The sequence below is a fragment of the Diuraphis noxia genome, unplaced genomic scaffold (assembly GCF_037042655.1).
Source record: "Diuraphis noxia isolate RWA-SAM2 unplaced genomic scaffold, SU_Dnox_SAM2 contig0010, whole genome shotgun sequence".
Classification (NCBI taxonomy): Eukaryota; Metazoa; Arthropoda; class Insecta; order Hemiptera; family Aphididae; genus Diuraphis; species Diuraphis noxia.
In genome coordinates, this window is record NW_028301720.1 from 2,707,428 (window position 1) to 2,779,516 (window position 72,089).

Below are 72,089 nucleotides of genomic sequence, written 5' to 3' on the forward strand. Positions count from 1 at the left end.
TGTTTACAATTTATAGGGTCGAGAAAAGTGTCGATTTGTGTCGACCAGACTTAATTAAGTGAGTCGACACAATCGGAGGCACTTAGGCGTATGGTCGGGCTAATGCCGGACCCTATCTTTACAATATTAGGAATGTCAATATGCGGTTAACATAACATGTGTAGGCTAGGGAGTCGGCCGTCGTCGGTGCAGACTTAAATCAAAGCGGCACTCCGACGGCGAACCTGGCTCGGGTCGGACAACTTAATTAAGTGCCGATGTAATCCAGTGATGGCCCTGAAAAGGGCCCTTTTAATAATCGCGTTAGCGGAACGGCGATGGATCAGCGGTTGGCGATGTTGTCGACGGCCGATGCTTGAGCGACGCCGTGTAGCAGCGGTTCGTCAGTCTTCGGCGATTGGACGATGTTAAATGCCGTGTGGCGGCGTAGTATTCGGTCCGCGACGGCTGGGCGATGCTAATTGCCGTGGAGCGGCGTAGTGATCGTTCTTCGGCGGCCGGTTGTTGATAATTGCCGTGTGGCGGCGTAGTTGTCGGTTCTCGGCGGCGGACGATGACAATTGCCGTGGAGCGGTCTAGTCGTCGATCGTCGGCGGTCGGTGGTCTGGTCTGGTGTCTGGTCTTGGTCCTTCTTCTATCTTGTTGTGCTTGATGGATGTTGATAGTTTGAAGGTTTGGAAAAGACTGACTAAGTTATCGAAATCGTCCGGTATATATACCCATTTCGATAACTTAGTCCGTCGCTGATTGGCCCGAGCCTCTGTTGTGACAGATGAAAATCACACCGTTGTGCTGCCGTTCGCCTTTACTTGGTGTGGTTTTCATCTGTCAAACCGCTTCGTTTTTGGTCAATTAGTGGTCTTGATAAAGACCTTTTTATGTCTCGGTTTATTCCGTAACATGTTTATAATATTCAATAGCATTATGAAAGATTTTTAATTTTTTCTCTAACCTTGGAGGTAATTCACTTAATAATCTTTCACATATATGACATTTGATAGAATTATTAAAATTATTTTTTTGGTCTGCAGTCATCAATTCCATTGGAACTATTTTATCATATATTTCTGAAATAGCTATTTCTTCATCATACATACATCTTAAAAATTCTTGAGCTACATTTGGAACAGAATATACTACAGGAGGTTTATAATCACCATTACTATATTTAATATAGTAACAAAAATTATTAGGTATATGTTTCTGATAACATTTTGTAAAAGACTCTTTATCATTTGGTTGACAAGTGTATATTGGTACGAGTGTACATTCATAGTCAAAAATAATCTCAAAAGGGATTCTTAAAGAATGATTATACTTCTCAAATTCTAAAGTTTTATTAAAAGGTTCTGGTAGAATCATTTTAGCAGCTTTATTATTACCACAATAATGTTTATGTTCATTTAACTTATTTTCTGTATCAAAACTATTTAAACACATTTTACATAAAAATCTTTTATGACCATCTTTTGTCATTTGACTTCCTACTAATTTCCATAAATCCTTAATCCAACAATAATGACCTTTATTCTCATTATCCTCTCTTAAATACAACAAATCTATATGATTAGTTTTTTCAATTTTAGTTATTTCTAGTGGTAAAATTATATGTGTATATTGTCCTTGTTCTTCTAGATAGTAAATATTAATAGAAATATCCTCTGTTTTTTAACAAATTTTGGAACGTCTGTGATTTTTACTGGAAAATTAATACCTTTTAATTCTTCATCAAATTCATTTTCCCATTTTTATATTTTGTAACTCTTTGTGCATCTTTTTTAACATCTTTACTATGTAAAGTAGAGAGTATTGACCAAAGAAAACATTTATCATCTTCATTTTGAACATTTATAACAGCGTGTTTATTTTGAATATCTTCAGGTAATGGAATATATGAAGAACCTTTAAAAGGAACATATTTATTTATATTTATTCCCAAACTTAAAATTTGATCAAGTCTCCATTGAGATTCTTTCATTACAAAATCTTCTATTTCATTTACAATTTTAATTTTTACATTTGTATAAATTTCATTTAAGTTAGAATTTTTTGTTAAAATTTCATTTTGTGTTTTAAAATTACATTCTTTATATATCATATCTTCTTCAGATTTACCTTTCTTATATATAGCTAACATCATAATATTTACTTTTAAATCTTTCTTTTTTAATTCATGTTTAATGCTTCCTATTACTGGGTTATCTAAACGATTTAAAAACACTTGTGGATCTTTAATACCCATGTTATTTTTAATAACATAAGTTTGTAATCTACTTTTAAATGCAGTTTCTTCAATTTTTAGAATAGGTCGATTATCTTTCTTTTCAAACATTTTTACACTAAAATTAAAAACCTTATGTGGTTTTGGTATTCTTTCTTTTTTTAATCTTATTTGTTGTTGTGGTTTTGGTATTCTTTCTTTTTTTGTTCTTATTGGTTTTGTTGGAATTTTACTGTACATTTTATTAAATTTAGGTTTAATTGTTTGATCTACATCATTTGTTTGATGACGAATAGATTTCAAATGTCTAGACCAATTTTTGTAAGTAACTGTTAAGTTACATTTATCACAAGTTTTGTTAGGATATGTTTTTTTGTTATCCATTTTATTAATATTAATATTTCCTTTAACTAAGGAATCAATTTTATTTAAAGTTTCCATTATTTATTATAGAGGATATTATTTTTTTTTTACATTCAAATTTTTAATAGAAATTATTCTATTAAAAATATACTTTTAAAAACAGATTAAATCCCCTTCCTCGGAATTCCGAGGTCGGAGATTTAATTCATTAAATAATAATTTAGTTCTTTTTAATTCAAACCAATGACTATATTGTATTATAGATATCACTTCCTTTAACTCATGTCATTTAAAAACAATGTGAAACATATAGTCGATTTATTTAATTTAATATTATTTTAATATTAAGATCCCATAAAAAATTTACACATTTTAAGATTTCCTAAATCTTGAACAACCTTAACATCTTCTAGAAAACGATGTCTATAACTACCTATTGTAATTATCATATCATTGGCTATTCTACAAAGTTCTAACCAACTTGGTGAATGTAATAGTTTAGAAATATAAGGATTTCTAGTATTATCATCTTCTTGGTCAATAATGAAAATATTTCCATAAATTGGAATTTTATGTAGATTATATTTAATTATTTCAGTATTATCATGATATTCAAAAGCACAAAATTCAACATATAAATTATCTTTTTTTGAAAATTTTTTCATATATTTTTTTATATCATTTTTCATTAATTTCAAATAATTATATTTTTTTGTTTTTCTTGATTAATTGGTAATCCTTTGTAAGTTTTATTATATCTAAAATGTACAATTGTTTGATCTATATCATTTGATTGATGACGAATAGTTTTCAAATGAGCAGCCCAATTTTTGCTATCAACTGTTAAGTTACATTTATCACAAATTTTGGGGGGATATGTTTTTTTGTTATTCATTTTATTATTATTATCAATTTCTTTAACTAAGGGTTCAGTAATATTTAATATATTCATTTTATTATTGTTATTAATTTCTTTAACTAAGGGTTCAGTAATATTTAATATATTCATTATTTATTATAAAAAATATTATTATTTTTTAGATTCAATTTTTTAATAGAATAATTTCGATTAAAAATAACAATTCATAATATCTGGAGACAATAGTAACGTGTGCCCGAATGGGACACGCGTTAAATATAGAAAAATTAAATAACAATTAAAATATTGTTTTTTGCATCTCTTCGTTATAAAAACTCCCTTCAACTGCTTCATTGTTTAAATCTATAATTTTATAGGTTATAGGATTTGTGTTTAAAATTTCATTAACTATAAACATTTCTGTTGTCCAATTATTACTGTATTTATTAGCAAATGTTTTTTTATAAGCTTTTATTCTGACTCTATCACCCACGCTAAATTTTATTTTTAATTTAGGTTTGTTTTTTGTATAAAATAATTTGCGTAGAACAAGGTCTTCGTTAGATTTATTTACTTCACAAGGTTTCATACCAATAGATCTATGTATATCATCAAAATTATATTCATCTATTAAAGATTGTAAAATGTTAAACCATTTTTTAGATTTTTGCATTTCAAATTTTATTCTCATTTTTTTGTTTAATGTTCTATTAAATCGCTCAATAATTGCAGATTTTTCTTCGTTTTGAGTATGATACATATGAATATTATATTTTTCCAAAGTTTGTTTAAAATGTTTATTTACAAACTCCAAGCCTTTATCAACATGTAGTAATTTTGGTGGTTGATGTTTTTGTGATTTAGCTTGTTTTATTATTTCTTCAAATGTTTTTGAAACACTAATACCATCTTTATTTTTGAGTGGTAATGCCCATACATATTTTGAAAAAGTATCTATAACAGTAATTATATAACAATAACCTTTATTTTCATTTGAATGATTTCTCATAATAACTAAATCAGCAGCCCATAAATCATCAATACCTTTAGTGATAATCCTTCTTTTAAGAAATCTTAATCTGACTGGTTTATGAAGTTCTTTAGCTAATAAAAATTTGTCTGTATTATTTGAAATATTTTGATTTATAGATTTATTGGTGACGGGTTGTTCAATTTCAGATGATGTTGTAAATTTACTTTTATTTGTTTTACAATCCAAACATTTTGTTGAAATTCTCCATCGACCATTAACTGTTTGCATTTTAATAAGATTTAAATTTTTTGTTCTTTTTTTACATTTAAGACAATGTATAGTTTGTAATAATTCATCGCTCATTTTATATTGCAAAAATTTTTTTTTTTTGACTTTTCCAAAAATCTTTGGAAATAATTTTAGACTATCAGACTACGAGGGGGACTTAAAGAGAATTAAAATTAAAAATGTTTAAAGCAAAAATGAACTTTCTAACATAAATATTACTGGAGTTATACTTAAATCAAAAATATGAAGTGAGGAGTAAACTTTTAGTATGTAGTGTAGATAAGTATATAAATAATATCTGTGCTGTTCCGACTTGATAATATCAATTATTAAATTAATTATCAGACTTTAAAATATTTAATAATAATAATAATAATAATAACAAATATTTTCAATTGAAAAAAAAAATGCAAAACATTTACAAAAGTAGTCCCTGATGTACAGACATCCGAACCTAACACTTTTTTATTATTATTATTATTTTTTTTTTTTCAAACGTCTGTACAGCAGAGACTACTTTCACCATCGTTGTAGCACAACACAATGAGAAGTCGTTATTTGTAGACTCCAGGGACCAGTGAGGAGAACATTGGTAATGATATTACAACCCACTGCGTCTTCAATCCAACTATACTTAGCATATAGTTGAACAAGCCACATGTTGTAGCATTGTAATTATCACGACTAAATTCCCCCCAGCCAGTATCGAACCTACTATGAATGCATTCAAAGCCTAACGCCTTACCCATTGAGCCACATTACTCAAGTATGTGTAATAGTATAAAACACTCTATTTAAATAATATAATTGGTATTCGACAAATTATAATATCCTATAACTGTATACAATAAGTATTATTGTCACCCTATATATTAGATAACACTGCAATAACGGATGTTAAAAAAAATAATCAGTCTAGCTACACAAACGTTGATATTATCGAAGAGTCTCGCTAGAGACTCCTTTCTGTGCATAAGTAACACCGACCGATAAGAAACAGCACACCGACCGATAGCGTGACTATTATCATTGTTCCGTCCATAGTAATTGATGTATTATTAAAATTATAAAGCGAAACATTTATTTATATGAACTCTCCTCCTAACAATAAATTAAGGGTATCTCACGAAGAAATACCAGGATGGCGAAATAAATCGTTTAGAATATGTGAAAAAAATAGGATTAAAAAATCAACCGATTTATTAAATTTATATTTATTTGTATGTATATCATAATTTATTATTGATTTTAGATTCTGAACGAAGTGATGAATGTATTGATTTTACAATGATGTGTGTCTGTGTACAGCATCACTAGTCGAAAAAATGCTTCGATTTCAAACTTTGGAGGTGGTTTCTGATGTAAAAGTGAATATCCTTGGTGCATTATAGAGGTGAAAAGTAAACATTTTCCAACAGTTTTCAAAAAAATCGAGAAAAACAAAAAAAAATGACGGAAAAACGGGAGTTTTTACGCAAAACCAGTTTTAGACCAAATCGATTTTTTTATATGGTTGTAATTCAAAAACTAATCACTGTAAACGCTTTAAATTTTTACCAAATGTTTATGTTAGTGTTATCTATGTACAGTTTAATTTTCAAAAAATTTTGACTTTTTTTGAGATATTTATAGACCAATGAAATTTTCGATTTTTATGAGCAATTTTTTTTGAAGTGTCGGTAAAAAATTTTTGGATGACCAAAAAAAACTTGAAAATTTAATACAAGGTTCCTTATGAGTTGTTCTTATTATAGCTAAAAAAAATTAAAAATCGTTAGACACAATTTTTTTTTTTTAAGCGTTTATACTTTAAATTTTTACGAAATCTGTCGAAAACGCGAAAATTCGCAAGTAATTTTGAAGTTGAAAATTCATAAAAATTTTTGTGTTTATAACTAAGGATTGAAAATACAACACTAAGTCTTCCATAAGTTTTTCTTCAAGTAGCTATAGACAAAACTCGAAGCGTCATTATAGGAAAAATTTTAAGTGCATCTGAATTTTAAATTTTTACGAAATAGCGTAACGATAACGATTTATCCTGAAACGATTTTAAATATTTGTTATTATTCATAAAGTATAAGTGACAGATACTTGAAAATTTTACCAGTTATTAAGATTGGCATTTTCTTTACATGATTTAATTTTCAAAATATTTTGACTTTTTTTGAGATATTTATAGACCACAGAAATTTTCAATTTTTCTTAAAAAAATTTTGTGAATTGTCGATAAAATTTTTTTGGCCCTACCAAAATACTTGAAAATTTAATACAAAGTTCCTCATAAGTTATTCTTATTGTGATTAAAAAATTATAAGAATACATAGGCACAATTTTTTTTTATTAGCATTTGAAGTTCAAACATTGACAAGAATTCGTCATAAAAAAAGAGAATTACAAAATGCAGACAAATTAAAAATTTTTAAAAATAAGTAATTGATTGGTGCTGCATAAAGTACGTATTCATTTGATAGTTTTAGTTATTTTACAAGAAATCTTAAAAATTAACCTGTTATAAATAAAAATAAATGTTTATAAATACAGTATATTAATTGAACCTTGTAGTTGTAAATTTCATATTATTGTTTGTATAATTATTTCTGTAAACGTGAATATATTTCAAAAAATGTTTTCATCAATCGAAAGCCATTAAAATAATACTTTTGATTTTGTTGAGCAAACATAAGGACTTAAAGCTCCATCGAATTTAATAATAAAAATTGCAACAATATCATTAACTCAAACTCTTAATGGTTTATGATTTACTAATTGTACCTAGGTATTATAGGTATATAAAATAATTACTGGAATATTAGTTACTGTTTATTTGAGTAAAATACCTACCTAAATAAACTAAGAATAGATAAGTCCCATCTTTCCAATATTTTTTAGTTTACTCTTTCTTAATTTTCTAACAGCTCTTATAATTAATAGTAAATTAGAACGCTCTAAATTAGTTTCTTTTCCCAATATGTTAATAGACAATAGTTGAAGGTTTGATTATTAATTAATAATATAAATAATTATTGTAATGACGATCAGCGGAGAGCAAAATAAATGGTCACTCATTTCAGTGAACATCGATCGGTAACGTAAAACAAAAATAAAAATTGATGCCCGTAGACACTGCGCACACGACCAAATCATTCAAAATAAAAATAGTGATTATTTGATTATTATTAGAAGTCGGACTTCGGGATCGGGAGTCGTCGACGTCATGACGACTGACGAGTGACGATAAAAACCAGTTATACCCGCACCGCGACAATCGCGGCGGTTACGGCATTTGGAATAAAATACGAATTTATTAATTTTGTTTGTTCTTATCGCCATCTATCGAGAGTTTTAATGTACGCCACCGAAAAACCGGCCAGTGAGCAATCTATAGTATTTATAATCAATGCTATTATGTATAAGGTTATGTATAACTTAATGTATAAGTTTCGTCTCGGCGCTCGGACCTCTCACTCGCACGCGTTGGTTGAATGCGGAGTGCGAGAGAGACAGAGCTAAAAACTGCAGTTTTGTGGGTCTTTTCTTTCGTTCCGTCGTATGGCGAGATGCGGCCGCCCAAACTTCCCCTTCCAACGCCGTAGCAAACGCCACGCGCAGTACCGCTACCGTACCGCGAACCTTATACACAACAACAGCTATTCACTCTGCGAACGCCGCGGAATATTCCACATACTATAACTGTGGACTCGTCGTCTCGTGCATTGTACATTATTTTACGCGGTTTATTGTTATACAAAACAACAGCTACATGCGGTGCAACTCCTTATGTTATAGGGAGCTATTATATGTACCTATTATAACTATTTTAATACTATAATAATAATAATTATTATCAAATAATTGTATTATTAATATAAAAAAATATTATATTCTGTGCATAAGTAACAACACACCGACCGATAACGTGACTATTATACATTAAGTTTCGTCTCTGCGCTCGGACCTCTCACTCGTATTATATATTATAAATTGTCCCGAGATATCAAAGTAAAACGTACTTCGAAAAAATAATTGAAATCCTCAAAAAATCTACTTCAGAGAAGTAAAAAAGGCTTTCTGTGCGTAAGTTGAAGAGATTGGGAGAAAAGATAGAACTTTGGTGTTAATAAAGATGTGAAATCAATCTCATAGTTCTGTGCCAAAAAGGGACACGGTTGAAAAAATAGAATTTGGAGCTTATTAAAGAAGTGAAATCAATACCCAAATTATGTGCCTCAACTTGAAAAAATATCTTATTCAAAAAAATGTCAAGATGTTCAACTGTACAAACATTGAAAAAAAATATTAGCACAGAACGGCTTACAATAATAATGAATTACCCATAAATCGGAGTTGTTGACTTGTTTAGTTGTTTACGAGTTTAACTGTCTGACTAGAACTTTTGTTGATTATCTGTAATTCACGCTGTTCTGTGCTAATATTTTTTTTCAATGTTTGTACAGTTGAACATCTTGACATTTTTTTGAATAAGATATTTTTTCAAGTTGAGGCACATAATTTGGGTATTGATTTCACTTCTTTAATAAGCTCCAAATTCTATTTTTTCAACCGTGGCCCTTTTTGGCACAGAACTATGAGATTGATTTCACATCTTTATTAACACCAAAGTTCTATCTTTTCTCCCAATCTCTTCAACTTACGCACAGAAAGCCTTTTTTACTTCTCCGAAGTAGATTTTTTGATATTATATATTATTATTATTATACGTAATTATTATTATACGTAATTATTCACCTTATACTTATACAGTTATACGTAATTATTCAACGTAGTTATGTTGTTTTTTCATTACCTACTAATTTGATCATCGAATCTAAACATGAAAATAAACAATGTCTACATGAAAATGGTAAATATGATAGTGATAGTGATAGTGATTATAATATATTTAACCTGGTATTATCTCAAATCGAACTACGTAAAAAACAGTGTGAAGAATATGAACAAGAAATCAAGAAACTTAAGAAACTTAAGAATATGTTTAATTTCCGCAATGTGACAAAAAAGATAATAGAACAACGTGAATGTGAACGTGAACGTGAAAATTAACAACGACAACGTAAAAACACTAAACGTCGACGTGAACATAATTAATTGATTTACATAGTTATGTTGTTATGCTTAAATGTATGTTTTAATGTTTCGATGTTTAAAAATTTTTATTTTTTATTATAATAAATAATAGAAATGGAAAATTTTAAAGCATCTTTAAATAAATGCGGCAACACTCAATATGATTTTGTAAAATTAGATACATTAGAACAAGGAAAAAAATATGAGGTGACTTTTTTCGAATATTTTGATACAGAGCATGGTAAAACAATAACTGTTGTATTAGATAATAAAATTAGAGTATTTTTACCAAATTGATATTTAGATAATGATGAAATGACAGATGAAAATATATCGTTATATAAAAATTCGAAAACAAAATTTAATCTTATTTATAAAGGAATGAAAAAAATAAACAAAGGAAAATCAATGCATTTGATTGATTTTGAATAAATTAGAAAAAAAATATATAAACTTTTATAAATGGTATTTATAAAAGTAAAAAAAAAATGGTTATATTCATTTACCACAACCAGAATTCAATGATAATAATAAATTTAAAATAGGTCTCGAATCAATGTATTTAAAAAGTTTAAATTTGATTAATATTGAATCAGATTGTAAAATAGAAATTGAACATAGAGAAATATATATAAAAAAAGGTATATATAGCATTTCATATTTAAATAAATTAATTGAACCGGTATTATTATCTTATAATAATAAAAAAATTCAAATTGAATCTCCTTGTTATTATAAATTAGATGAAAAATTTAAAAAAAATTTAGGATTTGAAAATACAGAATTTGATTTTTCATTAGTTGGTAATACTTTAATGTATTGTCCTACTTCTGAAGAAAAATATATAAATATAGATCAAGAATGTACAATTAGATTAGGTAGAAATGGTGAAATACCGAAGATTGAAATTCCAATAGGAATATACACAATAAATGAAATTGAAAATTTAATGAATTGTTATGATTGTCCTAAAATAAGTCTTGAATTAATTGATGATTTTTTAAATATTACAGCCTCAATCGGTCTAAGTTTTGATGAATATTTATCAAATTGTTTAGGTTTTGAATATATGGGATATTTAATCCCTATAAATAGGGTATGGCCTGATTCATGGAAACTAGGTCCTGATATTGAATATACAATAACAGGATCAAACAAACCAATTTTTTATACACAATGTTTTTTAAAAAATATAAACGGTGTTATATTTAGCCAAACAAAAAAATCTGATAAAATATATAAAACTAAAATTGATGGTAACTATTCAATTGATCAATTGAATATATTACCTTCAAATATCAAATTACTAATTGATAATAATTTTATTAAATTAACTTCAAAAAATACTTGTTCGATGGACGAAAATTTAAAATTAAGTTTAGGGATTGATAATAATTTTTTATATAAACATGTAGGAGATTCTGAAAATTAGATAATAATATAAATAAACAATTATTAGAAGTACATTGCAACATAATTGAAAAGTCTGTTTCATCTATTGATGAAAAAGTTATCGAAGAGGAACTTTTGTTTGTTATTTATTATGATTCAAATAATCTTTTTATAAGATGTAATCCAATAATGTACAGACAAGTAAATGTAAGAACAATTCAAAAGATAAATTTATATATTCTTGATCAAAATGGTGATATTGTTAATTTTGGTGATGATTTTATTGTTTATCTTGATCTAATTGAAGCAAAACAAAATAAATATTAAAATTATTTTTCAATAGAAATATTTTTATTGAAATATAAGAAAGAAAGGGGTGGCTGTATTGGACCCACCCACCCCACATCTCATACTAAAAAAACAAATAAAGATTAAAATTATTTTTCAATAGAAATATTTCTATTGAAAACACAAAAATTTATTCCAGAAAGAGGTGGAGTACTATTATTGTTGTCAGAAAGACATGAAAATAATTCTCTTAAAAGAAGTTTAAATCTATTATCTAATTTAATTAGTAAAAGATTCTTCAATTGTTCCTTTTTCAATATCAAATAAAAATTCATCATTTCTAACGAAAAATACATAGCAAATTGTACTTTTAGGTAAATCTTCATTGAAATCCACATGTAAAATAATATTTTGTTTAGTTGCAGAAATATTTGTTGGTTGTCTAGTCATGTTTACAAGATATATTGTTCTAAATGTTTTAAAATCGTTTGGATCATTATTCATCAAAGGAAGTTCTTGATGAGTTTTATGAAAAGTTTTTTTATAATCCATCAAACTATCATAAGCCTAACAATATTTTTCATTCTTAAAATCTAGATCTTGAGTTTCTTCAGGATAACGTCTTCCATTTATTTCAAACCTAAAATTTTTCACATTACAATGATCAAATTCACAAGGATCATGTTCTTGAGTATTTAACTTGTTTATTTGAAATACCACACCCGCCAAAGGACTATTAAGACTTCGATATTGAGTTGTTAAATCGAGTTTTATAGTTTTTCCTGATATATTTCTTTCTTCAATACATTGCCATGATTCAAAATTAAAAATATTTTTTTTTTCTTGAGATATTGTTTTTAAATCATTTAACAATAAAACTTTATACATAGGATTGAATTCTAAAATTGGAATTCTAAGTGTAAATTCATCAATAATAATTTTTCCATCTTCTGTTCCTATAACAACTTTTTTTAACAATGCATCATCATCTGTATTTCTCGTAAAAATTATTTCCATATCACCTTGGAAAACAGGATATATTTGGTCTTTAAACCATCCTAATCCGAATTGTGATAATTTACCCATAACATTAAAACGACCTCCACCTTTATATTTGCTTGAAAATCCTGAGTTTATAATTGGTCCGTTTGGATCCACAGAAAAATCTAACACACCTTTAATTGTACTAGCAACTCCTGGATTTTCGATTTCATTCAAGACTTTACCATGTTTTTTAACTTCAATACTAGTAAATAAAAATGCAGGAAAATTATCAATTAGTTGTATTTTTGATTCTTTAGGATAATCTTTTCCATTTTTTTGCAAATATCTACCATAAATATAAAACTTTGCATCTTTAATGCTCAGAAAATCATCCATATTATCTATTCTAAAAATTGTAGTTTTATTAGGTGTATTAAGTTGTGAATTATTCACAGGTAAAAAAGTTTTATATTGAGATCTTTCAATATATTGATCGTATTTTTTAAAAATATTATACATTATTATTTATAATATAGCAAATATATATATATATATTTTTTTATATAAATGGATAAATTAATGGTAAAAAAATATATTGAAGATGATAGTAAAGAAAAATCTTTATTTGAAATACCTTCACGAGTTTTAGTGGTAGGAGCATCTGGCTGTGGTAAAACAACTTTGTTGTATAATATGATTATAAGTTATTGGATTCCATATAAAAATCTATATATTTTTACAAAAAATATTGATCAGCCAGTTTATAAAAAATTAAAAAAAATATTTGATGGAATATCTTCTATAAACATTCATTTTTCTGATGGTGATATAATATCTGTTGATGATTGTGAACCTAATAGTGTAGTGGTTATTGATGATTTTCTTTTAGAAGATCAAAAGTTGATAACAATTCCAAGGTCTGAAATAACTTAGAAAACGAAACAGAAAAAATGAAACAATTAATTCATCTTAGACAAAATTTACAAAAAACTTTTAAAAAATCAGATTTAGAACAATCCGAAAAAAATTTAAATTTTATAAAATAAGATGAAGATGAAGATGAAGGTGAAGATGAAGGTAACAACAATAACGCGTCCCCTTTTCAGGGACATGTTGAATATACACCAAAAAATATACAAAAAATAATTAATCTTAAAAAAAATTTACAAAATAACTATAGAAAACAGTTTTAAACGATAAATATACATCAGAAGAAAAAGTAAAACATTATGAACCAATATTAAAAGCCTTATCAAATGTTGAATCATCTGTTAATGATGTTAAAGAGGTTGCTATTAAAACCGATAATGATATTCAAAAGATGATAATACCTACTCCTTATAAACCTCGTAATCCAGAATTATTACGACTAACAGAAGATCAAGATAATATGAAAACACCTAAAAGTTCTCCACGAATAACAACAAATAAATCTCCTATGCCTAAAAATAAAATAATATTAGGTGAAAATGCGCAAAAATATTTACCAACTTTACCAAATGAAGCTAAAGGTGTTAATCCATTTGGAATATATCATATAAGTAAAACTGATGAATTCATGATCGGAAAATACCCTATAATATTTGACTTTGATGATATAATTTTAAATGGAAAAAAACATATACTAACCCCAGGTATGTGGAGATTATTAACTCATACAGATGTTACAAAATCAGAATTTTATACAAAAGAAGATTTTGAAAATTATGAAAAAATATTAATTGAAACAGATTCAATATACCAAAATAATGATATTAACACAGGAAAACCTAAATCAAGTGGAAGTGCTAAATATAATGAAATGATTTAACCTATTTGGGAAAAAATTAAACAAACATCAACAAAAACTAAAGAAAGTAAACCAAAAACATCAAAAAAAGATAGATCACCAACACTGAAAGAATCACAAAGTTTACCCAAAGGAGAAGGTTTAATAAAATATACAAATAATCCTATTGAATTTATTTATATCGATAATATAATTAAAATAATTGACAGACTATATTTTATATTAGCAGAAGAAATAGCGGGAAATTATGGTTTTCATAATGAAAAACTTGGTATTGTTCATTTGTTGAAACGAAACATGGAAACACTGATTGATACTCCCAAAAAAGGTGTTGAATATTTACTACAATCTTTGTTAAATTTACCAAAAGAAACAACAAATAAGTTAGAATATAATATTAAACAATTAATTGACAGACTACATGTTATATCATCTGCAGAAAGATCGGGAAAAAACACTTATCATGATGAAAAACTTGAAATTCTTAATTTTTGTATTAAAAAAATAGAAAAGATAATTGATATTCCCGTTAAAGGTGTAGAATACTTAATGTCGTATATTTCACATTTACCAAAGGATATTATAAAAGGTTCAGGGTTTTTTAATGATTTTTTAAATTGTTCCAAATTACCTCCGATACATTGGCCTGGATATAATTATCTAGGACCATTTACAAATTTAGATGAAAATATTCCCCCGATTAACAAGTTAGACGAATATGCAAGAGAACATGATTATTTTTATAAAGATCATAAAGATACTAAAACAAGACATATCGCTGATAAAAATTTACAACAAAAAGCAATGGAAAGATTTTATGCTTCTGATAGTTCTTTGAATGAAAAAATTGCTGCTTTGACAACTGCAAATGTAATGAAAACAAAAAGATATTTAGGAATGAATTTAATATTTGAATAAAATTTAATATTTTGTATAATAAAATGCATTTTAAATTAACTGAAAACCATAAAAAAAAGTTGGCTGAAGCTCATAAAAAAAACTCTAATGCGACAATTCATATTGCTAGTGATAAAATATATAAAGGAGAAAATAAATATTATTTAGATCAAAATCAAATAGATAAATTAAAAAATGCCAAGAAAAAAAATTCTGGAGTAAGGTTGGAGATTACACCGAAGCAAATTAAAGGTGGATTTTTACCATTAATTTTACCTTTTCTAGAAGCTGCAGCAGTAGCTACTCCAGCTTTAATTACATTGTATGATAGTTATAAAGATAGTAAACATAAGAAAAAAATAGAAGAGGAAATAATTCGACACAATAAAGAAATGGAAAAAAATAAAGGTTCTGGATTGAAGACAAATAAAAAAAAAAAAATCGAAAAAATGATTAATTTCGATATATCAACATTTAGAAAAAACATTAAAAATTATCCAGGTTGTTATACAACTTTTTGGAGTAAAGTTAAAAATATAAATATCGAACCGTTAAGTAATTTTGATATAATAAAATTTGAAAATAATATAAAAAATTGTAGAGGTTGTTTCATGATAAATGAATTACCTGAAAAACCTTGGTTAAATTAATGTGGGATATTTAATTTAAATAATTCTACTCAAAATGGTTCTCATTGGGTTGCATGGAAAAAAATAAAAATTATAAAATATATTTTGATTCATTTTCGAGTACTCCTCCTCCTGAAATTTTAAATTATTTAGGTGATGATAATCTGTGGTATAACAATGACAAGTTTCAAAACTATGATGATCCTCCTATATGTGGACATTTATGTTTAGAATTTATTGACAATTATAAAAAATTTATTTAAATATAATATATTAAGATATTTTTAATAGAAATATTTCTATTAAAAAATGATGATTATTTAGTTATATTCTAAGCAATTTGTGATCGGAATCTGTACCTCCCATGCCAAGACAACAAATTTTAATATTTCCTAAATCTTGAAAAACACAAATATCATGAAGATATTTGAATAAAAAAGTACCTGTTGTAATTATTAAATCATTAGCTATCTTACAAATTTCGAGCCAAGTTGGTGATTCTAGTATTTTAGAAGCATAAGGCTTTTCATTTCCAGAAATATTGTGTCCATTATCGACGATTATAATATTTCCTTTAATAGGAATTGCATTTAGATTATATTTCATGATTTTAATATTTTTATTATTAGTAATATAGTATTCATATTTACAAAACTTAACAAATATTTTATTATTTAATATTGATTTTTCTATTTCATTTTGCATTTAATTTTCTTGTAATTTATTAAAATCTTTGATAGTTGTATCCATTGTTTTATTATACATTTCAATTCCTTTAACTAAGGTATTCAATTTATTTTTAATAATTATTATATTTCAATTTTAATTATTAATATCATAAGTTTTGTAAAAAAAATAAAAAATATTTATTAATTATTGCATTTCAATTGTCTGATCTTTTTGCACATTGTTTTCTTTTTAGTTCATTCTTATTTTTTGACGCTCACCTTATTCGGGTAAGCGTTTTGGGCATTTATGATATTTTTATGTAATTGAATGATAGTTTTATTTTGCATTTGTATTTCAATTTATTAATTTTCAAAATTTTCGATTTCATTTCGTTATTTCATTTCTGATGTTATTCTGAACTTATATCAATTATTTAATTTATGATATTTTATTGAAGGAATATTAGTTATGATATTTCTGATGATATTAACATATTACTAAATTTTTTTGTGGAATATTGCAATTCAATTTTCAATTATTTATATCATAAGTTCTATGAAAAATATTTTAATTATTATTGTATTTCAATTTTAATTATTAATAAGTTGTATTATGAAAAATATTTTGCGATTGTATATTGCATTTCAATTGTCTGATCTTTTTGCACATTGTTTTCTTTGTGATCTTTTACTGATGGATTTAAGGACTGTGCCAGAAATGGTACATCTATACTACTCACGGCATTCCGGACGCTTCGAGGTCTATATCAATTCCGAGTCCTCCCCTTTGGCCTTAAAAACAGCCACATGATCTCTGTACATTTAATGAACGAAGTATTGAAAGGGTACCTGGATGAGTTCGTCCGCGTATATCTTGACGATAGAGTGGTGTTTTCAAACACTACGGACGAACACCAGTGCAAATTGGACAAAGTTATGGAACGTCTACAGAGACATGGGTTAACGTGCAACACCGAAAAATGTAGTTTTGGATCTACCGAAATATCATTTCTCGGACACCGAAGGTTCGAAACAACCGGAGAAACTAGAGGGCATCATGCACTTCCCCACACCAACCAAAGTTAGGGACCTACGGAACTTCCTGGGCGTCTGCAACTGGTACAGCCAGTTTGTCGACAACTACGCGGATACCTTAGCACCTCTAACAGACATGCTCAAACAGGGTACCAAATGGTCATGGACCGAGACTGAACAGGCAACATTTAGCATAATAAAACGCGCCTTGTACGACTCGCCAAAACTGCCGACACCAGATTACGGAAAACCGTTATGCCTACAAACTGATGCTAGCGAAATAGGAGCAGGTGCCGACCTTTTCCAACAAGGTGACAGACCGGACGAAAGACGGATAATCGCCTACGCAAGCAGGAAGTTTAGTGACACACAGAAACGGTACGCCGCGGTTGAACGCGAGTGTCTCGCGATAATTTGGGCAATCGACAAATTCAGACCATATTTGGAAGCTCGCCGTTTTGATCTTTACACAGACAACGCAGCACTAACGTGGCTCCACCGAGCAAAAAACACAAATTCCAAGTTAACTAGGTGGGCACTACAACTGGCTAACCTGGACTACCAGACCACGCATGTGCCCGGCGTACAGAACGAGACGCCGGGTATGCTATCACGGAATCCGGCACCCGGGCCACCGGTAAACGAGGAACACCTCGAGGAGCGACTAGTAGGAGTATCCACACCACCACACAACACCACTACTAGCGCACCGGCCGACAATCTGTTCGCCACTACGGACCCGGACAAACCAAACAACGACCACACCATCACACACACTATGCTCGCGACTTGGCAGGCCAATGACCCCAAAACACGAGACATAGTGGACAACGGGACACCGGACAAGCCGGTGCACAACACCAGAAACGCCACGAGAAAGAGTAGCCAATACATTTTTACCGACGGCCTTCTGCGTAAAAAGTTGGGCGAACACACACCCGTAGTCGTACCAAACGACAAAGCACAGAATGTGATTTGGATATACCACGACCACGTCCTCGCAAACCACCCAGGTTGGAAAGAAACATACAGGGCGGTAAGACAGCGTTTTTTTTGGAACGGCCAAAAAACGACGTCCGACTGTATGTCAAGTCGTGCCACAAAACCACTGAACGCGCGCACAGATGACCCGATCTCCGCCAGAACACCGCGACACCCCTGGGAGGTAATCAGCATAGATCTCATGGGCCCCTACCCGCGTACGAGTAGGGGAAAACAATATTTACTGGTTGTCACGGATTTGTTTAGTAGATGGACCGAAGCATACCCGCTCGGAACAGCCACTACAAAGACAATAACCGAAACGCTTGAAAGAGAATTCTTTTCACGTTTCGGATACCCCCGTGTGTGTTTAAGTGACAACGGCCCGCAGTTCGTAGCAAACGACATGCGCAAAGCAATCAAACGATGGGGGGCTGAGGGCTGGACAACTTCGGTATATCATCCGAGGGGCAACCAAGTCGAACGCAGCAACCAAGAAATAAAAAAAGGTCTACGCGCGCTACTCGTCGACGGCAACCACAACACTTGGGACACCTAGTTAGCCCTCATACTGTTTTCGATCAGGAATAGACGCAACGACGGTACTTGTCCTCGGCAGAGAGGGCAAACGGCCGGGGGACTGGGCACTGTCTCGGACAGCGGACAACCCGACCGAACAAACAGATAGGGACAGAGCGAAACGTGAAAGCGCCGTACTGGACGTACCACCTGCAACAGGGGGCCAGGCGGATACGAAATACAAAACAGGTGAAATAGTGTACTATAATTTCTAAAATTTCACGCCGGTTTTGCACCAAAATGGTGGGACCGGTCAAGCTGAACAAACGCGTGGGCAAAGGAGTGTTTCTCACGGACCAACTACCGGCTCGTAAAATCCACGTGTCATGCCTTAAACGGGCGACCGTTAAATTTGGAATTAGATATAGATAAGAATGAGTAACAATAAATACAATTTAATATATCGTATATATAAATATGTATATTCGTGGATAACAGTACATAACAGTGGTATTTGTTGTCTCCGTCTTATCAGTGCGTAATATAGCAAATTTACGCTCAGCAGAACACTTGTATCTCCTTTAGTTTAAAAATAACTGTAAATCGACCTATTATGAAACTTGATGGTAAGAACATTATCTGTGTTTGTACGTTGGTTTTTTACGATAATTCAATTTTTAAGTGAGTTATGAGTATTTTTAATTTACTGTATATTATATGCTCACAACTCACTTAAAAATTGAATTATCGTAAAAACCCAACGTACAAACACAAATAATGTTCTTACCATCAAGTTTCATGATAGGTCGATTCACTGTAATTTTTAAACTAAAGGATCTACAAGTGTTCTGCTGAGCGTAAATTTGGTATATTACACACTGGTAAGACGGAGACAACAAATACCACTGTTACGTACTCTTAATCAAAAAACAGAAAACGACGATACAAATGTGTGACAACCATGAATATTAGAGATAAGGAGACCAAACTCCGTATACAAAATATGGCCCGACAAAAGTCGCACGGTTATTCTGCCACCAGGAGCGCGTCGTTCAATTAGAGGGCTATGTTTTACCACGTATTATATGTATTTTACTATAAATGTACGTTTTTTTTGTATTTGAATGAAATATAAAATATCATTCATTACTTATTACCTGCTTATATTAAAGTATACTTAAATATACAATTAAAGTTAAAATGGTGTTTCCTGTAAAAAAAGTTTAAAATTCAAAATATTCTATAATGACTACGAGTTTAATGAAAAATTGTATGTATATAAATAATACATGAACTAAAGTTTTGAAAATTTTCTACTACACTTGGTTTAGATATCTTTTTATCAATATTTATAGACCTTTTAAGAGGAGGTTTTCTATTCATTGTATGCTTTGTTAGATAAAATGGCAAGTTCGGAAATATAGATGGAACTGCCCCTGCTTTTAATATGGGTCTAATTCTTTTAATTTTATTTACTGTTCAATCATTTAAGATAGTCTCGTCAAAAAGTTGACTATCATTCTCTTCGAAATGCAATTCACATATATAGCACTTTTCTGTAAGCATTTTGTCTCTTCTAGGTATAGCTCTATGCCATCTTGCTAAAAGCTCTGTATTCTAAATAACATATGTAATAAATAATTAAATAGGAAAATTATTATTCATAAATAAGGTTAAGATATTTTGTTTTTCTTTTACTTTGGGTGCTTTAAATAAACTTTTATTTTTTAATCCAATTGATTTTTGTTGATTGACATCTAAAGCATAACCAGTATTACACCCTGGTACAAAACAGCGCTTAACCATTTTTAATGTTTAGGTAAAAAAAATACAAATACAAATTACTCTGGTTTTATGTGTAATTATTGTATTTAAATAATCAAACAAATACAAAATAATAATAAAAATTATTTGAAACATTATCATAGTATACATTGTCTATTTATAAATTTAATATGTTGATGAATTCAATAATAAATAATCATATGGAAATCATCCATGTCCATGTGTTTAATAGCTAATCATAATAATATATTTGTTTTTTATTATTGAACCAATTTTAACCAATATCCCCCTAATTCTGTATACATGTTTTAGATCTGATCTAAATCATAAAGTAATAAATTATTTGTAAGGAATAATAAATCATGTTTAATTCGAAAAACATACATAATCCTATTATAGTATAAAACTAAATGCTATAATTGTAAAATGTAGCCCTATAATCGAACGACGCGCTCCTGGTGGCAGAATAACCGTGCGACTTTTGTCGGGCCACTTTATAAACTGGCGGCTCATAGGAGTTTGGTCACCTTATCTCTAATCTTTATGGTGACAACCACGGCTTTAGATAGACCACGGTTTACGAGAGTTCTTATCTAAAATTCGAAAAAGTGAACTACTACTAACGCTCTCGGTGGTTGTTAATTGGAGTAATTACAATATTACCATATGCACATATCCCGCCATAATATTAAATAATTATTGAATGTCCAATTATAAATATAATTGAGTTAATAGCTTAAGTATAATCACGATTCACTGATCTCGTGCTCTATCTACGTAATAATTATATGATTATGTTATGTCACACTACTATTTAAACAAAATCTCATCATTATTCACTCTAGTGTGTGTTTTGATTATTGGTTTTGTGAATTTTGGTTTTGGAAAAAAAAATAGAAAAATATTCAATTTTTTCGTCTTGAATTTATATTATGTTAATAATATGTTGTCCTATTTGCTTGTTAGATAATTGGGACCATACCAATAAAATCCAAAAAAAGTAAATTAGAGTTTATATATATTTAGAATGAAAAATAATTTTTACAGTAACCTTTACGTGTACATTATATTGTACACGACTTTTTTTTTCAAACTAATTTCGTGTACAGAAATGTGTACACGTCTGTACTAATATAACATAGGAATTAAATATTGTGGCCCCTAGGACCAGTTTTGTCTACTCAGCGAAGATAGGAAATGGATATTTCTTATTTAAATCAAAATTATAAAAAAAGAAGTTTTTGCAAATTATCACTTAAAATTTGTTGGACAGTAAAAAAATATTTGAATATACAAGTATGGAGATTTGTTCGTGTACAAAAAAATGTACATGTGGCAGTTAACCTATTAATTTTAATAGTATCACATAATTGATATTTATATTTAAGATTGCTAACAAAGTGATGTCCTTTTAATTGTAATTTTCATTTCATAATTTGTTAATTTTGTTGTTTAATGGATTATCAGATTATCCATACAATTTGTAAATAATGGTAGTAATACTGTACTTTTATGAACACGAAAATACAAAATAAGAATATAATATTTTTATGATGTTTATGTAAGCAATTAGTTACTAGATAGCGCTATAACGTAACTTTTAACAGATTTCTGATAAGATCAATTGGTGATTACAAAATAATGACTCGTTGTGCTACCATTCTATCTAAAGCTGAGGTGACAACAAAGGCCACACTGCTGGCTCGTCGAAAACAACAGTTAGGCTTCACGCCAACCGGTACTACAAAAGTGGAACGGAAAGTTGCCACATTAACACAAAATTACGAAAACGCCTTGTTTGGGCGCAAACAGATATAATATAAACATAATTTAGATGTAAATTATAAATCGTGTAAAATTAAATCAACTTACCTTGCTCTATAATAGACAGAGAATATCCGATGATAATTAAGAAGAATATAATATATTTTATAATTATAAAATATTCATTAAATGTTATGATTAAAGTGGAAAATTAAGTGATTTATTTGAAAAGTTTGCAATGAATTTTAAAGCTTTTCAGTAGAATATAAATTTCGAAACATAATAATTAGGGTTAGGCGTACAGGCATTGGGAAAGTGGAGTCCCAATCGCCCAATTTACCGATGGTATATTACAATAGCCTCCACACTGACTTTAAGTAGTTGGTGTGGACTAGTCCTCCAGGTTGGGGGTTGAGCGTCGGGCTAACACCCTGACCTCGGAAATAAAGCACTCGTTAAGAAACCTTCAAATGGGCCTCGGAATTATATTGATCATGGTAAACGACTGGATTTGGAAACTGGATTTCGTTTGGGAACATGGAATATTAAAACACTCAACAAACCGAAAGCATTTAAATATGTCATAGATGCTAAAAACTCATATAAATTAGACATTCTAGCACTACAGGAAGTACGATGGCCTGATAGTGGAAACATTAAAACGGGTAGTACAACAATATTTTACAGTGAGACTAACAATGGCAGACATGAGAATGGAGTAGGTTTCATTATTAATGAGAAAATTCTTCATAACACAAAGGGTTTTACATCTATAAATGACCACATTTGCTGCATTAAAATATCTGGACGACATTTTGATCTAATTCTGATCAACTACTACGCTCCTACAGAGGACAAAGTCGATGATATAAAGGAAAAATTTTATGATGAACTAGAAACAGAGGTGAACAGCTTACCTACTCACAGTTTGAAAATGATAGTTGGTGATTTTAATGCTAAAATAGATAGAGAACACATATACAGACCCATAATAGAACCAGATAGCCTGCATAAAATAAGTAATGACAACGGTACAAGACTAATTCACTTTGCCACATCACAAGAATTAACAATTAGTAGCACTTACTTTCCAAGAAAAGATATTCACAAATACACATGGGTCTCCCCAAATGGTCGAGTTCACAATCAGATAGATCATATAATGATAAATAAAAGACACGCCAGTTGTATTAGAAAGGTAAGAACTTTTAGGGGATCGAATACTGACTCAGACCATTACCTATTATTTGCACAGTTTAATCTTAGACTCTCTACAAAATGGAATATGGTGAAAAAATCAACCAGAGAAAAGTATAATATTCAAAGACTAGAAGACTCTGAAGTTCAAAAGAGATTTGTTAAAATGATACAAGAAAATATTCAAATAAACCAACCTAAGAAAGAAACGCAAACAATTGACTCCCTTTGGTGTAATCTAAAAGAAGTATTAACAAACAGTGCTATAGAGCATTTAGGTGTTGAAAAAAGAAAAAAAAAACAGAAGAATTGGTTAAATATTGTATGAAAAGAAGCAGTGGATAAAAGAAACGAGTTAAGAAAGAAAGTACTACAAAATCCATCAACTAGCGACACTGATAAATACGAAGCACAAAGAAAGGTCACAAACAAGATAATAAGAAGAGAAAAGCGTCTATATGAAAAGAAAATGATTAAAGACATGGAAACAAATAGATTTAATCCAAAAGTATTCTTTAATTTAAGTGGAAACATTAAAAAGGGCTATAAACCACTAACAAAGATATTAACAAACAAAAGCGGAAATCTCATCACTGAAGAAAAACAAATAGTAAACGAATTTAAAGATTTTTTTGAAAAACCATTAAATAATGGACAAACTGATGACAATGAAATTGATGAAATAGATTATTACACAGTGGAACCAGAAATCGAGGAACCTACTCAAAATAAAATCGACGCGGTTATTGACGGACTCAAAAATAACAAGGTATCAGGTGATGATGGTGTGGTTACAGAATTGTTAAAAGGAGGAGGAGTACCGCTAAGAAAGAAGCTATCAAAAATCATTAGGTGTGTATGGAGAGAAGAAAAAATCCCAGACGATCGGAACACGGCTATAATGTGTCCTGTATATAAATAAGGAAACCCGACAGTAACGGAGAAGTATAGAAGTATCTCTTTACTTGGCGTAGGCTATAAAGTACCTACTAACAACGGTAATCTTAGAAAGAATAAATATATATATGCCAAAGACATTATCGGAAGTTACCAATGCGGTTTTCGAAAAGCTAAGTCAACCACCGACCACATCTTCGTGATAAGACAAGTGATGGAAAAATATTATGAATTCAACGAAGAACTACATTTATTATTTATCGACTTCAGACAAGCTTATGACAGTATAAACAGAAAGGAACTATGGAAAGGTTTAGAACTACTCGGAATACCAAAGAAGTATATAAATCTCGTTAAAATGTGTAATGAGAAAACAATCTGTAAAATATGCTACTTACAAAATTATTCGGAAACATTTGAGGTACAATCTGGTCTACGCCAAAGAGACGCCCTCTCTCCCACATTATTTAATCTAGCTCTGGAAAAAATAGTAAGAGATACAAACGAACAACGGAACATGGACATAATTGGGAAGTCGGTAATTTTAGCTTATGCATATGATATTGCAGTATTAGGGAAGACGAAAGAAGAAATTGTTCAAACAACCATAGCCTATGTATAAATGAAAATGAAACTAAGTATATGATGATGTCAATAAATAATCAGAATACAAACAATCTTTTAATTAGTAACATGAAATTCGAAGCAGTAGATAATTTTAAATCCCTGTGAGAGAGGCTTCAAATAGGTACAGATTAAAGGCATCAAAATATATAGCTGTTACTGCTCTCCAAACACGGGTATTGTGAATTTCACAGATTTTGTGACGAGACTTGAAAACAGTATTAGAACATCAAAGGTACCGACCTTGGTTTCCGGGGACTTCAATGCCCACTCCCCCAGCTGTGGCAGCGCTAAAGAGGACAAAAGAGGTGAAATACTGGCTGACATGATAGCAACAACAAACCTCAATATATGCAACATAGGAAACGAACCAACCTTTGTAAGAGGAGCTTTTCGAACATACATAGACATCACCCTGGCCAGCGAAAACTTAATGCCCCATGTTAAAAATTGGAGAGTCTTGGACGAAGAGTCTCTTAGTCTACATAGGTATATAATGTATGAAGTAAAGGAAAAGAGCCCGCACAGAGCACAACAAGTATGTACAGGATGGCAAATCAAGAAACTAGACATGGAGAAACTTAAATTAACAGTCAAAGCAGAAAGTGACTCAAGGCAAGCAAACTGGCAGACCGCGGCAGCTAGTGCAGAGAATTACTGCAGTAAGATAACACATATTGCAGATAAATGCATACCGAGGAATAATGGCAAGCATAAAAAACCACCAGTCTACCGGTAGTCCGAAGAAATAGCGCAACTTCGAAGAGATTGCATTAAGTGTAAAAGAAGCTACCAAAGGAAAAGGAGGAAACGAAACGAGCAGGAATGCACTGAAGAAGCAAGGCGATAAAAAGAGAGCCGGAAGTCACTGGTCAAAGAGATCAAAATAGCGAAAAGAGAAATACTGACAGCAGCTCTGTCTAGAAGTAGAAAGGGATCCCTGGGGACAACCATATAAGATAGCCATGAAGAATCTGTGTGGTAGACGACCAATTCTCGAAGTGGAAGTTCCGGGAAGAATAGATGCCATTGTAGAAAAGTTGTTTCTAAGGAAGGAAACAACCTTGGAACTCAACAGCATAACAGAGAAAGAGAACATGCGGGTGGAGTTGCAACAGCAATACTCCAAAATCACGGAAACAGAAGTATTAGAAGAAGCCAGGAAATTGCCACGCGGGAAAGCACCTGGGCCCGACGGAATAGTTAACGAATTCCTCATAGCAGTCATCCAACTAGATCAAAAAGCTATTACCAACGTATATAACATGTGCCTGAAAGAGAGCTACTATCCGATAGACTGGAATGTATCAAATCTAGTACTGATCATAAACCAGGTAGACCACCGGGAGACCCGTCCTCCTACAGACCCTTATGCATGCTGAATACAGTCGGTAAGCTTTTCGAGAGGATATTTACAAGATGGCTGAACGTTTTTCTGGAAGACTCGAGAATACTGTGCGACTCACAGTTTGGCTTCCGGAAGAAAAGATCGACATTGGACGCCATCAAAAGATTACTCACAATCTGATCAAAACAGGCAAGGAGAGGAAAAAGGTCGTTGGAATGCTAACGCTATACGTATGCAACGCATTTAACACCGCAATATGGACAAAAATAACTGCAGCACTGAAAGAAATTAATGCACCAGAATATATACAAAAAATAGTAGGGTCATGGGTCATACCTATCGGACAGAAAAATCCAATAAACAATAGGAGACGAAGAAAAAAGAGAACAGGGTGGAAGCAGGAGTCCCGCAAGGCTCAGTGATCGGTCCATGCCTTTGGAACGTAATGTACAATGGCCTGTTGAAACAAAAACTACCAGAAGGTGTCGAAATAATAGCGTTTGCCGACGATGTGGCAGTAGTCGCGACAGAATGGCATAAAAACTTCTTGGAGGAGAAACTGGAGAAGGCATTCGGGATAGTCAAGGAATGGATGCAGAAGAACAGACTTTTATTGGCAGAACACAAGACAGAGGCTATCGTATTTACTACTCGATATACGCAGAAAAACATAAATGTTAAGTGCGGTAACGCGACGGTGAGCTCGAGCAATAAGATCAAATATCTGAGCTTAACGCTTGACACAAAGCTCACATTCAAAGAACATGCAGAACAAACAGCAAAGAAGACCGCGGTTATAGCAAGATAGCTAGGATACATTCTACCTAACATAGGTGGAGCTGGACAGAAAAGAAGAAAGCTTCTATCGTGTGTAGTGACTTCGATGCTCCTATACGGGGCACCTTGCTGCGCAGAGATAATGACGACTACAGCATGGAAGAAGTTAGAAATAGTGTAACGGAGAATGGCCATTACAAAAGTATGTAGCTATAGAACAGTATCCCATGAGGCCATTGTGGTTGTGTCTTCCCTGACGCCTTTAAAGGCCCTGGCTAAATACCGAGCAAACAAATATGGCAGGAAGGACAGAACGCAGAGCGAAGAAGACGTCTGGATTGAAAGCTGGAGTAACGCCACTAACGGAAGGTGGACATACAGGCTGATACCAAACGTCCAACAATGGGTGAGCAGGAAACATGGCGAAGTCAAATACCATTTAGCCCATTTCCTAACAGGACATAGGGCTTTTGGCGAGTACCTTTATCGATTCCGGCGAAGAAATACAGACAAATGTCAACTTTGTGGATTATCCCCCGATACGCCCGAGCATGTCTTTTTCGAGTGCGGCGCATGGGAGAGGCAAAGACAGGAACTGGTGGTGTACGTTGGCGAACAAATCAAGTTCGAAAACACCGCAAAATTAATGATGCAGAACAAGAAAACTTGGACGAGAATAGAGGATGCATTAACGAAAATTCTCAAAACCAGCGAGGAAGTGGAAAGGGAAGAAAAAAGAAGAAACGTAAATTAGTTAAGTTAATTACATGTGAGCTGAAAGCCAAACCAGGGGGGTTAGAGGCCCCCTACCAAATGTACACCCGCAACGCGGGTTATATGTGTAAATTGTGTTATTTTGTACAAAGTTTTCTCTCTTCACAATAAACGATGAGTCATGGGAGGCAGTAATACTCAAGCGATCACCTCCCATGTCTTGATTAAAAAAAAGAGATAATTTTAAATATCTTGGAGTAAATGTCAAAAATAAGAATAATATGCATCAGGAAGTCAGGAAGTGAATGTAAGAATTATGTGTGGAAACAGGTGTAACATTTGAGCTGACATACAACAGAGATAGATGGTGAGACCTCTTGAAGGCAGCAATGGTACTCAACGGACCGGTAAGCTGAGAAGAAGAAGAATAATTAGGGTAGAAAAATCATTTGAACTTAATTTTGAAATAGAGTTCTTAGTTATAACATATTCATACTTATATCGACTGGTATAAGGCAAATGGGTTAAGCGACATGGTGTATACTACGGGACAACCGACAGTTAAAGTAATCGAGCGCACGAGCGCTAGTGTCCGTAAGACAATTTACTAATGAGATAATTGATTTTTATTTTTCGGTATAAGCGATATTTATTGATAAAAGTTTATGGGCCAAGTACCTTTTTTAGGGTATAAGTGACACTGATAAAAATTGTTATTACCAAGTGACAAACACGTGGTGCTTGGGCCCCTCTATTATCGCTTATCACCTTTTATAATATTGATATTAATATTATGAGATTGTTTATCAAAATCAGTCACAGTATAATATATTTTATTTACTACACTTAATTTATTCATTTTTCGTGGTTTTTCATGGTTCTACACTAAAGATTGAAAGAACATCAGAAGGTAAATATAATAATATTATATATGAATCATTAGTAATATTGAAATTTAATTTCACATCAATTGTACACTGTAGTCGGTAGCTATTAATTAAAGTATACACTGTAAGTATATTATGGCATTGAATACAAACATTTAATGCTTCCAACCAAAGTTTTATATAAAACACATCTAGAAACTTATTTTATGCACTTATTATAACAATATTATATTTACATTATAGGTAACAGCCAGTGTTATAAATGTATTTATTTTAATAGATACTGTTATGTATTTTAAGAAGTGTTTTAAGTAATATATTGAAAAGTACTTATATTAAAATGCTTGTAAATATCTGTTTAAGTATTTAGATTTATTATCAAATAATTAATAATTATTACCAAAGTATAATGATTTTTATTAATAATTTTATAATTCTTTTACATAACTTTAAAAAATACAGAAAAAAGTGGTATTTTATAAATGTATTACCTACCTTAAATTAATTTGTATTAGATGTTAAAACAACTCATTGATATAATATTTTCAGTGGAAAGTATTTATTTTACTAATTTTAAGTTCTAGTATACATTTATTTTATTTTTTATTTGTTCCTTAACATTTTAAATATTTTTTCCAATTAAGACGTGTTCTATTACATTTTTTTAAACCTAATAATAACATTTATAACATTATGAGGAAAAAATACATCGCAGATTTGAAAAAGAAGTAGGTGTTTATTCAAACTAATAATATAATATTATTGCTATTTAAATAAGGGTACAAGCGCCCTTCATCACGTATGAAAAAACAAAAAAATCAGAGTTATGCGCCAAAAAATGGTAAGTTTAAAAAAAATTCATTGTGTTTTATAATTAACAAGATATTTCAGTATAACCAGTATCAAGCCATCAAGGTAGCATGACATCAAATGAAAATATACAATAACCTCATTCCTGGAGCTTAATTAAACACCAAAGCCCCAACGCCAAAGTTGAGAACACATGAAAATTTTGTATTTGCACTCCTGAAAAGTTGTAAAAATGTCGCTTGGCCCCTTCTTTCTTATATACCAGTCGATATGTCTACTATCAGGTCATGCATAGAATTAAACGTTATAAAAACGTAGTTTAAGGTTAATGTTTTTTGTTTTTATTGATTTAAAGCCCGGTAACTAAGGTCATTATATATAGGCCATTGCAGGTTGTGAGGTGGTACGGTAGGGGTTTATTTTGTGTATTGAGTTTGTAGGTTTTTTAAGCGGGTAGGGTTGTAACACGTCGTGTTTGTGTATGAGTGGCAAGGATATGTTGCTAAAAATCCCGGGAGGTCACCCATCTGGGAACTTGCAACTTCGGCCAGTACGTACACTCAGTGCGTTTCCACAGATTGATCGTACGGCCGCGCCTCACCAAGCCACGAAATATTTAATTATAATAGATTATAACTAATAGTTTTCTTTTTTTTAAATCTCGGAAAATTGAATGCATATAATTAAAAAATAAAATCACACTTCTTATCTAAATTATGTTGAATATTATAAGTATAAACATAAGATTAAACTTTAAATGTATTTAAGATTCATATTATAAATCGTGTAAAATTAAATAATTATTTAAAATTAAATCAACATACTTTGTTCTATAATCGACAGAGAATATTCGATGATAATTAAGAATAATATAATATATTTTATAATTATATAATAGGTATCCAATACATTTTATAATTAAAGTGATTTTTTGAAATGTTTGTGATGAATTTTCAAGTTTTTCGGTAGAATGTAAATTTCGAAACATATTAATTAGGGTAGAAAAATCATTTGAACTTAATTTGAAATAGAGTTCTTAGTTATAACATATTCATACTTATATGTCTACTATCAGACCATGCATAGAGATAGAATTAAACATTACAAACACGCAGTTTAAGATTAATATTTAATTAAAATAGGTTATATCTAACAGTTTTGTTTTTTAGAAAACCAGAAAGTTGAATGCAAAAACCTTAATCAGTTAACCTAGTCGGCCAACCTATCTTTGAATTTAATTATACTTTTTGTTTTATTGTGTCAATAATTGAACCATTACTAAAATTATTATTTTTCCATAAGCACTCAATAATTTTCAGGCATTTATATTTTTTTTTTGTCAATAATAAATGTGTTAGGATTGGTTAAAAAATTTTCAATTTTTGTTATACTGATCCCAAACAAAATGATTTTTTTTATCTATTTTATAATATTATTATTTTTTTTTTTTAATTTTGAACGTAGTGAGTAATGTATTGATTTACCACCCGAAATGTAGGAAATCTGTATGTCAAAAATACAACAGTGGCGTTGTTGTTATATTTATATTTATATCTATACTATTATATAAAATTGTAAGGGTTTTTCTTAGACCGCGCTAACCGAGAAAACTACTGAACCGATTTGGTTGAAATTTTTTTTGGCTGAAACCCGACACTCCGCTGAAGGTTATAGTAACACTTTTGTCAATAAAAAAAAAGTATAAAGTTCATACAAAATCAAAAACAGAATCAAAGTAGTGGCGCCCTCTTTCGGCCAAAAAATATACTAAATATTTTTAGTTGTTACGGTTCTATAGGTTGCAGATCCAAAGAGGATGAGTTGTTCTTATATAAAATGGAAACATATGGTAAACTTATTGTATGACATATAGTTACTATTGGTTACTGATAGGACAAGGTTATTATGAAAGAATATTTTATGAAAATCCACCCGAAATGTAGGAAATCTGTAAGTCAAAAATACAACAGTGGCGCCATCTGTCTAGAAAAAAACAAACTAAATTATAAAAAATTTAGTTTATTGTAACAGATTAAAATAATAATAAGTAGTGTATTATATAGTGGTTGCTATTGGTTTATCGGGCATGTTTGCATATTATAATATTACTAGCCGACCCGGCCACGCGTTGCTGTGGCTAAAGTTTTTGTAATATTACATTATAGTAAACAATCTAAGAGAACATCAGTCACTGGCATCAGCACAATGGCATAATTTGTACTTAGTTTTTTTACCTTTTTTTCTTACCCAAATTTTGAGTAAGTGGCCAATTCATTATCATGCCGAGAGCGCAAAGAGCACGCATTAGCAGAAGAACTGCCAATGCATCTCGAATGTATAACAGAAGGCAACAAAATAACACACCAGAACGTTCTCAAACACGTGCTCAGGAGCAACGTAACGCTTTGAGTATGAAATCAGCGTTTAATTATCAATCCGAGATTGATTATTTAAATATTAAAGCGCTTCAAATTGGACGAATGACTATATTATGTCCTAAGTGCCATGCAAAAAAATGGAAAGATGAAACCCATGGACTTTGCTGCGCTGACGGTAAAGTTGTTTTACACCAATTTGAAGATCTTCCAGACCTAATTAAAAGTTTAATTGATAATTCTCACCCTCTATCAAAACATTTCTTTGATAATTCTAGACGGTATAACACTCTGTTTCAAATGACATCGTTTGGAGCAAACGAAATAAGTGAAGGGAACTTCATGCCCTCTTTTAAAATTCAGGGTCAAGTGCATCATTTAATAGGTAGTTTATTACCCGAAATTGGAAATAATGCTAAATTTTTACAAATATATTTTATGTCAGAGTCGGATCAAATATCTATTCGAACAAATATGATTCCAAATATGAAAAGAGGTCTCATTGAATCATTGCAAACAGTTTTGCGTGAAAATAATCACCTCATACAGAGCTTTAGATCTAATCTGGAGTCGAGGTCTTTTGATGAGTTGTAAAACTTGAAGTGTAGTCTAGGACTACACTAGACTTGAATGGTCGATACATATGTACTTCTGAAGCGTTTTGGAGAATTTTCAATTTTGAAATCCATGATAGAGATCCGACAGTTCAGCACTTGGCTGTTCATCTAGAAAATGGACAGCGTGTTTTCTTTAATGATAATAATCTTCATCAAGTTATTGAAAATCCAAGAAAAACGACACTAACTGCATTTTTTGAACTTTGTTCACATGATGATTTTGCGAAAACACTGTTCTATCATGAAGTTCCTTCTTATTACACCTGGGATAATAGCAGAGGCTGGTTAAAGAGAAGACGGGGAAAAGATGTTCCAGGTTGGCCAGGAATAAAAATGGACACTGCCATTGGTAGAATTTACACGATTCACCCAAATCAAAGTGAGTGCTTCCATTTAAGATTGTTACTAAATTATGTACAAGCTCCTACTTCATTTGAAAGCTTGAAGGCCTTTGATGGAGTCATTCACGCGACTTTTAAAGCTTCCTGTTTTGCTCTTGGGCTTTTAGAAAATGACGAGCAATGGAAAAATACTCTAGCGGAGGCAACTCTTTCAGAAAGTCCTTCAAAATTAAGAGAATTATTCGCAATAATCATAGTTTTCTGCCAACCGTCTGAACCTCAATCTTTGTGGGAACAGTTCAGAAATGATTTTTGTGAAGATATTCTTCTTACAGAGCGAACTCGATTAAATGACTTGCAATTTACTTTTTCTGATGAAATATTTAATAAAGGTTTGATTGAAATAGAAGATAAAGTTGTTTTTCTGTCTGAAAAATATTTAACTGAATTTGGAATGAACTCACCTGTTCGAAATGAAAATGCATCTGATCCTTTTGAATTCTCAATTTTGCGTTCTTACGATAATAACCGATTACAAGAATTTGTAGAAATCAATTTACCAAAATTAGTAAATGATCAAAAATATGCTTTTAATGTTATTACAGAAAGCGTAATGAATCATCAAGGAAGAGTTTTTTTTTTAGATGCTCCGGGTGGTACAGGAAAAACATTCCTAATTAATTTGTTGTTGGCTCAAATTAGATCCTCAGGTAAAGTTGCATTAGCAGTAGCTTCATCTGGTATAGCAGCAACTCTCCTTAGTGGCGGCAGAACTGCTCACTCGACTTTCAAGTTACCGTTAAATGTATTATTTGATACAGAATACGTTTGTCCGATTCGAAAAAATGGCCCTCATGGAAAAATTCTTCAAAAAACCTCATTCGTTGTGTGGGATGAGTGTACAATGAGTCACAGATCACATATCGAAGCAATTGATCGAACATTAAAAGATCTTAGGTGTAATAATAAGTTTATGGGTGGCATAACATTCGTTTTCGCTGGTGATTTCCGTCAAACCTTACCAGTAATCCCTAAAGGTACTCGAGCTGATGTCGTTAATGCTTGCTTAAAATCTTCCCATATATGGAACTATGTTGAAAAACTTTATTTGCGAACAAACATGAGAGTTTATTTATGCGGAGGGGACGATATTTTTCCAGCACAGTTGTTGAAAATTGGAAATGGAACTTTAGAAAATGAAAATGGTTACATTTCTGTCAATCACACGATTGGACGGGTGGTCAATAACGTGTTAGAGTTGATTTCTACAGTTTATCCAGACATTTTTAATCTGTCCAATAAATCAGATCAGTGGTTATGTGAAAGAGCTATAATCTCTCCAAGAAATGTAACAGCAGAAGAAATTAATGATATCATCCTTCTAAAATTCGATGGACACTCACGTGAATATCTATCTATTGATACAGTTACATCAACAGATGATGCTATTCATTATCCACAAGAATTTCTCAATTCTCTTTCTCCTTCGGGATTTCCTCCTCATAAACTAAAATTAAAAATTGGTGCTCCAATTACATTATTACGTAATCTTCAACCACCGAACTTATGTAACGGTACAAGATTACAAATAAAATCGTTGCGAAATAATATTATAGAAGCCGTAATTCTTACAGGGCCAGCGAGAGGAGAAATTGCATTTATTCCAAGAATTCCCATAATTCCCTCTGACTTGCTGTTTTCTTTCAAACGGCTTCAATTCCCGGTTAAAGTTTCTTTTGCCATTACCATAAACAAAGCACAAGGTGAAACATTCAAGTACGTTGGCGTAGATCTTCGTACAGAGTGCTTTTCACATGGGCAATTATACGTGGCATTTTCTCGAACTGACCCGAATCATCTTATGATTTTAATTTCAACAGGAAATATAACAAAAAACATCCTATACTCAGAAGTTTTATAAAATTCATATTTTAATTCTTTTTTTTTCTTTAATAAATTTTAATAAATCTTTAATAAATTTTCTTTAATAAATCTTTATCAACCATAAATTATTTCTTTTTTATCAGTATTTATTTTTATCATTTATAACGCTAGAAACCGTTTTTTATATTTACTAGCCGATCACAATAAACAATAATATTTGAATAAAAAATTCTACATATCATGGTCCGAAGGCAAAATAAACAACCAATCACGGGCGAAGCTGTGACGGGTCGGCTATAACTCATAAACTTCTATAAGTTCGGGTGGTTTTGATATTTTGTTCTATTTTTCTTGCATTACATTTTCTACATACTGATAATCTCCTATATTTTTTATTTTTTTCAATAAATTCGGGAATTCCATTATTTTTTGTTTTTGTTTTACATTTCTTACAATAATCCATTCAATTAAGATATTAACATCTATATATTTTTCTAATTGTATTATTTGGAAGATCGTAAAAAAATTCTGAACCAGATACTTAACAAATATAACAAATGGTATTAGCAGGCACATCTTCATTAAAGTCTGCATGTAAGACAATACTTGTTTTAGATCCAGAAATCTGTGATGGCTGCCTACTCATATTAATTACAATAAGTGGTCTGGTATCTTTAAATTGTTGTAGAGTTATATACATTAAAGACAAATCTCGATGTATTCTATTATAAACATACTTATAATCCATTAACATATCATAAGCAATATTAAATTTTTCTTTTTTAAATTCTAAATTCATTAGTTCTTCAGGATACCTAATACTATCTATATCCAACCAAATATTCTTTAAATTACAATGATTAAACTGTATTGGATCTCTCAATTGATTATCTAACTTATCTGTTTGAAAAGCTATAATAGCAAACAAAGGATTATGGACATTTCTATACATATTTGTTATATCGTTAGTTAATGTTTTACCACTAATATTTCTATCTTCAATGCATTGCCATGATTTAAATCTAAACATATATTCCTTTTAGGCAGTAAAGTTAATTCATTTATCAACTTAATTTTATTCATATCATCATAAACCACAATTGGAATCCTAATATTAAATTCATAACAATTTTTCTAACACCAGCTAGATCACCTTTTTCATTTTTATCTCTAAATAAAGCATCATTATCAGAATGTCTTAAAAAACTTATTCAAAACCTCCTTTATATACTGGATATTCTATATCTTTAAAAAATCCTAAACATAAATTAGATAATTTACCAACAGCACTAAAATAACCACCTTTATTAAATTTTGACTGAAATCCACTATTTATTGTGGGACCACTAAGATCTGCAGAATAACTAACTGTACCTTTAATTAAACTACATCTTCCAACATTATCAATTTTGTCTATTCCTTTACCATGTATTTTAACACAAATCCATTCAAACAAAAATGGAACAAAATTATCAACTACCAATATATGTATTTGAACCTGCTGGGTAGTTATTACCATCTTCTTGTAAAACACGGCCAAAAATCTGATATTTTGCTTTTTTAATATTTAAAAAACTATTTTCTTCCTTTATATTAAAAGTTGTTATCTGATTTGCAGAATTAAGATTAGATATAAATATAGGCCAATATACCTTATCTTGTTCACGGATAATAGCATGATCATAATTTCCAAAAATATTTTCCATTTATAAGAAAAAATGTTAATACGAATTTTATAATTTATAATTCTGAATAAAATCTAAACATAAATGACCACATATAGGTGGATCATTATAGTTTTGCAATTGTTCAGTGGTATAATATAAATCATCTTTTCCTAAATAATTCAGAATTTCTTTAATTGGAATTGAATCTCCATAAGAGTCAAAATATACTTTTTTATTATCATTTTTTAACCGAGCCACCCAATGTGAACCAGATTGATTAGAATTATTTAAATTTAATATTCCACATTCATTTTTCAAGGTGTTGTTGGTAACTCATCTTTCATAAAACAATCTCCAAAATTCTTAATATTTTTTCCTGTATTAATAATATCATAATTAGTTAGTGGTTTAATTTTTTCTTTTTTTTTTAATCTTGAACCAATTTGTAATGTTTTAATTTTTCTAATATTATTTTCCATCTCTTTATTATGTCTTTCTGTTTCTTCTCTTTTCTTTTTCTTATCATTAGCATCTATAAAAGTATTTGCTACTGCACTTGCTCCTCCAGCTAAAGCACTAAGGGCTCCTATACCTGCTATAATAAGAAGTAAAAAGCCTCCTGCTTTATTATTAAGTTGTGTATTTGTAATTAATATTCTCACACCTTTTTTATTATTTTTAGATTTAATTAGTTTATTTTTTGTCTATCAGTTAAATTAAATATATTTTTACCATTTCCAATCTGTGTACACTTTAATTGAATAATTACACCAGTTTTATTTTTATAAGCTTTTGCAACCTTTTTAACTTGAAAATCATTCAGATTTAAATTCATTTAATAAGAATTAAAATTATAAAATAAAATTGTTCGTTACCGGCTATTATCGAGCATTTGGCCGGACAACTATAATAATAAAATGTGGTGTTCACGGAATTGAGATGGAGGTCGTAACAATGACAAGTGGTTGTATAAGATAAATAATAATATTATATTGATGCTGTCAACAAAGTGGCATTTACGCGGACGTATCCACGGGACCACAACACGCAGAGTGACAACAATAACAACAACAGTACATAATAATAACAAATGATAATAACATTGATACTACGTAGGTATAGATATCATAAATACCGATCGGCACAGACGCCACGGTCGGGACGGTCAGTATCGGCGGCGTTGGTGGCGGCAGCAGCTGATACGGCGGTGTTGATACTGGACGAAGCGGCGGCACTCGAACACGGCGGGTGATCGGATTACGTAAGGTGTAACGTTACGTAATCACGATATCGAAGGCGGCGTTACGCAACCAATACGGAACGTCGAGATCGCCAGTCGCGATGCGGAATACAGCACGTCGACAATAACCAATAACTGCGGGCTGACTGACGGCACGAACAGAAGAAAAGGGGACAGGATAACTCTGACTAAGTCCAAACACCAAACACCCACGCACGAGACGATAGCGGAGACAGGGCGACAAAAGTGAACGGCCTGACGCACGGACCGCTCAAACGAGAGCGTAGGAACGACTGGTGTTGACGGGGGCGACTTTGCCGAGGTCAATGACCGCGCGATGCGCTGTCTCGCGGACCGGTTGCCGCACGGCGTAATAATAGCGACAAGTTCGAACAAAAATTAAACCCATACGAAAATATCTCTTTGCTTTCATTGCATTTGTAGTAACTGAAGCAGCTGTTTTTTCACCAAAAGATGCATCTGGATCTAAAAATCTATTCCATGCTTTATTTTCCAAAATTTTATCTCCAGTATGTCTTGTTTTAATATCTTTATGTTTTTTATAAAAATAATCATATTCCATTGCAGATTTACCTAGTTAATTTATTGGTTTTCTATTTTTTTCTAAATCAGTAAATGGACCAAGATAATTATACCCAGGCCAATGTGTTTCTGGCATAAATTTGTTATTTAAAAGATAATTCATAAGACCTGAACCTTCTACTATTTTTTCAGGTAAACTTGATACATATGATATTAAATACTCAATACCTTGGGGAGTAACTGCTAATTTTTCCAACTCAGAACTAAAAAAATGCACAATATTAAGTTTTTCATTATCGAAATTATTATGGCCTGCTTTTTCTTCACTAGCAATAAAATATAGTCTCTTTAATAACTCACTTAAATTATGTATATATTTATACTCAATCCTATCTTCTGAATATTCTTTTAAGCCACCTCCTTCTTTTTCGGATTCTTCAACTTGCAAATCTATTGCTTTTGTTAATTTCTTTTTGTGTTTTTTGATCATATTTTCAGGTAAACTATGCCAAATAGGTTTAATAATTTTCAAATATTTTTCCAATTTACTTGATTTAACATTTCCTGATCCTCTGTCATTATTTTGATACATTGAATCAGTCTGAATTAATATATGTTTATAATTGTCAAACTCTCTCTCTCTGTATAATAATCGGGTGGTGCATACACAGAATAACATAATAACCTAAATAATCCTTCTGTTCCTTCATATGTTTTTCCATTTATAATTAAATTATCCTCTTTAAAGTTTACTACATCTTTTCCAATCATATATTGTTTTTTTGGAGTATTGTAATATATTTCAAAAACTGAATCATTTATTCTTGGTAAATATTTTGATGTACGAGTATTAGGACCTAATACTATGGTGTTTTTTTGACTTGGAGACATATTTTTCCTAATTGGTGATCTAATTCCTAAAGGCGATTTAATTGGCGTTTTTTCATATTTAGTTAACTGTAATATTTCTGGTCGTTTATATGGAACCAACAATTTTTGAATATTTAATTTCATCGGTTTTAATATTTAATTCTTTAGATTCATTTACAGCATTTACAATATTTTTAATTCATTTGTTACGGGTCCAAAAGATTTTTCCCTCTCTTCTTCAGCATATATGTTTCTTAAAGCTGCATTTTTATACTCCTTTTTTAGTTTATTTTCAAGTTCAATTATTCTGTCTGCTTTCTTAATTCACACTTTTTTCATTACAGAACCTCCTTCTTTGATATCTTTTTCCTTTCCTTTTAAAAAAATATTCCTCATATCTTTGATATCCATATAATATCAAAAAAATTTTAATAAGACAAAAATATGTTCCAAAAACAGCCAACATCAAATATTTGTGTTTAACAAACGTACATGTTCAAAAAACGTATATTTCAACAAACATGCGTTCAATGGTCAAATTAGCATTTACGTTCAATGTCTAAATTTATGATAAATATGTTTAACTTCTAAATTGATATGAACCCAAACTTATTTTTCCAACATTTAAAACATAAAGATCTAAATTTATCAAAAGTTAAAAAATTGATTATCTTATCTTTCCATATTTTCCTAATATAAAATTCAGACTCCTCAAATATAACTAAAAAATTACAGTTTTGTCTGATTGATCTTGCATCTGATAAGGTATAATTCTGGCCTATATAAATACATGAAATATTTTTAGATCTAGATCTTATAAAATATTCTTTCATTTTATCTTGTTTATCTAAAATATAATCATCAAAAACAACTAAACTATTTGATTTAGATTCATCAACAGATATTATATCTTCATTAGTAATATTTACTTCAACACTATCCAAGCCAGCAAATACTTCTTTCATTTTTTCATAGACAGGTTGTTCTATGTTCTTCGTAAAAATATAAAGATTATCAAAAGGAACCCAATACCTAATTAATAATAATATTAAACAATAAGTTAGTTTTCCTTGATCCAGAAGAACCTATAATTAAACATCTCATAGGTGTTGGAAAAATTGATTTTGATGTATTATCTTTATCTTTATCCAAATGAAACACTTTAATTTTATAATTATCTATTTAATATTGAAAAAATTAATATAAGTTTATAAAAATTATTTCCTATTAAATTTTTCTCTTACTAAATATAATATAAAAAATAAAAATATCTGAATTACAAATGTCTGACGCAATACCTTTAAAAGTACGTTTAAATAAACAGGGTTACAAATAATATAAATATATATTAAATTATTAGAATTGGAAATGAACAAAAAGTATGAAGTTACTGCTTTTGAAATTATTAACACTAATGGACAGGATAAAGTATCTGTTGTGTTGGATAATAAATATAAACTCTTTTTACCAAATAGATATTTAAGAATTATCTCTAACAATCTGTATGAAATGAATGATTTTCAGTGGAATACGTTTTACTTTTATTACAGGTATGTAAAAATGTTTGATAATGGAGATATATACCATCATTTAGAGTTTGAAGCTGATATTCCAAATACTGTTGTAGATAATTTACGAAAAGAATTAAATACAGAATATTTCACATACAAATATATACAATTATCTGATCTAAATATCAATGAAAAAAATAGAATAACATCATTTAAAAAAATAACTTCAAAATATGGAGAAAGAGTTTCTGTTTTGTTAGATAGTAAACATATACTTTTATTACCTTACAGATTTGTTAACACTATCTCTAAACAAGATAGATATAATGGTGAAATATATATCATATATAAAGGTAAAAAAGTTCTTGATAGTGGAAAATCAATCCATTTGATAGAATTTGAATAACTTACTAACAAATTTTTGTCAAATAAATGAAATTAATTAAAATCATAAACGGATCTATCTATCTAGAACATTACATACATAATGAAAATCAAAATATGTATTGGACTTTATGCTTTCTCGTTTGCCAGTTCTAATAATTTAATTAAAATTGAAAAAGATTGCCAAATCACAATTAACAATAACATAATTAATATCAATGATGATTAATGGCCAATATACTAAAGAGCAACTAAATTAATTAATCAGTCCCTTAGTTATATCTTTTGTTGATAAAAAGGTTAAAATTGAATCCCCATGTTACTATAATCTAGATGAAAACTTAAAAAAATATCTGGATTTTAAAGATCTAAATTTTATAAAGACAAGTAACAAAAGAATGATTTACTATCCTACTTCAGATGAAAAATATATAAATATAGAGAAACAATGTGAATTTAGACTAGGTCGAAATGGTCAAATCCCGTTAGGTACAATATTTATAGGTGTATATTCATTAATTGAAATTGAAAATGTATTTAATTCATTCGGAGCTAAATATGTGGAGGATTTTCCTATAGTAAGTCTTGAATTAATTGAAAGTTTTATAAATATTACAGCCTTAATCGGTCTATGTTTTGATGAATATTTATCAATTTTTTAGGCTTTGATTACAATTGGAGACTTTAAAAAACAGATGATTCCTCTAAATAAAACATGGCCTAAAGAGAAAGGAGCAGAATTAGGTGTTGATATTGCTTACACAGTAGTAGGATTAAAAACTCCAACATTTTACACACAAAGATTTTTAAAAGATATAAATGGGATTATTGAAAAAAAAGATATCAAAACTGTAATAGAAAAGAAAAATTACAGTATTGATCAATTAAATAAATTTAAAATTACTACCATCTAATATAAAAATCCAACAAACAAATAACTATATTACAATTACATCTAAGGATTATTATTTATTGGATGAAAATCTAAGGCTTAGTTTAGGATTTGATGATAAATATGTCTATAATCATATTGGTTCGGATAGTATACTTGGTCAATATTTTGGAAATAAACTTTTGGAAATACATTGTGACATAATTGAAAAATCTATTTCTAAACATAAAATTGAACAATATCTACATAGAGATGATGACATCTTATCTTTAATCAAATGTGATGTTGAAGGACAATATATATAGTTAATGATATTAAATATATTCCTCTAAATGTAATAGATTTTAAATATATTAAATTATTTATGTCTGATCAAGATGGAAATGAAATAAAAAATAATGAATTTGTCGCTTATTTAACCATGAAATCATAAGTATCTAAATAATTTTAAATAGCTATAAATAGTTCTAAATAATTTTAAATAGTTTCAAATAGTTTTAAATAATTCTAAATAGTTTTAAATAGTTTTAGTTTTCATACAAGCTTTACACCATTTTTGATTTTTACTAAATTTATCAGTTCTCTTGAAACATTGACATTTTGTACATAAATAAACGTCTCCTGTTTTTAAAGACTGCAATAATACCTCATCTTTATTTATCTTTTCATAAAGAAAGATAATTTTATTATTTCGTTTCATTTATATAATTCATTTATCATTACTCAGAATTTCTATAATGAAAGTAATATCATTACTCAGAATTTCTATAATGAAAGTAAATTGATGGTTAAATAGAAAAGTCTGAGTAGTAATAGATGTTATAACTTACTACTAATCATGTATAACTAACTACTAATCATGTTTTTTGAGTTTAAGATTACTAGCTTTCATTACAAATGACTACTAAGAATTTCTATGATAAAAGTAAATTGATCAACATCTCAAGAATCATTATTCAACATCTCAAAACTTCAAATTAAATACCTTGTTTGAACTTCCCGCCGCTTCCAGCGCAACATTCGGCAACCGGTCCGCGAGACAACGCGTCGCGCGGCCCGCGGACACCGGGCTTCGGCCAAGTCGCCGCCGGCGACTAAAACTTGTCTTTTTCGTACGCTCGACTTGAGCGGACCGTGCGTGTATCGCGTCCGGCCGTTATTCGGTGCCGTTTTGCGACAACCTCGTGGGTGCGACTTATCCACACTTGGTCGTAATTATATTGTTACGCGATTTGTGTTATTTCGCTGTCGCGCCGTTCGACGCCGTTGTCGTCGTTCTCGACGTCGTACCGATTTTCGTCGACCGGTTGTCCGTTGCGCGACCGTTACTCGCCGTCGCGTGGGTGCCGCCGATATTCGCGCACATATTATTATTTATTTATTCGTGCCGGTACATCACAGTCGTCTGATTCCGACGGGCTATAATTCGTACCCGGTACATCGTTCCCCGGCATTATTATTATTGTGTGTGTATCCGTCGTGCGACGCTATTTCAGTGCCGTGATTACGTAAGTTGCACATCACGTAATCGGTCATTCGCCGCCGCCAACAGCCACCGCTCCCCGTTCACCTGCGTGTCACCGCACCATCGCAACAGCTGTTCCAGTCGCCGCCGCCGATACACCACTCCACCGCGGCGCATGTGCCGACCGGTAATCAAATCATCATTATTATTGTAAATTGTCGTTATTGCCCTATCATTATTTGATATTTATTGTTTATTATTATTTTGAGTTGCGCCCGGGAAAAGACGTTTTCCTGGCCAACATATGCACATTTTTCGTGCCTTATAATATATTATTGTCATTTATATACGACGTGCTATTATTTATATTTATTGGTCACCTATCCCGTCCAAAGTCGAACACCATTTTCCTTTATTCTAGTGGCTGCCCAGCCAAATGCTGAGTGAATAGCTGGCAGTCCAAACATACCTATACTACTTGAAATTTTCTGTGAACAAAAGTGAATTGATGCTTAATACAGAAAACTAGACAGTGACAGGTGCTTATATAAAAAAATTCCACCATCTCAAAAATAAATACACAACTTCATACTAAAATTATCAACATCTCAAGACTCATTATTCAACATCTAAATCATAAAAAATCATCTCAAATCAACTGCTCAAAAAACCTACTTTATTTTGTATTCTTTTATTTTTATACTTTTATATCTTTACATTCTTTATATTTAATTCATTGGAGGAAAATTATTATGTACTTTTAATAGCTAAGTAGCTTCTTTGCTGTTTATTTGCTAGTTTTCACTGTCCACGAATTTTTTGCATCAATTCATTGTTTTTGTAGAACATTTTGGACAAGTATTAACTGCTTACGGGCTTACGGTGAATGACAAAAAATTCCACTATGTAGCCTGTATTTATTACCTAAAATATCTCTAGAAGTTTCTAGAATGGTAATAAATGACAAGTGTGTTCAAACACTCGGCTCTCATTGGCTGTATTTTACTTTAATAATAATAATAATAATAATAACAAAACATAGGTGTGCTCATTTTTCTTGAACGAGAATATTTTAAACAACATCATAAAGTCTATATTAACAACTATTTACTATGACATATTGGAATAATTGTTATGTATATTATATTTCCTATAGAAATTTCCTATAGTAATTTTTTGTAATATTTCTAAATATCTGTAATGTTTCTGTAATATTTCTAAGTATCTGTAATGTTTAAAGTATTTATTGTAATAGTTAATAGCTAAATTATAAGTTTAAATCTTTGTAATATTTAACAACCATTTTGTTGAAAATAAATTTGAGGGTTGGGTTGAACGTACCCTCCTTCTACTATTTTAAAACATGCTTGTATATTGTGTAGCACGTTAGTCACACGTTCTTGGGGCTGTCACATATTTTATTATTATATTGTATTAGATTCTAAACGGAGTGATGAATGTATTGATTTTACAATGATGTGTGTGTTGTTTTTTTTGTGTCTGTGTACAGCATAACTAGTCGAAATAATGCTTCAATTTCAAACTTTGGGGGTGGTTTCCGATGTAAAAGTGAATTCCTTGGTGCATTATAGAAGTCAAAAGTAAACATTTTCCAACAGTAAGTTTTCCTTCAAGTAACTATAGAGAAAACTCGAAGCATCATTATTATAGGAAAAATTTTAAGTGCGTTTGAATTTTAAATTTTTACGAAATACCGTAATTGTCAAACCAGGTATATGTATATCTATGACAATGTAAGGAATTATGAATTATGATAACTACATGCAATGTTTTGGAAATATTGATTAACCATGCCTTATGCAAAATGCGTCATAATTGAAAAATAAAATATTTGTTTCAAAATATAATATAATATTATGACAATATTTAAATATATTATATAATATATCCTAGACTGACAAATCATATCCGTTCAGAATCGTTTTTTGTATACAATGATACCTATCATTGCATTCAAATTTAACCTACCCCAGTCAGAGGTCCAACCCATCCCGAATGTACAGTAAATCGGGGGTTTTGACCAGTTGCCCCCCACGGCTGTTATCGGAATTTTTAATATATACCAGTTGCCCTCAACAAAATGTACCATTTTCCTTCACATGTTAATATATACATGATTACAATATATAGCCTGTAAAATAGGGAAGGTAAATATACGAATAATAAATATAATTATTTATAAAAACGATGTAAAATAGTATAAAACGATAGAAATAAAAAATTCATAATCTATATATATAAAAATGGAGACAAAAATTCGAAATTGCATCAGTTGAAAACGGCTGGGCCGATTTGGCTCAAATTTTTTTTAAATGATAGAGAATGTCGGGGAGCGAGTTTATAGCATAAATTATGGAACTAACTCCTGTGAGTTAGAGATTTAGAGACAAAAACTGAGTTACACTGGTGGCGCCCTCTAGCAGATAAAAATATAAATAAAAATATAATATAAATAATAATACAAATATTGATAATAGCAAAGCTTGAAATCGATTAATATCGATAAAAAACGAAAAAAAAAATATATTTTTATATTCTGGTTGATATACACTTTTTATTATAGACACTTAGAACTTTAGAGTATAGTTAGTTAATATAGTTATATAAATATATATTTTTATATATATAGATAATAATAATAATAATAATAGTTGGCACATTATTCATTTTATTTTGAAACATTATCGTTGTTTGTGCCAAAGAGCCTTTTGACAAGGTTGTCGTCGGGCACACGGTCCTCCGGAGCCTGGTGGGAAGTAGGTAACACCTTGTAATAATAACCGACAGTGATTTTATAGTTACAACACAATGGATATATTTTACATATATATAATAATCAACAAAATAAGGGGACGGGGAACACCGCTCTGAGGGAGCACTCAATGTCGGGCGGAACTGTCTGTAACTCAGCTGAACTGTTGCTGGGTCGTCGATTGAAGGCGGAGCGGCTGTATTTTGGGCTGAAGACTTCAATGACTTGAATCACGGGGAGCACCGGAACGTCACACACGCAGATCAACGTCGTGTTGTATACCGGAACGTTAGATAATGCGCACACTTTTTGACAAGATGGCCGTTAACACGAGAGCACGTGAATAATATGCAACGGCGAACGGAACAGAACCACACAAAACAAAAACGTAAACAACCGCGACTACAGTTGGCGGCGGCGTACGCGTCGTTGCCCGGACCAGGGCGACGGACACGTCAGTGCTGCCAACAACGCGAGTGACCGAGCGCGGTCAGTTATCATACCCATGTCCAAGACCGGCGGTAATCAATTTTGGACAAAAGGATCGAACAATCGTTTTATGTTATTTATGAATTTTTTCAATCAAAAACGACTATTGTTTTTTGGAGAGAATTTTTATGCTTGAATCATGCCTCCTATGAGAAGAACAAACATTGGACGGCGTACACGTAATGCGAATTTAAACGTGTTCATAATACACAGGCCCGCGCTGCACAAACGCCGCCTCAAATTCGACAACATGTTGATATAAGAAGAAGAAGTTCAGATGTAGCCTTGAATCGCGCTGCTTTCGAATACGATTCCGCAGTCGCTTTCAAAGATCTTTTGTGTGTTGATATCGGCTCATTATATATCGTATGCCAGCATTGCAAGGCATTGAAGTTTCGATTGGAAACCCCCGGCTTATGCTGCGCTGGTGGCAAGGTTAAATTACCAGTTTTAGCTCAACCACCAGAGCCATTGTATTCGTTTCTCTATGGAAATACAATCCAATCAAAACATTTCCTGGCGAATACACAAAAATATAACGGAAGTTTTCAAATGACGTCATTTGGAGCAGAAGTTATTGAACAACCAGGCTATAACCCGAGTTATAAGGTAAAGGCGTTTGTAATAATAACACATTTTTTTTTTACGAATGACCGTTTAAATATTCAGATTCAAGGACAAATTCACCTTCGAGCAGGCGCTTTGTTACCACAACCAAACGAAGATCATAAGTTCCTTCAGATATACTCGTATTTCGTTGGTAATTCGAAAAATGAACTAGAACAGCGGTTTGCAATTTTTTCCTGCGAATAAACGTGAAATAATCGGACAATTTAAAATTCTTCTGCATGAGCATAATCAATTGGTCAGAATGTTCAAAACCGCATTGGACACAATGCATTCTGACGACCACAAAATCATTATCAGAGCAGACAAAAGACCCTCTGGAACATAGACATAATAGAATGGACTGCGCTTTCCTATGTTCACAACACGGGAATCAGTCAGCCTACATTGAGCGAGAGAGATTTGTGGGCATTCATGGAATAAACAGTTAAGCGGAAATATTTAAAGTAGACTTAATTCAGAATCATTGGCATTATTAGGGCAGATGATTTCAGACTTGTTGCATAATATTTGCATCAGGGGCGTAATTATTATTAGGGAGATGGATCTCCCCAAAACTTTTTTTTACTGCTAACATTTGATGAAATTAATGGTTAACTATACCATTCAAACTATGCTCTCATAGTCTCATTCAAAAGCAAACAATTTTGTTTACTTTGATTGATAAATTGTAGTTTAAAGTTTGTTTTGTCCCAGCAATGTTTAAAGTATAATCTGTTTGTGCAAAATGATTACCACATATAACAGTATTTACAGATTTATACTTAAACTTAGGATCAAAGTCCTGTATAATGTTAATCCACTTATTAAGATCTACAGTTTCCTTGGGAAATCTATGAAAAATATGTATAATAAATAAAATTATTTTTCTAATTTTTGTCTTTAGTAATGATACAGCATACAGTGCCGAAACTAGATACTTTGGACCATAAAACAACTATTATTTGGGGAGACCCTCCACAAAATCCATTTATAAACAGAAATTGTTAAAAATTTGAAACCTTACTAATCCCATAATAGTTATAAATTTAAATGCAACTGAAAATATCTTGGGTACCTGTGAAATCTGGGACCTCCTTTTACAACTCTGTTTTTACACCCAACCACACAACAAGTATTAACCATTGTTATGTGGTTAATGTTTTTTATGAATAACAACTTTTAGAGACCCAGGAACTTGAAATGTACTGTCTAGTTAAGTAGTCTGTATTAACTCTTAAGTAGAAAGCTAATAGTTAAGTAATATTTCAAAAAGTATTTTGATAAGAATAATATTCTGTTATCATGGTTTTATTCATGGTGGAAAAATGATATTATCAATTTTTCCATGAATGCCCAAAAATGTATAGTTATCTCTTTTGCACAATGTTGGCTGAAGTTATCTCTCTCTAACCGCAGTCCATTCTATTATGTCTATGCTCTGGAAGCAATGAAAGACAATTCAATGCTCCCACTATCAATGAAGTCGCAGTGGTGATTGTTGGCGAAAATGTGGCATCACGCGATATTGTTCTTAAGCGTCGCGATGGTGGACAATTGCATCGCGTTTACGAGACTCATCGGTCATATGATGCACTTCAATACCCGTTGATGTTCTGTCGAGGAGAGGATGGCTATCACTTAAATATAAAGATGGTCAACCCAATGACTGGTTTGTTTACAGGTCATCATTTCTTTTTCATACTATAACTAAGTTTGAATTCATATTTCAGGAGAAGAAACGAATAAAAATGTCAGCTCAATGAATTTTTATGCATATCGATTGATGATTCGACAAGATGTTGACAATCATCTATTGAGATATCACCGGTTGTTTCAACAGTACTGCGTCGACATGTACGTTAAGGTCGAAACGGAGCGTCTCAATTTCATTCGATTCAATCAGTCAAAGTTACGATCAGACGAGTACATCCACTTGCGTGATGCCATCGCTACCGAAGGAGACGCGGCCAACATTGGTCGTTTGATTATTCTCCCGGCTACTCATATTGGAAGCCCGCGCCACATGCATGAATATGCTCAAGATGCGATGACGTACGTGCGGAATTACGGACGACCTGATTTGTTCATCACGTTTACTTGCAATCCGAAATGGCCTGAAATTACAAATCAGTTGCTGACAGGACAAACACCAAGTGATCGACATGACATCACTGCACGAGTATTCAAACAAAAGATCGTAGTACTCATGAATTACATCGTTAAGCAGAAGGTCTTTGGCGCAATCCGTTGTTGGATGTAGTCGGTTGAATGGCAGAAGCGTGGTTTACCACATGCGCACATTCTGCTTTGGATGTTTGACAAGGTCCGACCAGATCATATTGATTCGATCATTTCTGCCGAAATACCAGATCCAGAAACAGATCCTGAGCTGCATTCTGTTGTGACCACGAACATGATACATGGCCCTTGCGGAACTCAGAATCCTGGGTCACCGTACATGCAAAACGGAAACTGCATTAAGCGTTTTCCGCGTCCGTTTGTGGCTGACACAATCAGTGGAATCGACGGATATCAATTGTATCGGCGTCGTTTTCCAGATGACAACGGCAGATCAATCATAATGAAAGTCAAGGGAAAAGATGTCGTCGTCGATAATCGCTGGATCGTTCCATATTGTCCATTTTTGTCGAAAACGTTCTCAAATCACTGCAATGTTGAGTATTGCAACTCCATAAAATCTAACAAATATGTTTGCAAATATGTGAACAAAGGGAGTGACATGGCTGTGTTTGGCATTGCTGATCCAAATGCAAACGATGAGGTGATGAAATTTCAACTTGGACGTTACGTGAGTTGTAATGAGGCAATTTGGCGGCTGTTTTCATTTACAAATCATGAACGTCACCCGACTGTCGTACATTTGGCAGTTCACTTAGAGAACGGCCAGCGTGTATACTTTAGGGAAGCGAACGCAGCGCAAAGAGCAGAACGACCACCAGCGACGACATTGGCAAATTTTTTTTCGACATTCGAAAGCGATCCGTTCGCGAGGACTTTACTATATTCGAAAATGCCACGCTATTATACTACATGGAATGCTGCATCAAAGAAGTTTCAACGCTGGAAGAAAGGTGATGCTGTTGCTGGCTTCGCAGATGTCTATTCGACTGATTACCTCGGACGAATATACACAGTTCATCCACGCCAAGACGAATGCTTCTATCTTCGCTTACTTTTGGTGAACGTTAGGGGCTCGACATCCTTCAATTCCCTGCGTACTGTCGATGGTGTACTGTGCACAACTTTTCGGGAAGCTTGTCAATGCTTGAATTTGCTCGAAAACGATTCACATTGGGACTTAACACTCGCCGATGCAACCTTTCTGCGCCAGCAAATCAAATTCGTATGTTGTTTGCGATCATCATAGCCACATGTCATCCATCGAACCCGAATGCATTGTGGGAGAAATACAAGGACGAGATGGTTGATGACATTTTGCACAGAGTTCGAAGAACAAATTTTAATTTTGATATTGAAGTAACGACGAGATGCGCAACGAAGCATTAGTTCTTATCGAAGACATGTGCGGCAGTCTGTTGTCAAATTTGGGAATGCCAGCGCCAAATCGTTCGAGGCACGCTGCATTCAATCTTGAATTACAGCGGGAGAAAAACTATGATCTAGATGAGCAGGCTGAAAGAGTCCGAAAAAATGCCGAGCAGAAGAATGTATACGATTAGCTGATGAAGGTTGTTGATGATGGAACGGAAGGCATTTACTTTCTCGGTGCTCCTGGAGGAACAGGCAAAACGTTCGTCATTTCGTTGATTCTGGCAACAATTCGGTCAAGATCACAAATTGCGTTGGCTGTCGCATCCTCTGGCATTTCTGTCACATTGTTGGAAGGAGGTCGAACTGCACATTCAGCTTTGAAGCTGCCAATGAATCTTCTCATGGTTGACAAGCCTACGTGCACAACGACCAAGAATTCAGCGACAGCGAAATTGATGCGAGAATGCAAAATCATCATTTGGGATGAATGCACGATGGCACATAAACTAGCTTTGGAGGCAGTTGACCGAACGATGAAAGATTTACGAGGTAATTCGAAACGATTTGGTGGGGCAATGATATTGCTCTCCGGAGATTTTCGTCAAACACTTCCCGTCATTCCGAAATCTACTGCTGCCGATGAAATTAATGCATGCCTGAAATCGTCGTTTTTGTGGCGGCATGTCAAGAAGTTGAAATTGACCATGAACATAAGAGTTGCGTTGCAAAACGACCCATCGGCTGCTGAATTCTCGAGACAATTGCTGGCGCTTGGTAATGGACACATTCCGATTGATGTTTTGACTGGATTAATATCGTTTCCGGCAAATTTTTGTGAGTTCACATCGCCGAAGGAAGAACTCATTACAAAAGTGTTCCCAAGCATTGAGGTCAATTATAACAATCTTGATTGGCTGAGTGAACGGGCAATACTAGCAGCGAGGAATAAGGACGTCGATAGCTTGAATTTTACAATTCAGAGTAAAATTGCTGGAGAACTGCGTTCATACAAATCCGTTGACAGCACGACCGACGAAAACGAAGCGGTCAACTATCCGACAGAATTTTTGAACTCGCTTGATGTGCCAGGAACTCCACCGCATAATTTACAGGTAAAAGTGGGATCGATCATAATTATGTTGCGGAATCTAAATCCTCCTAAATTGTGTAATGGTACACGATTGTCCGTCAAGAAACTGATGAACAATGTGATACAATCAACGATCATCAAGGGTAATTTCAAAGGGGAGGAAGTCCTTATCCCACGAATTCCGATCATTCCGACAGATCTTCTATTTCAGTTTAAGCGGATTCAGTTTCCCGTTAGATTGGCTTTTGCGATGACAATCAATAAATCGCAAGGCCAATCGTTGGAAGTCTGTGGGATCAATTTGGAATTTCCATGTTTTTCGCACAGGCAGCTGTACGTTGCCAGTTCGCGTGTTGAAAAACCGTCATCGTTGTTTATTTTTGCACCAGAAAACAAAACGAAAAACATTGTTTATCAAAATGCAATATATTGATTTCTGTAACAATTCATTACAATGGAATACTTGAATTTTATTATCAATCTAGACTTTATTTGAAGGAGTTAAGTTCACCGGGTTAACTTAATTTAAAAAAAAAACTTAGGAAAAACAACGTTTGCCGGGTCAGCTAAGCTATAATATAAAATTGAATCGGAAAATGTGTTGGTAAGCGCATAACTCAACAACGCCTGGACCAATTTGGCTGAAATTTTTTTGGCTGAAACCCGACACTCTGCTGAAGGTTTTAATACCACTTTTTTCAATAAAAAAAAAGTATAAAGTTCATAAAAAATCAAAAACAGAATCACAGTAGTGGCGCCCTCTTTCGGCCAAAAAATATACTGAATATTTTTAGTTGTTATGGTTCTATAGGTTGCAGATCAAAAGAGGATGAGTTGTTCTTATATAAAATTGAAACATATGGTAAACTTATTGTATGACATATAGTTACTATTGGTTACTGATTCATAGAAATCGAATACTATGTTTTTTTTCGTATTATTATTATTATAAATGTTCCATAAATCTTTTTGTTAAATAGTTTGTGCTTAGTTTGATAAAATATACTTATTTTTACTCATCATGCCGAGAGCGTCAAGAGCAAGCATTGGAAGAAGAACTGCCAATGCAACTCGAATGTATAACAGAATTCAACGAGATATCACACCAGTACGTTCTCAAACACTTGCACAGGAGCAACGTAACGCTTTGAGTATGAAATCAGCGTTTAATTATCAATCCGAGATTGATTATTTAAATATTAAAGCGCTTAAAATAGGACCTATGACTATATTATGTTCTAAGTGCCATGCAAAAAAATGGAAAGATGAAACCCATGGACTTTGCTGCGCTGACGGTAAAGTTGTTTTACACCAATTTGAGGATCTTCCAGACTTAATTAAAAGTTTAATTGATAATTCACACGCTCTGTCCAAAAAATTTCCTTGATAATTCTAGACGGTATAATACTCTGTTTCAAATTACATTGTTTGGAGAAAACGAAATAGCTGAAGGGAACTTCATGCCCACTTTTAAAATTCAGGGTCAAGTGCATCATTTAATAGGTAGTTTATTACTCGAAATTGGAAATAATGCTAAATTTTTACAAATATATTCTATGTCAGAGTCGGTTCAAATCTATTCTATATAATCTATTCGAACATTATTACAAAACAGTATTCAGCCAATTCGCCGTAGATCTGTTTGCAAAAATGATTTCTGAAAGACTACACTTTATTCGTAACCATCAAAAACAACTACGTGCGGATGATTATGTTCACCTCCGAGATGATGTTAACAATGATGCAAATATTAATGCTAATAACGTGGGGCAACAAGTAATTCTTCTCTCCTCTTTTACTGGCTCCCCACGTTACACGCATGAAAAAATCAGGATACCAATACTTATGTTCGTAAATTTGACCGTCCAGAATTATTTATTACTTTCAAATGCAACCCGGAATGGCCGGAAATAAAAAATGAATTATTTCAAGACCAAAAGTCGTTTGATAGACACGATATAATCTTTAGAGTTTTTCATCTCAAACTAAAAAATTTTATGCATGTTTTAAAAAATAAATGTATTTTCGGAGATGTAAATTGTTATGCATACAGTGTTGAATGGCAAAAACGAGGTTTGCCACACTGCCACATTATTTTGTGGTTACAAACGAAAATTCAGCCAGATGAAATTGATAAAATTATTTCTGCCGAGATACCGAACAAAGACAGAGATCTTATATTATATTAGATCGCCATGTAACATACTCGAATCGTGGTAAAATGAGTCGGGATGAAAACATAAAAACATCAAATTTAAAAGGTCCAGAATATATACATAACAATATTTAAAATAGTTTATTAAAAAAAAAATGCAATGATTATAAACTATAATTACGTACTTATTAGTATCTCTCTCTATATATCAAAATGGATTTCTGTCTTTTTGTCCTTTATGCATTCCTAAACGGATGAACCAATTGCGAAGAAATTTGGTACAGATATATTACACCAATGGGCATAAGATAGGCTAAGTTAAAAAGTGACAGACTTAAATATCATTCTATTGAATATTTGGATTGTCAGACTTTTCTCCATAAAACGAATAAATTTACATAATGATAAACTAAATTGATTATCAGTGTAAGTTTATTACTTAGTATATTTTAACCATTATCTATCTATATGTATAAAAAAATACTGCTAGCATGATCACAAGCAACGAATTTAATTAACAGTTTGAGACATTCAAGAGGTAGGATTTTTAACGGGCTACGAAGTGCACGGGTTCAGCTATACATAATATAGTTATAATGATAAGTGGCATATTAAATGTGATAATTTGTATAAAATTATAGAAAATATTCATATGCTTATAATAATTACCAACAAAATAATATGAAAAAGTCAATGAAATAATAATGTTATAATTATGTGACAATTTTTAACAAAATAAAATGAAAAAGTTAATAAAATAATAAATATTATAATTATGTGGCATAATTTGTCAAAAAAAAAAATTTGATAAAATAATTATATAAATCAGCTATCTACTTAGACGCGTGTCTGTAAAATCATGACTTTGCACCTAGTAGTAGGCTATTATTATTAATAAAATTTTAATTTCATCCATACTATTTGTATAATATATAATATTTATTATTTATTACAAAATACAATATCATATATAATTGCAAATATCAAAATTTTATTTTATCATTTTATACTATTTTAAATTATTTTTATAAATAATTTTATTTATTATTTGTATATTTACTTCCCCTATTTTACAGGCTACATATTGTAATCGTGTATATATTGACATATGAGGACAACTGGTACAATTTGCTCTAGTTAGTTTGGGGAGAATTGGTATAAACAAAGGTACTTTTGGGGGCAACTGGTACATGCCCCTGAGCGATGCCCACTTACCCACATTTTTTTTTTTTTTTAGAATCTCGGAAAATTGAATGAAGATATTTAAAAAAAAAATGACACTAATTATTGAAGTTATGTTGAATATTATATAAACAAAAGATTAAACTTTAAATACATTTAAGATGCATATATATTATATAATTATATAAATTTAAATCAACTTACGTTGCTCTATAATAGACAGAGAATACATGATAATAATTAATAAGTGTAAAATGTATTTTATATTTATAAAATATTCATTAAATATTAGGATTAAACTGGAAAATCAAGTGATTTATTTGAAATAGTTGCGATGAAATTTTAAGTTTTTCGGTAGAATATAATATTAGTTTTTATTTCGAAAACTTTGAAAATGGAATGCAAATATTTAAAAAATAAAACCACACTTCTTATCTAAATTATGCTGAATATAATATAAACATAAGATTACTTTTCAAACATATTTAAGATACTTATTATAATTAGCGTCTAGCGTCTAATTAAATAATTATTTAAAATTAAATCAACTTACGTTGTACTACAATATACAGAGAATAACCGATAATAATTAATAAGTGTATAATATATTTTAAAATATTCATCAAATGTTATGATTAAAGTGGAAAGCCAAGTGATTTATTTGAAATTTTTACAATGAATTTTCAAGTTATTCAATAAAATATGAATTTCGAAACATAGTAATCAGGGTAGAACAATCATTTGAAGTTAATTTGAAATAGAGTTCTTAGTTATAACATATTCATACTTATATGGCTAATATCAGGCAATGCATAGAATTAAACATTACAAACACGTAGTTGAAGGTTTATATTCAATAATAATAAATTATAACTAAGAGCCTTTATTTTTTTTAGAAACTTGGAAAACTGAATGCTGATATTTAAAAAAAGAACACTCTACTTATTTAAATTATGTTGAATATAATATAAAAATAAGATTAAACTTTTAATATATTAAAGACGCATATTATAAATCGTGTAAAATTAAATAATTATTTAAAATTAAATCAACATACTTTGTTCTATAATCGACAGAGAATATCCGATGATAATTAAGAAGAATATAATATATTTTATAATTATATAATATTCAATACATTTTATAATTAAAGTGTAAAATCAAGTGAATTTTTGAAATGTTTGTAATGAATTTTCAAGTTTTTCGGTAGAATATAATATTAGTTTTTATTTCGAAAACTTTGAAAATGGAATGCAAATATTGAAAAAATAAAACCACACTTCTTATCTAAATTATGCTGAATATAATATAAACATAAGATTACTTTTCAAACATATTTAAGATACTTATTATAATTCGCGTCTAATTAAATAATTATTTAAAATTTAATCAACTTACGTTGTACTACAATATACAGAGAATAACCGATAATAATTAATAAGTGTATAATATATTTTAAAATATTCATCAAATGTTATGATTAAAGTGGAAAGCCAAGTGATTTATTTGAAATTTTTACAATGAATTTTCAAGTTATTCAATAAAATATAAATTTCGAAACATAGTAATCAGGGTAGAAAAATCATTTGAAGTTAATTTGAAATAGAGTTCTTAGTTATAACATATTCATACTTATATGGCTAATATCAGGCAATGCATAGAATTAAACATTACAAACACGTAGTTGAAGATTTATATTCAATTATAATAAATTATAAATAAGAGCCTTTTTTTTTTTAGAAACTTGGAAAACTGAATGCTGATATTTAAAAAAAGAACACTCTACTTATTTAAATTATGTTGAATATAATATAAAAATAAGATTAAACTTTTAATATATTTAAGACGCATATTATAAATCGTGTAAAATTAAATAATTATTTAAAATTAAATCAACATACTTTGTTCTATAATCGACAGAGAATATCCGATGATAATTAAGAAGAATATAATATATTTTATAATTATATAATATTCAATACATTTTATAATTAAAGTGTAAAATCAAGTGATTTTTTGAAATGTTTGTAATGAATTTTCAAGTTTTTCGGTAGAATATAAATTTCGAAACATATTAATTTGTATAGAAAAATCATTTAAACATAATTTGAAATAAAATTCTTAGTTATAACATATTCATCCTTATATGTCTACTATCAAGCCATGCATAGAATTAAACATTATAAACACGTAGTTTAAGGTTAATATTTAATTATAATAGATTATAACTAACAGTTTTTTTAAATCTTGTAAAATGGATTCTAGATTTAAAAAAAAATAAAATCACACTTCTTTTCTAAATTATTTTGAATATTTTATAAATATAAGATTAAAATTTAAATATATTTATGATGCAAATTATAAATCTTATAAAATTAAATAATTATTTAATATTAAATCAACTTACGTAGATCTATAATAGATAGAGCATACACGATGATAATTAATAACAGTGTAATATATCTAATAATTATAAAATATTCATCAAATTTTATAATAAAAGTGGAAAATAATATGATTTATTAGAAATTTTTGCGATAAGATTTTTGGTAGAATATAAATTTCGAAACATAGTAATTAGGGTAGAAAAATCATTTAAACATTATTTGAAATAGAGTTTTACGTTATAACATATTCATACTTATATGGCTAATATCAGGCAATGTATAGAATTAAACATTACAAACACGTAGTTGAAGGTTTATATTCAATTATAATAAATTATAACTTAGAGCCTTTTTTTTTTTAGAAACTTGGAAAACTGAATGCATATAATTAAAAAATAAAATCACACTTCTTATCTAAATTATGTTGAATATTATAAGTATAAACATAAGATTAAACTTTAAATGTATTTAAGATTCATATTATAAATCGTGTAAAATTAAATAATTATTTAAAATTAAATCAACATACTTTGTTCTATAATCGACAGAGAATATCCGATGATAATTAAGAAGAATATAATATATTTTATAATTATATAATATTCAATACATTTTATAATTAAAGTGTAAAATCAAGTGATTTTTTGAAATGTTTGTAATGAATTTTCAAGTTTATCGGTAGTATATAAATTTCGAAACATATTAATTTGGATAGAAAAATCATTTAAACATAATTTGAAATAAAATTCTTAGTTATAACATATTCATCCTTATATGTCTACTATCAAGCCATGAATAGAATTAAACATTATAAACACGTAGTTTAAGGTTAATATTTAATTATAATAGATTATAACTAACAGTTTTTTTAAATCTTGTAAAATGGATTCTAGATTTAAAAAAAAATAAAATCACACTTCTTTTCTAAATTATTTTGAATATTTTATAAATATAAGATTAAAATTTAAATATATTTATGATGCAAATTATAAATCTTATAAAATTAAATAATTATTTAATATTAAATCAACTTACGTAGTTCTATAATAGATAGAGCATACACGATGATAATTAATAACAGTGTAATATATCTAATAATTATAAAATATTCATCAAATTTTATAATAAAAGTGGAAAATAATATGATTTATTAGAAATTTTTGCGATGAGATTTTCGGTAGAATATAAATTTCGAAACATAGTAATTAGGGAAAAAAATCATTTAAACATTATTTGAAATAGAGTTTTACGTTATAACATATTCATCCTTATATGTCTACTATCAAGCCATGCATAGAATTAAACATTATAAACACGTAGTTTAAGGTTAAAATTTAATTATAATAGATTATAACTAACAGTTTTTTTTAAATCTTGTAAAATGGATTCTAGATTTAAAAAAATAAAATCACACTTCTTTTCTAAATTATTTTGAATATTTTATAAATATAAGATTAAAATTTAAATATATTTATGATGCAAATTATAAATCTTATAAAATTAAATAATTATTTAATATTAAATCAACTTACGTAGGTCTATAATAGATAGAGCATACACGATGATAATTAATAACAGTGTAATATATCTAATAATTATAAAATATTCATCAAATTTTATAATAAAAGTGGAAAATAATATGATTTATTAGAAATTTTTGCGATGAGATTTTCGGTAGAATATAAATTTCGAAACATAGTAATTAGGGAAAAAAATCATTTAAACATTATTTGAAATAGAGTTTTACGTTATAACATATTCATCCTTATATGTCTACTATCAAGCCATGCATAGAATTAAACATTATAAACACGTAGTTTAAGGTTAATATTTAATTATAATAGATTATAACTAACAGTTTTTTTTAAATCTTGTAAAATGGATTCTAGATTTAAAAAAAAAAAACACTCTACTTCTTTAAATTATGTTGAATATAATATAAAAATAAGATTAAACTTTTAATATATTTAAGACGCATATTATAAATCGTGTAAAATTAAATAATTATTTAAAATTAAATCAACATACTTTGGTCTATAATTGACAGAGAATATCCGATGATAATTAAGAAGAATATAATATATTTTATAATTATATAATATTCAATACATTTTATAATTAAAGTGTAAAATCAAGTGATTTTTTGAAATGTTTGTAATGAATTTTCAAGTTTTTCGGTAGAATATAAATTTAGAAACATATTAATTTGGATAGAAAAATCATTTAAACTTAATTTGAAATAAAATTCTTAGTTATAACATATTCATCCTTATATGTCTACTATCAAGCCATGCATAGAATTAAACATTATAAACACGTAGTTTAAGGTTAATATTTAATTATAATAGTTTATAACTAACAGTTTTTTTTTAAATCTTGTGAAATGGAATCTAGATTTGAAAAAAATAATATCACACTCCTATTCTAAATTATTTTGAATATTTTATAAATATAAGATTAAAATTTAAATATATTTATGATGCAAATTATAAATCGTTAAATAATTATTTAATATTAAATCAACTTACGTAGGTCTATAATAGATAAAGCATACACGATGATAATTAATAACAGTGTAATATATCTAATAATTATAAAATATTCATCAAATTTTATAATAAAAGTGGAAAATAATATGATTTATTAGAAATTTTTGCGACGAGGTTTTCGGTAGAATATAAATTTCGAAACATAGTAATTAGGGAAAAAAATCATTTAAACATTATTTGAAATAGAGTTTTACGTTATAACATATTCATACTAGTAGTATATATATACCATTCCTGGCGCACTTTTATTTTATCAGTAAAAGATCACAAAGAAAACAATGTGCAAAAAGATCCGGCAATTGAAATGCAATAATTATTAAAATATTTTTCGCAAAACTTATGATATTAATAATTAAAATTGAAATGCAACATTTCAATATTAGAAAATATTGAAATGTGATATAAATAATAGAAATGGAAAATATAACGTTTGTGCATTTTTTAAACTGTTAGAAAATCAAATCAAAGAACGTGAAATACAATTATTTTAAGTATGTGTAACATTTTAATAATCATCATTTTTTTAATAGAAATATTTCTATTAAAAATATCTTAATATATTATATTTAAATAAATTTTTTATAATTGTCAATAAATTCTAAACATAAATGTCCACATATAGGAGGATCATTATAGTTTTGAAACTTGTCATTGTTATACCACAGATTATCATCACCTAAATAATTTAAAATTTCAGGAGGAGGAGTACTCGAAAATGAATCAAAATATATTTTATAATTTTTTATTTTTTTCCATGCAACCCAATGAGAACCATTTTGAGTAGAATTATTTAAATTAAATATCCCACATTAATTTAACCAAGGTTTTTCAGGTAATTCATTTATCATGAAACAACCTCTACAATTTTTTATATTATTTTCAAATTTTATTATATCAAAATTACTTAACGGTTCGATATTTATATTTTTAACTTTACTCCAAAAAGTTGTATAACAACCTGGATAATTTTTAATGTTTTTTCTAAATGTTGATATATCGAAATTAATCATTTTTTCGATTTTTTTTTTTTTATTTGTCTTCAATCCAGAACCTTTATTTTTTTCCATTTCTTTATTGTGTCGAATTATTTCCTCTTCTATTTTTTTCTTATGTTTACTATCTTTATAACTATCATACAATGTAATTAAAGCTGGAGTAGCTACTGCTGCAGCTTCTAGAAAAGGTAAAATTAATGGTAAAAATCCACCTTTAATTTGCTTCGGTGTAATCTCCAACCTTACTCCAGAATTTTTTTTCTTGGCATTTTTTAATTTATCTATTTGATTTTGATCTAAATAATATTTATTTTCTCCTTTATATATTTTATCACTAGCAATATGAATTGTCGCATTAGAGTTTTTTTTATGAGCTTCAGCCAACTTTTTTTTATGGTTTTCAGTTAATTTAAAATGCATTTTATTATACAAAATATTAAATTTTATTCAAATATTAAATTCATTCCTAAATATCTTTTTGTTTTCATTACATTTGCAGTTGTCAAAGCAGCAATTTTTTCATTCAAAGAACTATCAGAAGCATAAAATCTTTCCATTGCTTTTTGTTGTAAATTTTTATCAGCGATATGTCTTGTTTTAGTATCTTTATGATCTTTATAAAAATAATCATGTTCTCTTGCATATTCGTCTAACTTGTTAATCGGGGGAATATTTTCATCTAAATTTGTAAATGGTCCTAGATAATTATATCCAGGCCAATGTATCGGAGGTAATTTGGAACAATTTAAAAAATCATTAAAAAACCCTGAACCTTTTATAATATCCTTTGGTAAATGTGAAATATACGACATTAAGTATTCTACACCTTTAACGGGAATATCAATTATCTTTTCTATTTTTTTAATACAAAAATTAAGAATTTCAAGTTTTTCATCATGATAAGTGTTTTTTCCCGATCTTTCTGCAGATGATATAACATGTAGTCTGTCAATTAATTGTTTAATATTATATTCTAACTTATTTGTTGTTTCTTTTGGTAAATTTAACAAAGATTGTAGTAAATATTCAACACCTTTTTGGGAGTATCAATCAGTGTTTCCATGTTTCGTTTCAACAAATGAACAATACCAAGTTTTTCATTATGAAAACCATAATTTCCCGCTATTTCTTCTGCTAATATAAAATATAGTCTGTCAATTATTTTTATTATATTATCGATATAAATAAATTCAATAGGATTATTTGTATATTTTATTAAACCTTCTCCTTTGGGTAAACTTTGTGATTCTTTCAGTGTTGGTGATTTATCTTTTTTTGATGTTTTTGGTTTACTTTCTTTAGTTTTTGTTGATGTTTGTTTAATTTTTTCCCAAATAGGTTAAATCATTTCATTATATTTAGCACTTCCACTTGATTTAGGTTTTCCTGTGTTAATATCATTATTTTGGTATATTGAATCTGTTTCAATTAATATTTTTTCATAATTTTCAAAATCTTCTTTTGTATAAAATTCTGATTTTGTAACATCTGTATGAGTTAATAATCTCCACATACCTGGGGTTAGTATATGTTTTTTTCCATTTAAAATTATATCATCAAAGTCAAATATTATAGGGTATTTTCCGATCATGAATTCATCAGTTTTACTTATATGATATATTCCAAATGGATTAACACCTTTAGCTTCATTTGGTAAAGTTGGTAAATATTTTTGCGCATTTTCACCTAATATTATTTTATTTTTAGGCATAGGAGATTTATTTGTTGTTATTCGTGGAGAACTTTTAGGTGTTTTCATATTATCTTGATCTTCTGTTAGTCGTAATAATTCTGGATTACGAGGTTTATAAGGAGTAGGTATTATCATCTTTTGAATATCATTATCGGTTTTAATAGCAACCTCTTTAACATCATTAACAGATGATTCAACATTTGATAAGGCTTTTAATATTGGTTCATAATGTTTTACTTTTTCTTCTGATGTATATTTATCGTTTAAAACTGTTTTCTATAGTTATTTTGTAAATTTTTTTTAAGATTAATTATTTTTTGTATATTTTTTGGTGTATATTCAACATGTCCCTGAAAAGGGGACGCGTTATTGTTGTTACCTTCATCTTCACCTTCATCTTCATCTTCATCTTATTTTATAAAATTTAAATTTTTTTCGGATTGTTCTAAATCTGATTTTTTAAAAGTTTTTTGTAAATTTTGTCTAAGATGAATTAATTGTTTCATTTTTTCTGTTTCGTTTTCTAAGTTATTTCAGACCTTGGAATTGTTATCAACTTTTGATCTTCTAAAAGAAAATCATCAATAACCACTACACTATTAGGTTCACAATCATCAACAGATATTATATCACCATCAGAAAAATGAATGTTTATAGAAGATATTCCATCAAATATTTTTTTTAATTTTTTATAAACTGGCTGATCAATATTTTTTGTAAAAATATATAGATTTTTATATGGAATCCAATAACTTATAATCATATTATACAACAAAGTTGTTTTACCACAGCCAGATGCTCCTACCACTAAAACTCGTGAAGGTATTTCAAATAAAGATTTTTCTTTACTATCATCTTCAATATATTTTTTTACCATTAATTTATCCATTTATATAAAAAAATATATATATATATATTTGCTATATTATAAATAATAATGTATAATATTTTTAAAAAATACGATCAATATATTGAAAGATCTCAATATAAAACTTTTTTACCTGTGAATAATTCACAACTTAATACACCTAATAAAACTACAATTTTTAGAATAGATAATATGGATGATTTTCTGAGCATTAAAGATGCAAAGTTTTATATTTATGGTAGATATTTGCAAAAAAATGGAAAAGATTATCCTAAAGAATCAAAAATACAACTAATTGATAATTTTCCTGCATTTTTATTTACTAGTATTGAAGTTAAAAAACATGGTAAAGTCTTGAATGAAATCGAAAATCCAGGAGTTGCTAGTACAATTAAAGGTGTGTTAGATTTTTCTGTGGATCCAAACGGACCAATTATAAACTCAGGATTTTCAAGCAAATATAAAGGTGGAGGTCGTTTTAATGTTATGGGTAAATTATCACAATTCGGATTAGGATGGTTTAAAGACCAAATATATCCTGTTTTCCAAGGTGATATGGAAATAATTTTTACGAGAAATACAGATGATGATGCATTGTTAAAAAAAGTTGTTATAGGAACAGAAGATGGAAAAATTATTATTGATGAATTTACACTTAGAATTCCAATTTTAGAATTCAATCCTATGTATAAAGTTTTATTGTTAAATGATTTAAAAACAATTTCTCAAGAAAAAAAGTATATTTTTAATTTTGAATCATGGCAATGTATTGAAGAAAGAAATATATCAGGAAAAACTATAAAACTCGATTTAACAACTCAATATCGAAGTCTTAATAGTCCTTTGTTTGCGGGTGTGGTATTTCAAATAAACAAGTTAAATACTCAAGAACATGATCCTTGTGAATTTGATCATTGTAATGTGAAAAATTTTAGGTTTGAAATAAATGGAAGACGTTATCCTGAAGAAACTCAAGATCTAGATTTTAAGAATGAAAAATATTGTGAGGCTTATGATAGTTTGATGGATTATAAAAAAACTTTTCATAAAACTCATCAAGAACTTCCTTTGATGTATAATGATCCAAACGATTTTAAAACATTTAGAACAATATATCTTGTAAACATGACTAGACAACCAACAAATAGTTCTGCAACTAAACAAAATATTATTTTACATGTGGATTTCAATGAAGATTTACCTAAAAGTACAATTTGCTATGTATTTTTCGTTAGAAATGATGAATTTTTATTTGATATTGAAAAAGGAACAATTGAAGAATCTTTTACTGATTAAATTAGATAATAGATTTACACTTCTTTTAAGAGAATTATGTTCATGTCTTTCTGACAACAATAATAGTATTCCACCTCTTTCTGGAATAAATTTTTGTGTTTTCAATAGAAATATTTCTATTGAAAAATAATTTTAATATTTATTTTGTTTTTCTTCAATTAGATCAAGATAAATAATAAAATCATCACAAAAATTAACAATATCACCATTTTGATCAAGAATATATATATTTATCTTTTGAATTGTTCTTACATTTACTTGTCTGTACATTATAGGATTACATCTTATAAAAAGATTATTTGAATCATAATAAAAAACAAACAAAAGTTCCTCTTCGATAACTTTTTCATCATGGATGAAACAGACTTTTCAATTATGTTGCAATGTACTTCTAATAATTGTTTATTTATATTATTATCTAATTTTTCAGAATCTCCTACATGTTTATATAAAAAATTATTATCAATACCTAAACTCAATTTTATATTTTCGTCTATCAAACAAGTATTTTTTGAAGTTAATTTAATAAAATTATTATCATTTAGTAATTTGATATTTGAAGGTAATATATCAATTTCAGTTTTATATATTTTATCAGATTTTTTTGTTTGGCTAAATATAACACCGTTTATATTTTTTTTAAAACATTGTGTATAAAAAATTTGTTTGTTTGATCCTGTTATTGTATATTCAATATCAGGACCTAGTTTCCATGAATCAGGCCATACCCTATTTATAGGGATTAAATATCCCATATAATCAAAACCTAAACAATTTGATAAATATTCATCAAAACTTAGACCGATTGAGGCTGTAATATTTAAAAAATCATCAATTAGTTCAAGACTTATTTTAGGAAAATCATAACAATTCATTAAATTTTCAATTTCATTTATTGTGTATATTCCTATTGGAATTTCAATCTTTGGTATTTCACCATTTCTACCTAATCTAATTATACATTCTTGATCTATATTTATATATTTTTCTTCAGAAGTAGGACAATACATTAAAGTATAACCAACTAATGAAAAATCAAATTCTGTATTTTCAAATCCTAAATTTTTTTTAAATTTTTCATCTAATTTATAATAACGAGGAGATTCAATTTGAATTTTTTTATTATTATAAGATAAGAATACCGGTTCAATTAATTTTTTTAAATATGAAATGCTATATATACCTTTTTTTATATATATTTCTCCATGTTCAATTTCTATTTTACAATCTGATTCAATATTAATCAAATTTAAACTTTTTAAATACATTGATTCGAGACCTATTTTAAATTTATTATTATCATTGAATTCTGGTTGTGGTAAATGAATATAACCATTTTTTTTTACTTTTATAAATACCATTTATAAAAGTTTATATATTTTTTTTTCTAATTTATTCAAAATCAATTAAATGCATTGATTTTCCTTTGTTTAATTTTTTCATTCCTTTATAAATAAGATTAAATTTTGTTTTCGAATTTTTATATAACGATATATTTTCATCTATCATTTCATCATTATCTAAATATCTATTTGGTAAAAATACTCTAATTTTTTTATCTAATACAACAGTTATTGTTTTACCATGCTCTGTATCAAAATATTCGAAAAAAGTCACCTCATATTTTTTTCCTTGTTCTAATGTACCTATTACAATATATGTTTTTATTTTATTTTATACCTAACAAAAAAGAAATTGCTGTGTATTCACATGACTTCTTGATTAATTTTGTTAATTACAATATGCAATAAAATAATGGTAGGTTTACTAAATGTTATGACTAAGCAGTGAATAGAAACATAACTTAGTACAATATGAACAGAATCATAGATGGACAAATAGTATGAACACATCAATTAAAAACAAACATACCTACTATATTATAAGGTTAACTGACACATAATTCACACGTTTAAACGTTTTTAGTATTAATATTTTAATCGCCGCTACATAAAAACGGTTTAAGTGCTGAAGTTTTTCCATTAGCCAGTACCTCGGTAGTATGTCCCAGTAGGTTAGGCGTTAGGCATTTATTTTATTTATTGATATCGATAAAAGTGTTTTTGAAAAACTGTGGTCTCTGGATATCGCTTAGTACCGTTAATCACTCCGCATCTTATATCTATGTGTACATCATATTATTAATTAATTATTATTAATAATAAAATTGTTAGTTGTAGGACTAGCTAAGTTATTACGGTGGCTCATTTAAATAACATAGCCACCTGAGATATTTTGCATTTTTTTTGAATTTTATTTTATTATTTTTTGTTATATTATTACTTAGTTCTTTTTTTAGTGAAGGTTGCTCCACCATCACTGAACACCAATCAGAGCTATATGCCTTTAGGTATTTGGATATCTCACAACGACGACAAATGATAATTGATAGGTACCTAACCATTTACGATCTTTTACCGTCTTCCATAATAAACCGTTTTCAAGAAAAAAAAAACCATTTAATTAAGCTATGTGTGTGTATACTGTATAGTATACAAAATAGTATATAATATAAAATAAGCCATTGGTTACACTAAATAAATTCCAATTCCTTAAAACATACAATATGTTGTCTTCAGTATTATTCAATAACCTATAGGCTACACAACTTCCAGCAGTAATTTGTTCAAACTTATGATGACATATACATATAATTGTAATATAAGTTAGGTTCGATTATATAAGTATATAAAAAAAATTTACTATATAGGAACACCTTGAATAAAAACACATATATAAAAGGAATATCTTTTATATTACTCATTTCATCAATGCAAATATAACAGAAACACAATAAAATAAATCATCATTGTATTAATACTTATTACTAATTTGTGACTAAACCATACTCGGTTAATCATAAGAATTTCTACACGGCATGCACACCATTTTATTTGTGATATTCATTAATTTCTTAATTCACTTAATACTTTATTATTATTCATCGTGAATTTCTAACTGATGTCACACACATGCATATACATATATATATAAATTCAAATTGATTAAATAACTAATTTTTGTTATCTTAAAATATAGTAAGTTTCATACACAAATTATTATAATTTCAAAAGCACATACCTACTATGGTCAATGTAACTGATTTTCAAATTCATTGTATATGTCTAATATTATGATTGATTTCTATGTATTGCTGTCAATGCACAAATTGGTTAATTAATTAGAATCATTATTTATTTTTTTTAATATAACTAATGAGTATAAGAATTGCAACGTTAAGTACAGCGTTTAATTTATGTATTTTAATATTGTTCAAAATGTCTATCAAATCATCAATGATCATATTTATCATTATTATTATTGTTATTCTATTAGGTAGTAGGTACTACTTATTAAAACTAAAATTGTAAAAGATTGTGATTGACATATAATATTATATAATATATAATAGCAATAGGATACATTACATTTAATTGATGTTTTATAGGCTACACATTTTATATGCATCTAACAACTATGTACTTAATTATCTATAAACAATAATAATGTTGTGATACACCAAACCAGGTGTCTATATAAATAATGTATAGCATTTATTATCAAGTTTATGGAACATTTTAATTTCACTTACTACGAACACGTCGTTCGCAACCAGACACCTACCTACCTAACCAGACCTACCTGGTTGCCTTAACCTTTTTATTCACTTGAGATTCGGCTTTAACATTTTCTCCTACAATAATACAATATCAGACTATCGACGTTAGGAGGTATGCCCAGCACACGTATACATTTTTACCAGTTGATAACTGAAAGCTAGACACACAATATTGTACTTTACGTTATGCGTGTATTCTTTTTGCACGCACAAAAGAACCGGGCATGCGACGTTACATGCATCCAATCCGCCATACGCGTATGTTCTATCCCGCACAGATTTGCATACAGTGATGATTGATAGCTAGACATTCGATTACAATTATTTGAATTATTCGTATTTCCTTACTGTATATACATTCAAAAAAGAACTGGGCATGCAGCAGGACACGGTATTACACCAGGGGGTCTATTCTCAAAGGTGTCGAAAACCACTTTCGATCAAAAATCGATCGTAAATTTCGTCTTTTACGATTTCCGCAAAAATTACTATTCTCAAACGTTTGCGACAGTTAGTTCGACAGTAATATTCGACAATTCACAACGACAGTGAATTACGTGTCGAAAACACTTTACGACAATCGTCACTTATCATTATTATTATATTTTGTTTAAACTTATAATTGGTGAAATTTATAATTTACAACCATGGCATTTGACCATGACTTGGAAGATTATATGCTAAATAACATCGGAAATATGGACATATTTAATATTATGAATATAGAAAATATACCAAGGCGCATTTTACTAGAAGAAGATTCATTTGTTGGTAATAATCATATTTATTTTTTTAACACAGATATATGAATATTAATATTGTTGCAAAAACATTAACTACTATTGACTATTGTACCTACTAATTTCAAGATATATGAACATAAGTAGGTATGTAATTTGTGATTTTCATAAAAAGAAATATGGTTTTAATCTTTAATTTTTCAGTTTTTGCTAATTTTTTTTTTTATACGGACCAAAGCCCTTTAACAAAGAAAGAAAAACAATAAAATATAAGAATTGACACAATATGAAAACTGATAGACATGTGATAATACAAAAAACAATTTTACAATACGATAAGAAATACAAAGATAACATTAAGTATATAAAACAAAACAAAGAAATAATAATTAGGCACTATGTTTTAAAAATAACAAAGTTTTAGATTTAAATACTTGATGAGACAATAAAAAAAAATCCAAGACTGTGGAGATTCTATTGGCATTAAAAATAGCTCTTGAGAAAAAAGAATTTTTTCCACTACCTATTTGTTTTAAAGTTAGGTATATGTAATAGATTTTATGAAAAATTTGGTATACCTGGTGTGATAGGAGTTATTGATGGGACTCACATAGCCATAGTATCTCCAAAGTCTGAGGACATTATTTAACCCGATCATGTATATGTCAACTGTAAAGGGTATCATAGCATTAACACATAATTGGTGAATCTATTTTAAAGTATAATCAACATTTGGAATTTAAAAATTTTTTTATACTGTGTAAAAGATTTGTGACTCTAATATGAAAATTTTAAATGTATGCGCAAAATTCCCTGGAAGCACACATGGCAGTCATATTTGGCGTGTTAGTCCTGTTTTAGGACTATTAAAACATTTACACTCAATTGGACATACTTTTTATTTTTTACTAGGTAGGTACACCAATTTAATTCAAATTACTAATTTTTTACTAATTTATTGGTTCTAGTAACTGTTGACTTTTTTATTTGTAATTTAAATAGGTGACTCTGGCCGGTATGGTTTAAGACCATGGCTATTGACATCACTTACAGAATATCAACCAAACACCCCAGAAGCTAGGTACAACACTTGGTTGGTGTAGAACAAGGTCACTGATAGAGCGGTATAATGGTGTTTTTAAAATGCGTTTTAGGTATTATTAAAATGTGATTATATATTTATATTACGGACCTTCCTTTGCATTTCTTTAGACTCATAGTGTTATAGTTATTATAATTTCAAAGTTCAAACTAACTACTAAGTACCTATAAGTATTAAGTATTATAAATACTTTAGGTTTAGATAGTATTTGGTAATTGGTATAATTTAATAATATTAATTAACTTTTGTTATCATTCAAATTAATGATAACAATTAAAAATGTCATGGAAAAAATATGATTTTATTCGACAGTCGAAAGTAATTTATTATATTCGAGATTCGACAGTTGTTTGAGAATACGATTGATCGAAAATATCTGATCGAATCGATATTAACGGTTGAATATTGTCAATCGAACCATATTGTTCGATTATCAGATTCGATACCTTTGAGAATAGACCCCCAGATGCGGAAAGACCGCTAGACACTCAAAGTCACAGTTTTCGGTATGACTTAACTTTTTGAATTTCCGGTGAAACGATTTTCACTTGACCACCACGACTATATTCGTAACGTCGCTCTCTTTTCTCTCTCTTACCGCTATCACTTTTCGTGTTTTCGCGCGGATTTTATCATTATTATTAGGTATATAATATATATTGACCATAAACTTTATTTCCTTCCTTCACTTATACCTACGCACGTAACGGTGTCTGCAATCCATCGCAAGTGGATTGCCTACCGGATATTATAGGATTCGCACATCGTCTGCGATCCGACGCAATCGGATTGCCTACCAAGTGATTTGATTACTGATATAGCTAGACAATCAAATACAGCTATCGACTCTACAATTTTTAACAACCAAATGCAGCAGACAAACGTAACAAATTTTCAGTCGTTATAAATACAGTTTAGGTCCCACGCGATTTCCCCCCCCCCCCAAATGTGTGTTTTAAAGCACTGAACACAAAAATCTTATTCCAAAATTCTCGATATACAACTAATCGCATTTCCTAATTGCTTATACAGTCAAAACAGAACAGGGCATGCGACAGGACACGGTATTAGTGTGTTACACCAGAAGAGGAAAGACCGCTAGACACTCAAAGTCACAGATTTCGGTTTGGCTTAATTTCTTTTTGAATTTCCGGTCACACGATTTCCGCTTGACCACCACGAAGGCGCCGGAGGTTAGGTTAGGTTAGGTTAGGTTATAGGTTTAAGATCCAAATTATATTCACATCGAATCTTAGATACTGAAAAGGAAATAAAAAAATCTAAAGGTGTTAAAAAAAATGTTGTGGAAAATAAAATATGTTTTAATGATTTTGAAAATTGTTTACTAACAAAAAAATCAAAATATGTTAAACAAAATTTATTCAGAACTAAGCTGCATGATATTTTTACTGTAGAACAAAACAAAAAAGCTTTAAGTGCTTATGATGATAAAAGATTTATTT

General features: G+C 29.7%; 5 protein-coding genes and 1 pseudogene across 5 annotated transcripts; all 6 read left to right on the forward strand.

The window, feature by feature from the left end:
• The first annotated feature begins 22,400 nt into the window (after positions 1–22,400).
• Positions 22,401–24,642, forward strand: LOC107171304 (uncharacterized). The gene is made up of 4 exons (XM_089230612.1): positions 22,401–22,497; positions 23,111–23,721; positions 23,779–23,998; positions 24,053–24,642. The coding sequence occupies exons 1-4, from the start codon at positions 22,401–22,403 to the stop codon at positions 24,640–24,642; spliced, it is 1,518 nt and encodes a 505-aa protein (XP_089086738.1).
• Positions 24,643–24,831: 189 nt separating this feature from the next.
• LOC149054159 (uncharacterized) lies at positions 24,832–25,239 on the forward strand. The gene has a single exon (XM_089230613.1). It carries the CDS (start codon positions 24,832–24,834, stop codon positions 25,237–25,239), a length of 408 nt encoding a protein of 135 aa, XP_089086739.1.
• A 2,314-nt stretch (positions 25,240–27,553) lies between these two features.
• Positions 27,554–28,120, forward strand: LOC149054160 (uncharacterized). The gene has a single exon (XM_089230614.1). The coding sequence runs from the start codon at positions 27,554–27,556 to the stop codon at positions 28,118–28,120; it is 567 nt and encodes a 188-aa protein (XP_089086740.1).
• A 4,982-nt stretch (positions 28,121–33,102) lies between these two features.
• On the forward strand, positions 33,103–38,151 carry LOC149054161 (uncharacterized). The gene is made up of 4 exons (XM_089230615.1): positions 33,103–33,502; positions 33,821–34,633; positions 37,191–37,268; positions 37,958–38,151. Exons 1-4 carry the CDS (start codon positions 33,103–33,105, stop codon positions 38,149–38,151), a joined length of 1,485 nt encoding a protein of 494 aa, XP_089086741.1.
• Positions 38,152–40,682: 2,531 nt separating this feature from the next.
• Positions 40,683–49,575, forward strand: LOC149054162 (uncharacterized; annotated as a pseudogene).
• Positions 49,576–49,748: 173 nt separating this feature from the next.
• Positions 49,749–50,825, forward strand: LOC149054163 (uncharacterized). The gene has a single exon (XM_089230616.1). It carries the CDS (start codon positions 49,749–49,751, stop codon positions 50,823–50,825), a length of 1,077 nt encoding a protein of 358 aa, XP_089086742.1.
• Positions 50,826–72,089: the final 21,264 nt, after the last annotated feature.

Coding starts and splice junctions, on each gene's coding strand:
- LOC149054163 (XM_089230616.1), top strand. CDS start 49,749: ATGTTTGACAAGGTCCGACCAGATCATATTGATTCGATCATTTCTGCC.
- LOC149054160 (XM_089230614.1), top strand. CDS start 27,554: ATGGCCATTACAAAAGTATGTAGCTATAGAACAGTATCCCATGAGGCC.
- LOC149054159 (XM_089230613.1), top strand. CDS start 24,832: ATGGAAAAATATTATGAATTCAACGAAGAACTACATTTATTATTTATC.
- LOC149054161 (XM_089230615.1), top strand. CDS start 33,103: ATGGACACTGCCATTGGTAGAATTTACACGATTCACCCAAATCAAAGT. Junction 34,634..37,190: donor TAAACTAAAATTAAAAATTG/GTGCTCCAATTA, acceptor TCTTATCATTAG/CATCTATAAAAGTATTTGCT. Junction 37,269..37,957: donor TATACCTGCTATAATAAGAA/GTAAAAAGCCTC, acceptor ACGATATCGAAG/GCGGCGTTACGCAACCAATA.
- LOC107171304 (XM_089230612.1), top strand. CDS start 22,401: ATGACTCGTTGTGCTACCATTCTATCTAAAGCTGAGGTGACAACAAAG. Junction 23,722..23,778: donor ACGCCAGTTGTATTAGAAAG/GTAAGAACTTTT, acceptor TTATTTGCACAG/TTTAATCTTAGACTCTCTAC. Junction 23,999..24,052: donor CAGTGCTATAGAGCATTTAG/GTGTTGAAAAAA, acceptor TTGTATGAAAAG/AAGCAGTGGATAAAAGAAAC.